Source organism: Pinus tabuliformis, chromosome J (genome assembly GCF_031772625.1).
Source record: "Pinus tabuliformis cultivar Carrire ecotype Pingquan chromosome J, CPIR1, whole genome shotgun sequence".
In the NCBI taxonomy this organism is placed as follows: Eukaryota; Viridiplantae; Streptophyta; class Pinopsida; order Pinales; family Pinaceae; genus Pinus; species Pinus tabuliformis.
The window spans coordinates 1256811288-1256883376 of record NC_142295.1 but is presented as its reverse complement, the minus strand read 5'-3'; the positions used below and the strand labels follow the sequence as shown (position 1 = coordinate 1256883376).

General features: G+C 38.7%; 1 protein-coding gene and 2 pseudogenes across 1 annotated transcript; all 3 read right to left on the bottom strand.

Moving 5' to 3' along the window:
- Positions 1-18827: 18827 nt before the first annotated feature.
- On the bottom strand, positions 18828-29189 carry LOC149231787 (beta-galactosidase 5-like; annotated as a pseudogene).
- Positions 29190-54505: 25316 nt separating this feature from the next.
- Positions 54506-56352, bottom strand: LOC149231786 (cytochrome P450 76T24-like). The gene is made up of 2 exons (XM_089379281.1): positions 55417-56352; positions 54506-55320 (listed from the first exon to the last, which is right to left on the bottom strand). Exons 1-2 carry the CDS (start codon positions 56305-56307, stop codon positions 54688-54690), a joined length of 1524 nt encoding a protein of 507 aa, XP_089235407.1. The 5' UTR covers positions 56308-56352; the 3' UTR covers positions 54506-54687.
- Positions 56353-58722: 2370 nt separating this feature from the next.
- Positions 58723-59455, bottom strand: LOC149231785 (NAC domain-containing protein 68-like; annotated as a pseudogene).
- Between the last annotated feature and the right edge of the window lie 12634 nt (positions 59456-72089).

Genomic DNA, 72089 nt, shown 5'->3' with positions numbered 1-72089 from the left:
ACTAGGATGTATCAACGAAAAGAACAGACCCTGAGTAGGTTGGAGGTCGGGGGTGAAGACCAGAAATAACAAATTTGGTTGTGCTAATGGATAGGGTTGACCCCTACTAAGCTTTGAACTCACTACTTCCATAAGGGCCACTGAGGAGCTTCCACCTGAATGATGGACAATCTTCTCACAATGTTATACTACCATGTGGAGTGCTAGGCTAAAACTAGGCCCACTCATGAATATGCTCCACTTTCGCTAGGCCTTTCAGATGGCTACTACCACGTGGGCTAATGTGCTACTGCCATGTGGATAATAGAAATATAAATTGCATATATATAGTCATGGTTGGGAATGTGCCCCATTCAAGCAGGTTGATGCACCAATGAAGAGCATCGACCTCGACTAGGTCAAAGGTTGGGGGTCAAGCCCAGAAACAACGAAAGTGGCCCTCGAAAGTGATGAATCGGACTGCTCCTTGATCTAAATATTGCCACTACCACCTAGGCCATTGAACCAATGCTACTTGGGAATTTTATTTTATTTTTTGTGCAAATAAGATCATTTATTTATTTATTTATAAAAATGAATAAAAATATAAGAAATAATTAATAATAATATAAATTGTGATATATATATATATATATATATATATATATATATATATATATAATTGGGATTAGAAATGTGCTTGGGTCATCCAGATCAATGCACCAACGAGGAGCACCGACCCCGACTAGATCAGATCTCAGGGGTTAGGCCCAAAAAATGGAAGTGGTTTCCTTGATGGAGAGCCTTGACTCTGACTAGTCCTTGACCTAAATACTGCCACCGACACGTGGGAGACTAAACCACTGTGACGTGGGAAAACTATATTAGTTATTATGCCAATAAGATAATTAACTAATTTTTAAACACAAAAGGAGGAGGGGCCCGACCTCTAATGTTAAAGTCAGACTCGAGCTCCCGATCGCTCCATTTGGACCCACTCTCCTTCGCATGATGATGGAAGATACATTCATGTTTTTTTTCGTTTAATATTAGTTGTTATTTAATTATGCTTCATACTAATTTATTCGGTTTGCTATAGAATTCATGGAATCTATAATTTTTTCTTTCTAAGTATGCCAAATCCAATGACATGGGCATTGTATTAACTCTCATCATACATTGTATTAATTCAACAACCTTGAAAATACACTTGGGCCATTGGTTAGTCGGCAGTCAAAACAATGAGCTGCAATTCCGTTGCAAATAGGAAGGAGTAAATCGGCACCAACTACTTTGGGAACTATGTATGCTTTGGAATTATGGAAACATCATTGACTCACTTACGCGTAAGATTTGAATCCAAACAAAGGTCTGCCATCACATATTTGTACCATAGTACACTGCATTACTGTAAAAGACGACAAATACATCATTGCAAAATAAGACCCAAGGTCCATTAACCAATCAAAATGCAAATAAAGATAATTAAAAAATAAAAAAAATAAATTGTTTTTTTTTCTAATTTTCACTTTAGAAATTGCCTCTTTAATTTTTGGTCAACCAACAATTGATTGAATGATCAACGCAAATTGATTGTGATATATCATGTGAGCAGTAGGGATAATAATATATTTTAATATTCTAAATTTAATTTAAATCGTTATTAAATAATATAAGATTAAAATAAAATCAACTTTTTTTGTATCCCAAAAGAGCAACAACCTACCTAACACATAACTACCAGTAAACTTCTAGAGGTCTATGACCTGTCCTCCTCCTCCTTATAAACCAGGTCCCAATTAAGGTATTCGAACCTTAAATCTTACAGATTTTACAAATTTCATATTACTTTAATCACCAATTAAATTTCCCCTTGAAACTATATTTTCTTATATTAAAATAAAAATATATTATGATTTTATACCATACTTAATAATAATAATATATTATAAAATTCATGTTAATGTTTTTTAAATTTTCTTTTTTCTTAATATTTTTCAACAATTTAATAAATAAAAATTATAAATATTAATATTTTTTAAAATTATAATGTTATAGATTTGATTAGAATATTTAATATAAAAATATAAATATAACATTTAAATAAATAAATATTTAATATAAATACTTTTTTATTATAAAGAAAAATTGTTGATACAACGTTGAATATTTCGCTTGAATTGTGACCAACAAAAAGTATTTGCCAAATGTGTACTTCAATGCTCTATAGATTATTTATGCAATATCCCACTCGAAACAAGTAAAAAAAAATCATAATCATTATTAACTAATCAATTCCATCTCCAAATTCATAAAAAAAAGTCAATTAAATTAAAGGCATGTAAATTACTTACCATGTATTTCGTTGCTGAATGGTTGTAAGTATCAAGTTTCATTATCGTGTATTATTCAATTTCTAAGGTTATTATTTATATATATATATATATATATATAGTAAAGTAGTTTGATTGGTTTTAGAGATTATATCAAATTTGATTTATGGTTTAAGAAACTATGATTCAAAAATATTTAAATCATTAAAATCATTTGAAGATGACATTTGACTTAAGTCAAATCAGCCATTAAGATAACTAAATTTTTCCTTACTAAATTTAAACCAAACATAAAACACTATCATCATCAACATTCTATCATCATCAACATATCCTATCAACATTCTATCATCATCCACATATCCTATAACATTAGTGTTATTTAATAAATTAGCGTGAAAAGGAAAAATAAACCTTAAACACTTATTTCAAAAGAGAGTTTATCATTTAATTATACCAGGAGGTGATATTCATTGGTTGTGATAAGTCCAACGAATACCAACTCTCTTTGATCCAAAGGTACATTCATGGTCATTGGCGTTGAATATTTTGGTTTGAATAATTGCAATTAGCCATATTTATTTGAATTTGAATGTGTTTTATCATATGAAAATTGAAATATCTATAATTTTCAGCATCCAAAATCATTTAAACATCTATGTTCAATATATGTGTTTTTTTCAATGGGAATCTAAAATATCCAAAATCATTTAAACATATATGTTCAATATATGTATGTTTTTTAAATGGAAATCTAAAATATCTGTACTCTTAAGTGCTCATAATTTTTTTAGTGGGTGCCATAAAGTTGAAGGGGAATATAGTAGCTTCTTCTTAGACTTTTGAAATCCCATGACTATAAGTGTGTCAACGGAACTAGTTAGGAGAGATAATTTTTTAATTAAGAAACGCAAGTTTCATTAAAAGAAAAAACAAAATACAACATTTCACCTAAAACATTGATATCCATAACCAGTGGTTCTCATATTTAGGATAATTGTAGTTCTTATGATCATTGTTGTTATTATAAAGAGAATCTTGTCTTGTAACCCAACGTTGACTTTCATGGCTGCCATGGGGATTATATGGGCATATCACAATTATTCAACATGCTTGAAATGGTAGTGGTTCTCTTTTCTTTTAATACCCAACATTATAGCCATATTGAATTTATGGTTACGATATCACACAATCTAAATACTTAGGGGTTATATATATATATATATATAAAATTCTCTAAACAATATATTTTCATATTAAATTTTTTAAGGAATTATCTATAATTTGATTTCTAATTTTAAGAATTTCATATAATATAGATTTTTACTAATTTTTAAAACCAATTTTCCAAAAACTTTTAATAAATTTGAGTAATTAATATTGAATTTTATATGGACTAGTGTTAATATGTTAATTTTTTTAATTTAAAAATGATTTTTATTTTTATTTTTATTTTTTATTATATATGAAAAAAATAGATCGCAAAGGAATACAATTTTTTCATTACTTTCATATTTTCTATTATTGCATTTATTCATTCATATGTAATTATTTTGTTGGAACCACTTTTAATTGTGAAATCACAACATGAAATTATATAAATTAAAATTAAGTGGTACTAAATCTCTTTACATGTTTTCTTTTTCAAAACTCAAATTAATTAATAATAGTAACCTTATATTGTCAATATTGGCATTGATGTCAAAAGAGGTGTGTCATGATGATGAGATATGCCATATTAATATGATTTGGGTTGCTTGACGATTAATGAGTTTTTCATATTGTTATAGTCTTGTTGATGAGGTGTGTCATGTATGTTGATGAAATTGTCATAGTGATAAAGAGGATTGCTCAGTGGATTGTTGCAAGGTTGATTGCTTGATGGCAAAAGAGAAACAAGAAGTGTGGTCACCATATGTACAACTGAGTATGTTACTTGTCAAAGAATAGAGGTATGCTTGTGAGCAACAAGACGGGCCTTCCAACAAAGGAGCAACAAATAGGTATTTTAATACTTGTTGTTATGTTTGCTTGACAAAAGTGTGTGTGAGAAGGTGCAATTGAGAGGTATGGCCTAGTCAGATGGTGATGCTTATGTTGATATGTATGTTGCAAATGGAGTTGTTACAAGTGATGTAATTTGTTGGTTACATAAGCTCATGTTATGAGTTGCTACAACTGATGTAATACTTGTTGGTTGCATACTTGTTGAGTATGTTAAGTTTGTGATGTCGTGATGTCAGTTGATGTATGCATAGCTGATGTATGTGTATTATGCTTGTGTTTATGCTATGGTTGTTATGGTTGTTATTCTTATGTTTTCTTGTAGCTCTTATATGTTGTTGAAGTGAAGGATTTCTTATGGTGCTTGCATATGTTGTGTAATTGGTTGCATATGTTGGTTGTGATGCTAGTGATGTTGTGATGATGATTTGGGTGAGTATGTTATTGAGTAAAGGAGAAGAGATTGCTCACTATTGTGATGCAACGCAAAGGAAAAGGAAAAGGCAAAGACATGACATTGTTTTGATGTGCGACAAAGGCATGAAGAATATCGTGATGCAAGGCTATGGAAAAAGAAAATATGTGTAGAGCAAAGTTTTCGAGATGTTGGCTTGCATGTGTTTTATGTATAAAGTTCATTAAAAGCTAATTATGACTTTGATTGTTATAATATTTAAAGGTGGACTATATTAATGCATGTGTTGAAATTCATTTTATCTATTTTTAATATTCAAATGTTGGAAGAGTTTGGAAATGAAGAGACATCCTTGGAATGAAAAGAGGCAAACTTTTCACTTCTTATTCATGAACAAAATACGAATAGCCAACAAATTATCTTTATAAAAGTATGTGCTTTTGGAAAAGCTGAATGGTTAGAGAGTTAGAGAAACTGAGAGATGATTTGAGTTGTTTATTACCTAACACATATAGAAAAAGGTGAGAAGAAGCAGAGATAAAGATGAAGGTATGCAGAGTTATAGACCAGGTAACCAACACATTGTTTTCTTCTTTGTATCGAGGGATTGTAGTCTCATTTCAAGTTTCGGCTTGATAAAGAACATGTTCAGGTAGGATCCTCTTGTGGGGTGTAGCCTACAAAAAACTTGTGGGAGTTGAAGCTTCCTTGCAATTTGAAGCTTGCAAAAGAATCGAGCTCAAAACCTCTTGTAGGTTGGATCCTACAGAAAATCATATTTAATAAGGGAGTAGGAGCTTTTATTTTCATCACAACAATAACAAATTTGTGGTTTTCTCCCTTTATGGGTTTCCACTTATATCGGGTGTCCATATATGTTTTGTTATGTGCTAATGTGGTGTTTTGGTTTACATATTACTTGTTTTTCACTTATTAAATTTGTTGTTATAAATGTGTTAAGATGTTAAGTTAATAGTTAAGTTAATCATTGAAAATAAAAGAAATTTATGTCCACGAATGTACTAAAGTGATTTACCCCCTCTCATTTTAGTCAAGTTTCCATCACCTTATATATATATATATATATATATATATATATATATGTATATATGTATATATGTATATGTATATGTATATGTATATGTATATGTATGTATATGTCTATATATATATATACATATACATATACATATATACATATATACATACATATATATATATATATATATATATATATATATATATATATATATATATATATATAGTTTAAAGGGGAGATTCAATTTCTTTTAAATAATAGGATCTCATATACTAATTTCACTAATTTGGTATTTAACTTGATTGTGATCTTAAAATTATATTATTGTGTATATGGATAGAGTATGTATATCTTCATTTGTTCTAATAGTCAATTGTTGTTCAAAGGGGAGATTCTTTTTTTTTTCAAACATGTTGAAAATGTAGTAAGAAAATCTCAATTTGACTTTGCCTTGGTCAAACTAGAGAAAATTCAAATTTCTATTTCAGTAGAAATCTTGGAGGTAGTTAACTAAGGTGACATGGCACTTGTCACTTAGTTAACTTAGTTAATTCAAGTTGGGGAATCTTGAGTTTAGTTCATTATGTTTGATTTCTAATTTGTAGCAATCTATTTTAGCTAATTTGAGTTATTGTCAGTTTAACTAGTCCTAACTATCAGAAGAACTAGTGGAAGTCAAGTTATGGAAGTGCAACTTCAACCACACTCAGTGATCAACCAGTTAACTGATCAATCAACCCAAAATAATTGTTCCATGCAGAGAATTTGAGTTACCCAGTGGAGATGGAGATTTCAAGGCAATGGACTATCAGTTGTAGCATATTCCAATGTGTACAGGTGGTGCATGTAGTTAGAGGAAGGACATAAGGAAATTGCACAATTCCATATTGGGGAATTCCTTAATAATAGGGGCCAATTTCCCAAGGGAACAATGCAAGGAAATAGGAGCTTCAAGGGCTTGAAAATTGGCTAAGTGTTGGCCAAAGTCAGTTAGTTAGGCAGAAGGGATAGAATATACACTTGCAAGGTGTGCTCAAGCTCGAGGAAGCATATGTATTCCATCTCTATAAAAGCCAATACAAATACGAATGGGTTTTGATCAGTTTCTTTCCCCTAGATAAATCTCTATGCATTTGTGGGTTAGGTTGTGTTATATTCTTTCCACGACTAGCCGATGTAGTTAACTGGGGGGTTAGAGGGGGGGCGGAGGCCCCCTTCGTTGCGCAGATTACGTAGTGAGGGGGTCACAGGGGGTTTGAGGGGTGCAGGTAACCCCACTCCATGGGGTCCAGGGCAGCGCATGTTGGTTTTGGACCTTATGTTAGGTTGGGTGGACCTACCTATGGTTGTGTGCATGATTTTAGCACATGGTTTTGGACGCGATGGTTTTCGGTCCATGGTATTGGATGCTTCGGCATGTATTTATATGTATTGTAACATTAAAAGGAATATAAATGAAAAATCAAGTTGGTAGTCACGATTTTGGCATCCAATGGGAAATCTCTGTGTATATGTGTTTTATGTGTTATGCTCTCGCATTGTTTATTTTATGTGTTTTAGAATCCGTATGAAGGTAATTTCTGTACAAGGTTAAAACCTACATTTGGTATCAGAGCTATTTTGGCTTCAAGGGGATGCCGTTGTTGCTGAGGGGTTTCGCTCAGGCCTGTGGTAGGCCCTATTCAGTGGGAGATCTGCGAGATCGATTTTGGTGGTGAAAGAAGATGGTGAGCAGTGGAAAGATAGAGATTGAGAAATTTAATGGTCAGAGTTTTGAGTTCTGGAAACTCAAGATGGAGGATCTGTTGGTGGATAAAGATCAATGGATCGCGGTAGATCCGAGTACTAAACCAACATGAGTGTTCGATGAATAATGGAAGAATTCGGATCGGAAGGCAAAGAGCACAATATGATTGTGTGTCTCAGATTCAGTATTGTTGAATGTATCAGGGGAAGTTATGGCGAAGGCTTTGTGGGACAAGTTAGGGACTTTGTACCAATCTAAGTCTCTGGTGAATAAACTGTTCCTGTGGAAAAAGCTATATAACCTAAGGATGAAAGATGGAGACTCGGTGACAGAGCATCTGAACGCATTTAATACTGTGGTAAGTCAGTTAGCTTCTGTTGATATTAAAATTTCAGATGAAGATAAGTGCATCAGTTTGTTGTGTTCTCTACTAGATTCGTGGGATAGTCTGGTTATTGCAATAGGTAGCAATGCAACTGCCTTGTAGTTTGATGAAATAGTCTCATCCTTGCTGATGGAGGAGATGAGACGGAAAAATATGGAGAGCCAGAATGGTGATGCATTGTCTGTACGAGAACAGTCCCAGAATAGAAACAAAAATAAGTCATCGAGTGGGAGATATAAATCTAGAGGGAGATCTAAATCTCTAGGAAAACCTATAAAAGTGGTGTGCTGGAAATGTGGAAAGGAAGGGCACTACAAAAGGGACTGTAAATCTAAGGCTCCTGATAAAGGAAAGGGATTTGATGATGCTCCTTTTATAGAGGCGAAAACCACCTCAGATGCAGGTGGGGATGTTTACTTGGCTTCTTCAAGTACACATGTAGATCATGAGGCATGGTTGATTGACTCAGGTGCATCCTTTCACTTCACTCCCCATAGAGAGTGGTTCTGTGAGTATGATAAATATGATGGTGGTGATGTATTCTTAGGGGATTATAAGAAGGCTAGAATTGTTGGTCGCGGATAAGTAAAGTTGAAGTTGCAAGGTGGAAGGATTAGAACACTTCCGGGTGTTCTTCATATTCCTGCATTGGCCATAAATTTGATTTCTGTAAGCAAGTTGGATGATGCAAGTGTAAAAACAGTGTTCAAGAAGGATACTTGCAAGATGGTTTGGGGAGCACTGGTGTTGATGTGGGGAGTTCGGATTGGAAATTTGTAGAAGCTGCAAGGGAGCACGGTTGTTGATGGGTGCAACAATTCTATGGTTCCTGAAAGTGGAGCAGAAAATCTAGTGGTCTCTGGAGAGAAGACCATGCTGTGGCGTCAAAGGCTTGGACATATTAGAGAGAAGGGCCTTCGAATACTTCATGGTAAAGGTATGAGTAATATCTCTCTGGATTTTTATTTCTATGAAAATTGTGTATATGAGAAGCAGAATCAGGTGAGTTTCCCCTCTGGTGGTAAGAGGGCGAAACATATATTAGAGCTTTTGCATAGTGATGTGTTTGGACCTGTGAAGGTTCCATCACTGGTTAAGTCTATGTACTATGTATCATTTATAGATGACTTCTCAATGAATACATGGATATATTTCCTTAAGAAGAAATATGAAGTCTTTGACAGGTTTAAAGAATTCAAGGCTCTGGTGGAAAACCAGACAGAGAAGAAGATAAAGGTGTCGAGGATAGATAACAGTGGAGATTTTTGCAGTAAGGAATTTGAAGAATTCTGTAAGATGTGTGGTATAGCACAATAGAAGACTACTCCATATACACCTCAGAAAAATGGAGTTGCATAAAGAATGAACAAGATGTTGATGGAAAGGGCAAGAAGCATGCTCAGTGGTGCCGGATTAGGACAGGATTTTTTGGCAGAGGTGGTGGAGACAACATGTTACCTGGTCAATAGATCACCTTCATCAGCGTTGGAGGATAAAACTCCACAAGAAGTATGGATTGGTAAGAAACCCTCTCTTTCACATCTGAGGGTATTTGGATGTGATGCATACGTACATGTTCCAAAGGAGAAATAAACCAAGTTGGATAGTAAATCTGAAAAGTGTATCTTCATTAGGTATAAGGATGGTTTAAAGGGTTATAAGCTTTGGAACCCAGTAACAAGGAAGGTTGTGTACAATCGAGATGTGGTGTTCAGAGAGGTGAAAGATGTTATTAAACATGAAGTCCAACCAAACGAACCTGAGAAGATAGAGTTTGAGCTAAAGGAGGAGGAATTGGACTCTACAACAGAGGAGGAATCAGAAGATGAAGAGCCACAAACTCTGGGTGTGAGAAGATCAATTCAAGAAAGAAGGCATCCAGAAAGGTATAGTCCATCTGCTTTCTGTTCAAATTTTTCTTTATCTATTATTGATGATGATCCCAGAACTGTGAAGGAAGCAATAAATTCAAAGGATGGAAATCTCTGGAAAGAGGCCATGGTTGATGAAATGGAATCTCTGCACAAAAATGAGGCTTGGGATCTGGTGGAGTTGTTGGATAGAAGGAAACCCATTGGCAGCAAATGGGTGTTCAAGAAGAAGACAAATGCAGAAGGAAAGGTGGAGAAATACAAAGCTCGGTTGGTAGCAAAACGTTATTCCCAGGTATCGGGAATTGATTTTGGTGATATTTTTTCTCTTGTTGCCAAAGTAACTGCTATTAGTTTACTTTTATTTGTTGTTGTTGCTTTTGATTTTGAGGTAGAACAGATGGATGTGAAGACAACATTTCTTCATGGGAATCTAGAAGAGGAAATATACATGAAGTAAACTGAAGGCTTTGCGGTGAAGGGTAAGAAAGAACTGGAATGCAAGTTAAAGAAGTCTCTATATGGGTTAAACCAGTCACCAGGGATGTGGTATCAGAAATTTGATACATTTATATGGGGACCTGGCTTCACCAGAAGCAAAGCAGATCACTGTGTGTATTTTAAATTAATTGGTGACTATGTTATTTATTTGGTCTTGTATGTGGATGATATGTTGCTGGTTGGAAATGGCAAAGAAATTATCCAGGATTTGAAGACTCAATTGTCCTCCAAATTCGACATGAAAGATCTTGGTGTTGCAAACTATATTTTGGGCATGGAAATTAAAAGAGATCAGACAAAGAGGAAGCTCTGGTTAAACTAGAGGAAGTATGTAGAGACAATATTACAGAGATTTAATATGCAGGATAGTAAACCGGTGAAGGTTCCTATTCCAGTAGGTGTAAAGTTATTTGTTGAACAGTGTCGCAAGACACAAGAAGAGGAAGAGGACATGTCCTGTGTTCCATATGCAAGTGCAATCGGTAGCCTGATGTATGCAATGGTTTGTACTCGACCGTACATTGCACATGAAGTGCGAGTATTAAGCAGGTTTATGTCAAAACCAGGAAAGGAGCATTGGACAACAGTGAAGCGAGTTTTCATGTATTTGCGTGGCACTAGTGATTATGGTTTGTGCTACTAAGGAAGACCAGAATTGGACAGAGTGTTGGATATTCAAGGCCTTGTTGATGCATACTGGGCTGGAAATTTGGATCAAAGAATATCTACAAGTGGGTATGTGTTTAACCTATTTGGAGGTGCAGTCAACTGGATGAGTAAGAAACAATTTGTAGTGGCACTATCAACTACAAAGGCAGAATACATGGCAACCACTCATGCAAGCAAGGAAGCAGTTTGGTTGCAGAGATTGTGTTCAAGTATGGGGTTAGTACAGGGAGCTATAAGAATAGAATGTGACAGCTAAAGTGCAATTTTATTGGCAAATAACCCTGCATATCAGTCAAAGACAAAGAGAATTGATGTTCAGTATCACTTTGTGAGGGATATGATAGAAGAAAAAAAGGTGTTGCTGGTAAAGGTGGACACTTTGAAGAATATTGTAGATGCATTGACAAAATATGTGAGCTCTAAGAAGTTCTCTTGGTGTAGAGAAACAATGGGCGTTGCAGGACTGGATAAATGACTAAGCTCTCTTGTGGTCCCCTGTGGAAAAAAAACAACAAGTGGGAGAATGTTGGGTTATGTTATATTCTTTCAATGACTAGCCCACATAGTTAACCGGGGGGTTAGAGGGGGGGCGGAGCCCCCCCTTCAGCTCGCTGATTGCGTAGCGAGGGGGTCATAGTGGGTTTGAGGGGTGCAGGAAACCCCACTCCATGGGGGTCACAGCGGGTTTGGACCCTATGTTAGGTTGGGCGGACCTACCTATGGTTGTGTGCCTGATTTTCGCACATGGTTTTGGATGCGATGGTTTTCGGTCCATGGTTTTGGATGCGATGGTTTTCAGTCCATGGTATTGTATGCTTCAGCATGTATAAATATGTACTGTAGCATTGAAAGGAATATAATGAAAAATCAAGTTGGTAGTCCCGGTTTTGGGATCCAAGGGGAAATCTCTGTGTATATGTGTTTTATGTGTTATGCTCTCACATTGTTTATTTTATGTGTTTTAGAATTCATATGTAGGTAATTTCTGTACGGGGTTAAAACCTACAGTGTGATGTTTCCTTTTGCATGTCTATGTTTTGTGTTCTAGGTGGTGAATTAACTTTCATAGATCAATAAAGTACCTTCAAGTCTTGTGATTTAGTAAATTTCATGAACAATTTTGAATCTAGACATTAACTTCTACATGGTATTAGAGTTGGAATCATTGTAGAGCAGAGATTTCGAATTTGTCATTGTAGGAGGTCTGAATTTGAAGATCAGTGTTGTAGGTTTTCTTCAAGACTAAGAATATGGATTTCAATGGACTAAGGCTTGCGTATGCTCTTGAGGGAAGCTCGAATTATATTTCATGGAAGGACCAAATGGAGGCTGTACTGGAAGATAATAGGTTGAAGGAATTCATTGATAATGATATTCTAAAACCAACAACATCTGATGCTAAGGATCTATCAAAATGGAAGAAATGTGTAGCTAAGGCGAGGAGAATCATATTGGAGGGAGTACGAGACCATATTGTCTCTAATCTCCACGTGAAAGAGACTTTGTATGCAATGTGCAAGGAATTGACAGATTTGTTCTAGAATAGTAGCGACCATAGGAAGCTAGCACTCAAGGACAAACTTTGAAAAATCAAGATGCAGAGGAATGAGACCATTCCACATTACCTTAGTTGGTTCACACAATGTCATGACGAACTTGGTCAATTTAGTGTTACCGTAGCAAAGGATGATTTGGTAATCCTAACCCTTCTAGGCCTTCCCAAGAGATAACACAACTACCAAGATTTGGTGAATGGGAGGAAGAAACTACAAAATTGGAAACGCCTATGGTCTAATCATGGTTTGATTTGGTACAGGAGGAAATAAGGCATAATACTAGATATGGGATTTCATCAAAGGGTGAGGATGAAAAGAAGTGTTCCTTGTCTATTAAGGAAGAGAAAGGGAAAGGGAAGGAATCCCAATCCAAAGCAGAATCTAGTCAAGGGGGAAAGAAGAAAGACTTGTCCAAAATCATGTGCTTTCAATGTCATGAATTCAGGCACTATGCCACGAAGTGTCCACACAAGAAGACAAGCAAGAAAATGTCAAGAGGAGCAATGGTGAACCTTTGGCTTCACAGTTAGAGCTTGATTTTACTCTCATTGCATGCATGGCCAAAAAAGTGATGCGAAGCATGTGGTACCTCGACAATGGTGCCTCATTCCATATGACAAGGAATAAAGATTTTTTTATTGATTTGGAGGAGAAGGATTTCTAGATGCACATTGAGATGGGAGATGATGGATGGAAAAATGTGATCAAGATTGATATATTCACCTTTTATAGGGATTTAGGCTCCCCCCCAGACCCAAGGATGTGATGTTTTTCTGAGTCTAAAGAAGCATCTTGTCTCCATTGCAATTTTAGAATATTGTGGTTATTATGTGATATTCAACAAAGGAAAGGTATTCCTAAGACACATAGCCACGGGACAGGTGAAGAAAATCGAGTTTCATGTGAAGAACATCTACAAGCTAGATGTCGAGGATTGTGTTGCATTAAGCACAAATGCAAAGAAGGTGTAGAGTCGTGACGTCAATGAACTTTGGTATAGAAGACATGCCCATTTGTATTATGATTCTTTGAGGATCATGCAGTAGATAACCACATGCCTCCACAAAGGAGCAATAGAGCAACATGATATATGCAAAGGATGTACCTTGGGGAAGTACTCAAAAGCCACTTTCCATGATCGGGATAATAGAGCACATGTAGTCTTTAAAAGGATCCACTCTGATGTCTATGGACCTTATTGACAACCTCCACTGCTAGGCATAATTATTTTGTCACCTTTATTGATGACTTCTCGCGGAAGTGTTGGATCTTCTTCATGCAGAAGAAGGATGAGACTTTCTCCAAGTTCTTAGAGTTCAAGGCACTAGTGGAGAAAGAAATAGGCAAGAAGGTGAAGGCTCTCATGAGCAATAATGGAGGTGAGTACGCGTCGAATAAGTCTAAAAATTTATATTCAAAAGAAGTCATTCGACAAGAGTTAACAATAGCCCACAACCCATAGAAAAATGGGGTGGCTGAGAGGAAGAACCATAGAATTGTGGGAGCATCATGGGTGATGTTGCATGACCAAATCCTACCTCTACACTTGTGGGCTGAAGCATGCAACATAGTGGTCTATTTGTAGAAAAGGAGTCCTCATAGGATTCTTGGCATGATCACACCCGAGGAGGATTTCTCAAGGAGGAAGTTGGATGTGTCTCACTTCATCTTTTTGGAGCCTCTGCCTACTACCATGTCTCCAAAGAATCAGAGAAGAAGATAGAGCCGAAAATAGAGTTGACGGTATTTATGGGTTACATAAAAATTTCCCACAACTACCATGTGTATTTTCCATCACTTAGAATGAAATTTGGGCAAATGAATGTAAAATTTTATGAAGACAAAGCCATGCAGTGATCTATTGAGAGCGAACTTCAAATCCCACTAGAGGAGGATCTTTTAGCTCCAAAGGAGGAACCTCAGGATGTTGTGGACAACCACAAGTTGAGGACCAGAGAGTGGAGATAACCACTCGAGAAAAACCATTCAGAGAAGGTAGGAAGAGAACCAGGGAAGTTGAGAGACTTCTGAAGGATGCGAGGGAGAATGTGGGTGCTCCTTCAAATCAACGTAGGTAGAGAAGGTCACCAGATCGGTATACTGGCTACATGGCTCTAATGACTAAGCTAGTAAAGACTAAGCCATCATCTTTCGAGGAAGAAGTAGAGAAACCTGTACGGGTTGACGCAATGGTGGAGGATTACAAATCCATTGTGAACAACAGTGTTTGAGAAGTGGTCCCGAGACCTGTAGACAAATTAGTTGTGCGTTTCAGATGGATCTTCAAAGTGAATCATGCAACACACGGTAGCATAGAAAAGTAGAAGGCCAAATTTGTGTCCAATCGATGCTCTTAGGTTGAGGGGATTGTCTATGAGGAGACCATTTCTCTTGTAGCAAGGTACTCATCCATTAGATCAATCCTTGCTTTGGCTACATAGATGGGGTGGAAGATACACCAGATGGATGTGAAAACAACATTCCTCAGTGGATTTATTGAGGAGGAGGTGTACATCGAGCAACCAAAAGGATTCAAGACTTTTGATCGAGATTCTCATGTGTGCAGACTCAAGCGAGCGTTGTATGGTCTCAAGTAAGCACCCTGTGCTTGGTACACTAGGATCGATAGTTATCTCACCGATTTGGGCTTCACCAAAAGTGAATCAGATGCAAACATCTATCATATTTTGGTAGAAGGTAAATGTTTTATTATTGTTTTATATGTTGATGACTTGATCTTGATTCGTGATGAGCAGTTGATCAGATCTTGCAAGTAGGACCTTACAAGAGAGTTTAATATGAAGGACATGGGCCTCATGCACTACTTCCTCAGATTGTAAGTATGGAAAGGCAATGGGGAACTGTTTGTCTCTCATGGAAGGTATGCCAATGATATAGTTTAGAGGTTCCGCATGGACAAGTGAAAACCCATGGAGACTCCTCTAGCGACCAACTAGAGGAAAGAGGATGTCACTTCATGTGAGAAAGTGGATGCAACTGTGTACCGACAGTTGGTGGGTTTACTCATGTATCTTGTTAAGACACGACTAGGATATGTGCTTTGCAGTCAACCAACTGAGCCAATCTATGGTTAGGCCAACCAAATTGTTTTGGAGGGAAGATAAGCATGTTCTATGGTACCTCAGAGGCACTAACCAGTTTGGACTTTGGTAAATATGGACAGAGCAAGTGAATTTGTGTGGCTTCACCAATGCAGATTAGACGGGAAGTCCATCAGACCGAAACAATACTTCAAGTGGAATTTTCAGTGTTGGGTCCGCAACAATTTCTTGGAACAGAAGGAAGCAAATATTTGTGGCACTCAGCTCGGTGGAAGCATAACACATGACTGTAAGTCAAGTAGCATGTGAGGTGATCTGGATGAGAAATATATTTGTTGGTTTGTTTAGTGAGATGATGGATCCTATTATGATTTACCATGATAATTAGAGTTGTATCAAACTATCTGAAAATCTCTTTTTTCACGATCGATCCAAGCATATTGATATCCGATATCACCATCTACGGGATTTTGCATAGAGACGGATTATGTTGTTGTAGTACATTCTGACAGAGGAACAAGATGTTGATATTTTGACAAAGGCCTTGTCAAGAGGGAAGTTTGAGTTCCACAGGTGCATGATAGGGGTGGTTGATAATCCCTTTCTTGCTGAGAGGGAGTGTTGAAAATGCAACAAGAAAATCTCAGTTTGACTTTTCCTTGGTCAAACTAGAGAAAATTCGAATTTCTATTTTAGCAGAAACCTTGGAGGTAGCTAACTAAGGTGCCATGGCACTTTTCACTCAGTTAACTTAGTTAATTCGAGTTGGGGAATCTTAAGTTCAATTCATTATGTTTGATTACTAATTTGTAGCAATCTATTTCAGTTAATTTGAGTTATTGTCATTTTAACTAGTTCTAATTGTCAGAAGAACTAGTAGATGTCAAGTTGTGGAAGTGGAACTTCAACCACACTTAGTGCTCAACCAATTAACTGATCAATTAACCCAAAATAATTGTTGCATGTAGAGAATTCGAGTTACCAAGTTGAGATGGAGATTCCAAGGTAGTGTACTATCAGTTGTAGCATATTCCAATGTGTACAAGTGGCGCATGTAGTCAGAGGAAGGACCTAAGATAATTCTACAATTCCATAGTGGGGTATTCCTAAATAATAGGGGCCAATTTCCCAAGGGAACAACATAAGGAAATAAGAGCTTGGAGAGCTTGAAAATTGGCTAAGTGTTGGCCAAAGTTAGTCAACTAGGCAGAAGGGATAGACTATACACTTGCACAGTGTGCTCAAGCTTGAACAAGCATATGTATTTCATCTCTATTCTCTTATTAATGAAATATAGATGGGAAGGGGTTTTGAGCAGTTGCTTTCCCCTAGATAAATATTTATACATGGGTGATGTTTCCTTTTGCATGTCTATGATTTGTGTTCTACATGGTGAATTAACTTCCTCATATTAGTAGAGTAACTTCAAGCCGTGTGATTTAGCAAATGTCATAAGTAGTTTTGAATCTACACATTAATTTCTATAAAATAATAGGATCTCATACACTAATTTCACAAATTTGGTATTTAATTTGATTTGATCTTAAAATTATATTATGTTTTTTGTATTTTATATATAATTTTGAAATTTTAAATAAAAGGAAAAATAATCATAACTCAATTCTTGAGTAGAAGAAAAATATAACATTTGCATGATAACGATTTGAAAATTAAATTATTCATTAAATTTCATAATTTTGGCAATTTTATATTATTGTAACTATTAATGAAAAAAATTAATAATTAAAATAATATTTTTTTAATTATATATAATAGATAAATTATCATAAAACCATAATTAAAAGTAATAATGATGATGATTAACTTCCATTAAGACCAATGCGGTCTATCGAAACTCAAGAAAAGAAAAAAAAAATCTAAGTGTGATTTTTCAAAATCTTATTTCTATGATTTACAAATGATTTTTCTTAAATATATTATTTAATTATATAATAAATACAATTTAAATTACTCTGTAAAAATAATAGTGTATATAAATTACAAAATTGCTTCGAAAAATAAATAGTTATATTCATCCTAATTAAATTTCAAACCCACATAAATACAAATTAAAAAGAAAATTTATTGAAAACAAATTTTTATAACATAAAACATTCAATTAAGAAATTAATGTAAACCGAGAAGGAATATTTTAAAAAATAACAGAACTTTCAAATTTATATAAACAAAATGTTGGCCATAAAATTTGTATAAGCTTTATTATAAGCAAATTTCAACCCTGGAATCAATATGTATATGGAAAGAATTTTTATAGAAATAAAAATTTCAATTAAGAAATTAATGTAAATCGAGAAGGAATATTTAAAAAATTATAACAAAACTTTTAAATTTATATAAACAAAATGTTGGCCATAAAATTTGTATAAGCTTTATGATAAGCAAATTTCAACCTTGGAATCAATATGTATATGAAAAGAATATTTAACAAGGAGGGCTGCTGAATAGCAAGTCCCTGCCTTGAGTGAGTGCAAAACATATGAGAAAGACATAACAATTGCTTGATGATCTTGCCTCTTGCCGTTGGAAAGACATAACAATTGCTGGGATTTGTAGGATAAGCAGAGACATAAGTTTGGCAATGAAAAATCAGTACTAGAAAGAAAAACTGACAAAGGGAATAGCATGACATTGTATAAGAACAGATTCTCCTTAAAATAAGCTTTTTCTCAGTGTTCCAAGTAATTATTCATTTTGTCTTGATTCATGATATGTATATCCATGTATTTCTACAATAACCATATGCTTGAGTTTCAGTTTAAACAATTTTTTTAATATAATATCGAGCATGTGACATGCTAGAATATACATGCAAGCCAGGCATTAGAAAAAATATAACAGAAATAGAATGATTATTTTCTGTTTTATTATCAACTGCTATCTGAGAAATCAGATACGCATTCTTTTGTCTACTATCAGCTAGACCAGTGGGGAACTTAATTAATTGTTTGGTGCACATAATCAGTTATTATAACCTTGAAACAGCTTGCAACAAAAGGGATAGACATCCAGATACTCCAGGTTTGTGCATCAAATTTAACAAGTTGCATGATTTTTTTCTAGAAAGAAAATCTTGATATTATATTGAGGATATATAAAACAAAATGTTCAGATAGTTCTGAATGTGTTTGAAAAAAAACTCCTTATACTACCGATAGACTGCATCTCAAAACCAAGTTGAGCAAATAACCAACAAGTTGCATGATACATAATGCTTTAAGATATAAAAAAAAAAAAAATAGAATCACAACTCTAATAACTCAAGCTTATCCCCTTTGCAGTATTGAAAACCACATTTCTGCAATCAGGGAGAATGCTAACAGACCACGGAGCTATTTTATAGTGCTGACCATTAAAGATGACTCTCCCAACATTATTTGAATCAAAATTTACAAGAAATGTAGCGGCACAATTTCCAGCTCCTGCATAATATGCATAAGCCTGAATAGACAACACGTAAGTCAGTTCTGTCTTGCATAGCATCTTTTAAGAAAGTAGGAGAAAGTAACAACAGGATCACCACTAACTAAAGCAGTCTCACAGAGCTTTATGGCTTTGTGTAATTCCTTAAGATGACCCCATTTTGGCTGTCTAATCAGCCCTGCCAAAGACAAAGAGTCGAAAGCAATAGGTTGTGTTCCAAAGGTCAGAATCCATTTCACTATTCAGAAGGCTGGATATTGAAAGGAAAAGGCAAGCATTAAGTAAGACTTGAAGAAATTCACATCGTAGCAAATTCAAGCTTTCTGTTGTTTTTTAATCTTCTGACAATGTTTTTTCTATTGCAGTTGCTTTATATTGAGCCCGAGAACAGAAAAGGCATTACAACAGAATTTGTTGAAATCATAATTTCAACAGCGGGCTGAGTTGACCCGTGGAGCAGTCGTACCAACGCCCAAACCGCGCAGCAAAACCACAAACCAGCTTGAGATTTCTCGGACCGCCTTCCTGCAGAGAGTGGTTTCCGTATTTTTGAACCCGATGGAATATGGGGCAGACGCGTGGCTCTCCCCATACGTAAGCAAACGTAATTTCTCGGGTGCTAATGTTCAGCATAGTGAGGCCTCCCGATATCCACTCCAGCCGTCCGATCTGATTGCGTGTTGTCAGCCATTGTTTTTCTGAAGGTGCATTCGGTCCGCGGCAAATCAATTTTTGCGTGGAGTGAAGACAAAGTTTGGTTGACTGCCGTCCTGTCTGCAAAGGAAATTAAATGAAAATTTATTGTGGTTCGTAAGTTTTGGCAAAACAGTAAATTTCAACCACACGGAGGTATGGGCATATATTATATGTTTTTTTAAAAAAAGGAGCGTTGACCATATGCATTAAAAAAAACCCACGGTGGTTGAATGTATTGTATTATGTTTTTTTATAACGAGCCAAAGATATATGCTCGTGGGGGTTTTGCTCATGGAACATGCGATGAAACACACAGCAGTGTGTAGAAAATAGAGCAGGGGCAGCATAGGTTCATAATTTTTTTTATGCCGTAAAATACACAGCAGTGTATTGTGTTAAAAAGAGAAAGAGAACGATGACTTGAAAAATGATGGAGGCAGCATAGTGCACAGCAGTGCGAATAGAGAAAGAGGAGGAGCAGATGAAGAAATGTATTACTTAGCAGTGCGTAGAGTGAGTAAAATTTTTATGTATTGGATTTGCATTGAAATGAAAAAGAAAAGAGCGCACAGGCATTTGTGAAATTGTGAATGTAAAGTAAAAGTTTATTGCATATGTAAAAGTTTGTTTTACAGCAGTATGTGTAAAATATTTTTACAACAGTATGTGTAAAAATAGTTTTACACCAGTAAAGTAAAAAGGGGTTTTACTGCAGTAAACCCAGCTCAGTAAATTTTCATGTGGAGACAGAGTAAATGTTTTTGTTTTGTTGAATGTATTTTTGTGGTGAATCCCTCTTAGCAAAGAGGATGAAATATGTATCATTGATTTTGCTTTAATGAATAGAAAAGTTTTTATGGTGGTGAAATACTTTGTTCCTCAGTAAAAAATTTTAAGCTTCCCTGTGCAAAAAGATCCTGTGGAGGTGAAACAGAGCATTGCCTCTGTGGAGTTTATTTTGTTTGTTTTTGGGATTTTCCCATTAAAAATCCCCAACAGTGGTATCAGAGCTAGTCCAGGCTCTTTGAAGACTCAAAGACGCTGAAGGAAGGTGTTGTTGCAGCAGTCAAACTTCTCCAGCAGTGTGAAGCCTCAGCGAAAAGGATTAAGGTATTCCTCAAGCTTTCCTTTGTGTTACTGTTGAAGAAACAGTCAGTGATTTAAAAAAAAACAGTCAAGTATTTAAAGCCTAGATAAGAATGGCAAGGTCAAAGAAGAAAGCCTCCAAGCCTGCTAAAAATGTGTCTCCCTCCTCTACTAAACTAGAAGGCAATCTATTTGAAAGCATTGTATTTGAGGTTCCAAAGTTTGATGGAAATTTTGATATATGGGAAATAAAAATGAGGGCTTTCTTACAGTCTCAAGGGAGTGAAATCTGGGAATCAGTGATTGATGATAGTAAGATGGATAAAGAATCCATGGAGTATGATGCACAAGCAGCAAAGACTATCTTGAATGGACTCCCTGATTCTGTGAAGAAGAATCTAGGAAAATGTTCATCAGAAAAGGAGATATGGGACAGACTGCATGACCTTCATGCAAAGGGAGCACTGACCATGACCATCAGTGAAGAAGGAAATTCTAAACCCATCATAGAAGCTGAAAGTGAGAAGGTTGACCTCATCAAACTTCAAGTAAAAGAAAGGGATGAAGAGCTCGCCAAGCTTAAGAAGGAATTTGAAGAAAGCAAGAGGAAACATTATGAAGAAGTCATATCCATGACAAATCAGCTGAATGAAGCAAAGAAGCAGGGAGATGTCTTGACAAGTCAACTTGAACAAAGGCCCATGAGAGTGAACAAACTTGTAGAAGAGATTGGACAGTACAAGGTAGAGATCTCCTCCCTTAAGTCCGAACTACAAGAAGCCAGGAAGCAGGCACAAGGAGCTGAAAAGAAAATGGAGAGCAGTCAAGCAGAAATCTCCAAAATGAAGTCAAATATAATCTCCCTTAAAATAGCAGCAGCTGAAGCTACTCGTAGCAAGGAAGAAACTGAGGGACAACTAGCAAAGAAAAATAATGTATGTGAAAAGATGGAAGAAGAGATTGTCCTCCTCAGGAAGAAGGTTGAAGGGATGAACAAAATCATGAAGAGCTCTCAAGCTTTGGATGACATGCTCAACTATCACAGATCTCCATCTGATAAATCGGGACTTGGGTATGTAGGTGAACCCTCAAACAAGGATGAAGATGCTTTAAGCAAAGGAGATGTGAAGAAGCCAGAAAGAGATGGTGAAACTCCTAGTTCCAGCAAAGGCAAGGAGAAAAATGAAGGCTACAATAGAAGAAAACCAGCTCCAAGAAGAAATGTAGCTGATGGCAAAAAGGCAAGAGGCAATGGTGATCATCAAAGGATCTCAAGGCAGCAAGGCTTCAGAAGTGCATCAAGGAAACCTCCATCTCACAGGTACCAAAGTTCATTTTATGGTTATTGTTATGCTTGCTCAAACTTTGGTCATATGGCAAAAGACTGTAGAGCATTTCATGGAGATAGATGTTGTGATCTCCGACAACCTCCAAGAAACAATTTTAGAAGAAATCATGAAATGCCATTCATGAACAATGTTGAATGTTTCAAGTGTCATAACATTGGGCATATGGCACGAGATTGTAACTCGACATGGGCTCTTACACAAGCTAGACCCATGCAAAAGAAGAAAGTTACACAAGTATGGAGAAGGAAGGAAAGGCAATCTGAAAACCCCTTGAACTCCCCAGTGGATCTAAATTTGTTTTGAGAAGAGTCTGCCAAAAGAAGACAAGCACACATTAAAGGGGAGCTTGTAATTTTTTTTTGCTGAACGGTCATAACAGTCATTCTTTAATGAAGACTTCTTTTTATAAAGGAAAGACATGAAATCAAATCTGCCATAAGAGCAGAGAAAAAAAGGGGACAACGCTCAAATGTAAAGTGCAACAACGCAATAAGAAGTATGCAAAGCAAGAAGACCCTCACAGCAGTGGGAAGACAGAACATAAAATAGCAGTTTGGAAAATTTTTTTGGAGCACATGGATTAGAATGAACAGCAGTTTGAAATTTTTTTTTGTGGTGCACATGCATTGAAATGCATAGTAATGGAATGTAGTTTTCCTTTTATGTAAAGTGAGAGAATATACTCACAGCAGAGTGAGTATAATACACAGCAGATGGAAATGTTTTGTATTGGGAATGAAAATGCAAAGCAGTGAGAAGAAAATGAGAAGAAGGCAAAACGCAGCAGAGCGTAAATGCCCAGTGGCTGAGAATGCAATGAAATTTTTCACACAGCAGTGAAAAATGTAATATTTTTTTTTGTATGCAATGCAACATGCACAGAAATGGCTAAAGAAAAACAGGGACAGCAGATTTTTAATGCACATGGGTGAATGATAATGTGTGGCAGCAGAAAAATGAAAGGAACTGCACAACAGTGCATTGTGTAAAAAAAATGAATGAAGACTAAGATTGTGTGAAGCAAGGGTGTAAAAAGAAAAGGCAGCAGCCCGTGTTAATTTTTTTTGTTGTGTGGAGAATGCAGCGCAAAACAGCGTGAGGATGATTTCTCTCTATGTGCAAGTAATGGAGAGTAAAGAGTTAGTGTATGGGCACACAACAGTATGATGAAACAAAAGGCAACCACAGTGCAAATTGCAGAGGCAACGCAGCAGCAAATAAAAACCCAGGGATGACAGTCTATGGTTATGGGTATGGACAGCAGTGAATATGAAAAATGCAGCAGCAAGAAGTTATGGACAGCAGCACAGGTAAAAGAATTTTTTCTTTACAGCAGTAAATGTATGTGTAATGAATGTGTTGTTCATTGAATTGAAATACAACATATGCAACAGCAGTGAATATGCAGCAGCATAAAAGAACAATGTAATGAGTATGCACAACAGTGCAATGAATGTTTTGTTTTGAAACTCCATCTAAAGCAGTGTTTGGCAGTAATCCCTCCGTGAGAGGAAGTGAAGTTCTTAGCGAATCCCTCTGTTAAAGAGGAAGGTGCTTTTCAGCACAGTGTCATGATAAATCCCTCTGTCAAGAGGAAGATGCTTTTTAGCATACACATGGTAAATCCCTCTGTCAAGAGGAAGATGCTTTTTAGCATACACATGGTAAATCCCTCTATCAAGAGGATGATGCTTTTCAGCATAGTCACAGGTGAATCCCTCTGTCAAGAGGAAGGTGCTCTTCAGCACATTGTTATGGTGAATCCCTCTGTCATGAGGAAGGTGCTCTTAAGCACAGTTTCAGGTTAATCCCTCTATTAAGAGGAAGACAACTTTGTTTGTTTGTGAACTGCATCAGAAGCAGTTGGTGAATCCCTCTATGTGAGGAAGATGTCTTTGTAACAGCATTACTAAGGAATCCCTCTACGAGAGGAAGTGTCTGGGTATGACCGAATGCCCAGCAGTTGAAATTAAAGGGGAGTGTTGAAATCATAATTTCAACAGCGGGCTGAGTTGACCCGTGGAGCAGCCGTACCAACGCCCAAACCACGCAGCAAAACCACAAACCAGCTTGAGATTTCTCGGACCGCCTTCCTGCAGAGAGTGGTTTCCGTATTTTTGAACCCGATGGAATATGGGGCAGACGCGTGGCTCTCCCCATATGTAAGCAAACGTAATTTCTCGGGTGCTAATGTTCAGCATAGTGAGGCCTCCCGATATCCACTCCAGCCGTCCGATCTGATTGCGTGTTGTCAGCCATTGTTTTTCTGAAGGTGCATCCGGTCCGCGGCAAATCAATTTTTGCGTGGAGTGAAGACAAAGTTTGGTTGACTGCCGTCCTGTCTGCAAAGGAAATTAAATGAAAATTTATTGTGGTTCGTAAGTTTTGGCAAAACAGTAAATTTCAACCACACGGAGGTATGGGCATATATTATATGTTTTTTTTTAAAAAGGAGCGTTGACCATATGCATTAAAAAAAACCCACGGTAGTTGAATGTATTGTATTATGTTTTTTTATAACGAGCCAAAGATATATGCTCGTGGGGGTTTTGCTCATGGAACATGCGATGAAACACACAGCAGTGTGTAGAAAATAGAGCAGGGGCAGCATAGGTTCATAATTTTTTTTATGCCGTAAAATACACAACAGTGTATTGTGTTAAAAAGAGAATGAGAACGATGACTTGAAAAATGATGGAGGCAGCATAGTGCACAGCAGTGCGAATAGAGAAAGAGGAGGAGCAGATGAAGAAATGTATTACTTAGCAGTGCGTAGAGTGAGTAAAATTTTTATGTATTGGATTTGCATTGAAATGCAAAAGAAAAGAGCGCACAGGCATTTGTGAAATTGTGAATGTAAAGTAAAAGTTTATTGCATATGTAAAAGTTTGTTTTACAGCAGTATGTGTAAAATATTTTTACAGCAATATGTGTAAAAATAGTTTTACACTAGTAAAGGAAAAAGGGGTTTTACTGCAGTAAACCCAGCTCAGTAAATTTTCATGTGGAGACAGAGTAAATGTTTTTGTTTTGTTTTGTTGAATGTATTTTTGTGGTGAATCCCTCTTAGCAAAGAGGATGAAATATGTATTAGTGATTTTGCTTTAATGAATAGAAAAGTTTTTATGGTGGTGAAATACTTTGTTCCTCAGTAAAAAAATTTAAGCTTCCCTGTGCAAAAAGATCATGTGGAGGTGAAACAGAGCATTGCCTCTGTGGAGTTTATTTTGTTTGTTTTTGGGATTTTCCCATTAAAAATCCCCAACAGAATTCAATTCCCTTGCCAAATAAATAGATAACCTTATAGATTGCCCAAGGATGACATTCAAGTCCTGATAAAACTTCTCTCAATTCTGCGCTACTTTGATACAAATTCAAGTGAAGATTGTTAGAAAATATCACATCCAAGATATAACGTACAATATTCATCTGAGTGCATCATAGTCATAGGAGGTTGCAATGAAATGCTCACCCGCTGTGTGGCCAAAATTTGTTCCTCCATGGTACTGAAACAAATCCGAATCATACATAATTTAGTAAAAACTTCCATATATGAAGGTCACTTGCTAGGGCAGTCCAATTGTTAATGTGAAAATCCTACCATTTAGTAGTTTACAAAAGATCCACGCTTCACTAAAAAGCGAGCAACTGCAAAGGGCAGATCTTCCTCCAGTCTACGAGGAGTTGCACCTCCAAATTCAGTATACCTAGAAAATCAGGGACAATGTTTCGTATACTATAAGTTCAAATTACATTTACAACTGATTATAAACATTGTTGCATATCTGCATTTTTCAATTTGTTGCAATAAAGACTTTACTGAAGAGCCGAGAATCTTCAGCATATCAGTTTATTGAAGGACGCATTTGCAAATTAAGTGCAGCGACCTGGTGGTTGAGGACTGTATGGTTGCCAGATTTAGACGCCTGGTGGTTGAGGACTGTATGGTTGCTAGATTTAGACACCTGATTAGACATTGCTGCATATCTGCATTTTTCAATTTGTTGCAATAAAGACTTTACTGAAGAGCCTAGAATCTTCATCATATCAGTTTATTGAAGGACGCATTTGCAAATTAAGTGCAGCGACCTGGTGGTTGAGGACTGTATGGTTGCCAGATTTAGACACCTGGTGGTTGAGGACTGTATGGTTGCCAGATTTAGACACCTGGTGGTTGAGGACTGTATGGTTAGACATTGCTGCATATCTGCATTTTTCAATTTGTTGCAATAAAGACTTTACTGAAGAGCCTAGAATCTTCAACATATCGGTTTATTGAAGGACACATTTGCAAATTAAGTGCAGCGACCTGGTGGTTGAGGACTGTATGGTTGCCAGATTTAGACACCTGGTGGTTGAGGACTGTATGGTTTCCAGATTTAGACACCTGATTAGACAACTACTCTAAACACAAGTAGAAAAAAATATTGTTAAAATTGTGATGCAAAAGTAAATCATTCTACCTGTGTTATTCTGTTACTTCAAATTTCAGAAGCAAGTAATCGTAATATTTTCTTTGCCTGTGGATGAATGCAAAACTTATCAGATAAATTTGGTATTTTAACACTACAAAGTTCCCAAAAGAGAACCATATATCACAACTCCAAAACAAAGTTCAAGACAATGATTTATGACAACTGTGCGTAGTTATTAGTGTTCCCCTGGCTGAGCATGAAAAACCATAAAGTTTCTGAATTTTGACTTTTACGGCTCATGTTTGGTTGCAGAATTTTGACTATGTCTGTGTGATCTAGCATCAACAAATTTATGATTGCAAAACTGATAAAAGAGCCAGAATTTCAAAATTGATTTTGAATGTTTACAACAGCTATGTAATATTTTCTGGCACACCAAGTCGATGACAAAAAACCAGATAAACCAATAAAAAGCTCATCCCGCAAGGCTCATAAATAATATATCAAGCTACAGACAAAATGAATAATGAGATCAGCACTGCCTAACTCTCAAAACTTCATATCAAGTCACCTTTTACATTGATGGAGCTACATCCAGCTTGCATTGGTTAGCTTAGAAACCCAATTTGGGCATTTCATCATCAAAATTCCAGCTTGCATTGGTTAACTTAGAAACCCAATTTGGACATTTCATCATCAAAATTCCATTCTTCTGGCAAAAAAATATAGGTTTCACGGGTATCAGGTTTCAAAGAAATATTCCTGAAGAATGCCTTCAGGAATATCCATTGTTGCTTGCCCTGCCACATTTCCCACGATAGTAGTGTTGATGCCCTCAGAAATACCAATTATATTAGCCGAATTGGCCACATCAGTAGTGCTGAGTGCAGATCATGTATTAACATCATCAACCCCTTGAAGTGAACACCAGTCATCAAAATAACTGTAATTATAACCTGAATTCAAATTCCAAAATGCAATATGATTTTCATCAGACTGAACATTAGACAGAAATTCTGATATGATGTTCTCAGAATTGATGCCTTGCACCTGATCATGAAATGGTACAAGTGGTGTTTCAACTGAGCTGATATGCATATCCCCTGGTATAGGTGACTCACCAGATCTACTTTGTAAGGGTGGTGTCATGAAGTTCTCAGAATTTACATATGAAAAACAAGCTTCACATTTGGCAGCCGTTGGAATGCATCTAATTTTAAGACATTAAAAAGGGCAATTGTTTTCATAGACTATAATTTCTATATACATGTTACAAAATTTGGCGTGCATACATGCACAGTGCAATGCGAATTGCAGCACCAAAAATCAGTCAAAGACCTCTTTAGACAGAGAGAATATGCAAAGCTAACTATCGTTTTAATTGGTGCAACATTTTCTTATAATTCGACAAGTTCATCCAGAGACAGAGTCACCAAGTGCCCACATGAAGATATTATGATATAAACATATAAGTGGGTATTGATAACAGAGCTTACCACAGGGTCTGGTGCATCATCTTGTTTGCACATAACCCAAGGTACACACGTATCCATTCCCACAGCCATCTGAGCAACCCAATTCATATATTGCACTCCAGCAGACCCATACTCCATTTCTTCAGGTTTATACTCATTTTCTAGCTGTAAGAACACTTTGTCATTAGTCACTATATTAGGAAATCAAACCATGAGTATATACAAAGTTCAAACTATCCATGTGGATCTGCAAATATAATGAATCAAGCGATTGACTACCAATCAAAATTTGACACATTTTACCATGAGGGATCAAAGTATACCTGGGCCATAATAATTGGTCCACCTTGCGATTCAAATAGCCCTTCACTTTTCATCATGTCGACAACCTTTTTTGTGAAACCTTCCATTGCATTCTGTAAAATACCCGAACGGGTAATCATAAAATGTAACAAGAATGATATGATTTGAAAGCATGTGACTCACTGACGCTGACAGTATAGAGAACATTGCAATGACCATAATAATTCAAAAGAAATAAAAGGGTATTCATAGAGGTCAACCTTGAAAGGCTCATTATCTGTTCTGAAACTGATGCCAGGAACATGTTTCAACCAAACTAGAAAGCCTCTGCGGATATATCAAAAGGTTCGTGTCCAATGTTATAAAGACCTCGTAGATTTGAGTAGAGAGGACCTTGGAGAAAATCAGTCAAAAGGAAATATATCCGAAATAATATTCTGCGCAAACATAAGGGCCAATGCGAAGATGAACATAAAGTCCCGCCTCCTCCAAATGAAGGCTTAGTCCTGCCTCCTCCAAACGAATGAGCCTTCATGAGACCAAAAGCACAACGCTAGTCACCCGAAAGCTCTACGTCTCCAAAGCATTAAACGCGCCATATTCACCATCCAAGCGGGACCAAAATAACACTAACTTATATAGATCTCTACGGTCCTTGTTCCTGCCTATGCCCTTATTACCTTTTCTTTTGATGCTAGTGATGCCTTTGAATTGGGTGCTGCTCCGGGTCAATGAATGAGGTCAACTGGCTTTGGTACTGCTTCATTCTCCTCCTTTGCTTCTAGTGCCTCTACCCCTAACACTGAGGGTGGTGAAACCCCTGCTACTTCTAGGCCAACTGGGTCAAGATCAACTGAGTTCATTGGGTATGAATCGATTCAGCGACCACTTGCTAAATAGGTTATGGATATCGATATAATAATAAATGGTGCTGGACGAAGTGTTGATGCGCGCTATGATTCTTCAATCGCCTCTGTATATGCGTAGACTCGGTCGAATGCCACTGCTTAAAGCCTGTTTTCTAATCATGCCGTGAAATCCTGATCAGTTGGGGCTTGGATGGGCCAGATATCTAAGAACATTGGGCTTGCTCAAAACTGCAAAAACAATGTCAAACACAAAAACAATGAGGGAAGATGGTAGTGCATACAAAATTCTCAAATTCCAGATAAGCACCAGAAGTCCATTCAAGCCCAATCAAGGCCTTGCATTCCCAAACTTAATTTTCCCCATTTTCTGCTTATTCTACTTTAATAGCGTAGTCGAACCTCAAAAAAAAAAATGGGTATTTTGCTGTAATTAGGACAAAGACAGATAAAATCGTTCAATTTGTAAACGCTGACCTCGCTTCCGGGTTTTGCAGAAATATGTATGGGTTTTGCAGAAATATGTATTCCAAAAATAAAGAAGAGAACAATACTAGACGTGGTAATAAACAGAAAAAACTAATAATTAAAAGTTATATAAAAAATTATTAAATAAAATAATATGACAATTAGAATATATAAAAATATAAAATTTGCTGCAGCTGGACTTCATGCTACCGCATGAATACCAAGTGTCACATTACATGCCCTCTAAGATCTAAGCTTACTTAAACTATCATGTAAACCATCTTTCAAATTGGTTTGCTTGACTCATTTTGTCCACCTCTAGCTAGATGAGGACGTTCAAATATCTATCCATGCTAGCAACTTCAATGCTCTTTTCTTAGGTTTCCTTGCAGAAGTTATTGAAGGGATTAGAGACTTGCAAGGTCATGGCCGTGCCTGTGTATTTGGAATTAGGGGCACTATGGCGAACTGGGAGCAGTGCATGGAGTGGCGAAGACACTGCGTTATCTGAGTTTTTCAGTAGAAGGAGCATCCATGCACAAGACGATAAGAGACTGCTGCAGGTGGCCGAAGTGGACAACGAGCGATTCTTTGACAAAGCTCAAAGAGAGGATTGACAGGTAAAGCAGAATATCTGCCGTCGAGTTTGAGCTTTTTGCTATGATAAAATTATACTAATGTCATGGAATTGCAATGATGGAGGCAATTTTTCGGTTGCAGAGAGTTGGGATTGCGATGCAAACGATAGAAGTTCGGTTTGAGCACCTGAGCATTGAGGCATATACCCGCGTCGGAGGCAGAGCCCTTCCTACTCTTTTGAATTTTCTTATTTGGCTGCCCAAGCAAGCGGGATTGCAGAAGTTGTTGAAGGGATTGGAGGCTTGCAAGGTCATGGCCATGCCTATGCGTTTGGAATTAGGGGGGTTGTGGCGAACTGGGAGCAGTGCATGGAGTGGCAAAGACACTGCATTATCTGGGTCTTTCAGTAGAAGGAGCATCCATGCAGAGGACGATGAGAGAGTGCTGCAGGTGGCCGAAGTGGACAACGAGCAGTTCTTTGACGAAGCTCAAACAAAGGATTGACAGGTAAAGCAGAATATCTGCCATCGAGTTTGAGCTTTTTGCAATGATGAAATTATACTGATGTCATGGAATTGCAATGATGGAGGCAATTTTTCGGTTGCACAGAGTTGGGATTGCGATGCAAATGATAGAAGTTCGGTTTGAGCACCTGAACATTGAGGCAGATGCCCGTGTCGGAGGCAGAGCCCTTCCTACTCTTTTGAATTTTCGTATTCGGCTACCCAAGCAAGCGGGAATGAGGGAATCTATGGCAGTCAATGTTTATGCTGTATGGAGGATGTTAATACTATATGGAGGTATGTCTTTCATAGTCATCCATTTTCCTCTATTAATTCATGAACTACGCTCGCCATATGTTTGAAATTCATGGAAGCTGGCTTATATAAGAAGCTATCTCATACCTTATTTATGGCCGAGTGAAGAAGGTGAAGGTCTAACAAAACACTGGTTTGAAGCCCCCTACCAACTCAGTGCCCACCGGCATACCCGAGGTCTCTACTAGAATTAGATCCAACTTTGGGATAATCCATTCTCTCTAGCACTCCAGCTTCAGTTCCCTTATGATCTTCTCCTTATAATCTTCTTCTGTTCTTTCTAGCTTCAGTTCGCTTGTGATCTTCATTTGTTCTCTCCAGCGTCATCTGTTCTCTCCAGCTTCAGTTCGGTCCCTTCAGTTTTGGTCCCTTCAACTTCGGTTCCATAGACACCATAGTAACATGCAGCAACAGGTGGCAACTTCAGAGAATAAGCGGGAACAGGTGGCAAGAGAATAAGCAGCAACAGGTGGCAAGAGAGCAAGAAAGCCCATCAGTCACAGCGGAAGGATGTACCGATTCCAATAGACAATACCCAGGAGCTAGCTAGCATTTTATGGCTAGACTAATGTTAGCATTAGTCTAACAGGTCCAAAACAACCAAAACAAATGAACAAATGAATAACACAAAGCCAAGATAATATATGCTTTTCTGACCTCAGGAAGAGGCCAAATAAGATAGTAAATGGCTATTTATCTAAAAACATTCATTATACTCATTTGTTTTCATTATACTCAATCAAATTATACTCATTTGTGTTGGGTATTTTTCTGGCAAAATCCCAAAAACAAACAAAATAAACTCCACAGAGGCAATGCTCTGTTTCCTTCTCTCCACAGGATCTTTTGCACAGGGAAGCTTTAAAAAAAAAATGACTGAAGAACAGAGTATTACACACCCAGAAAATGATTTCTATTCATTAAAATGAAATGCCTGATACATATTCATCATCTTTGCTGAGAGGGATTCACCAAAAATACATTCAACAAAACTCTGTCTCCACCTGAGAATTTACTGTGCTGGTTTACTGCTGTAAAACCCCTTTTTACTTTTACTGGTGTAATAAAAATTTACACATACTGCTGTAAAAAAATTTACATATACAACTCCAAAAAAACATTATATGTCTGCTCCACTTCTGTGCATATCACAAAAATAAAATACAAAGTCATACAAAAACTCTCATTCTTCTTCTACGCATTACTATGCGATATTCGCTCCTTGCATCATAAAAAAAAAGTCAACACATAAAAGCCTTCAAATACATATGCGTTCCCATTTTTTTAGCTTGCACTGCTGTGCAAAACCAAAGTTTTATGAAAGGTCAAATCGGTTTTTTGCTGTAGCTAAAGGAACATTACAACATCCAGCGTTTACATTTTTTTTGGCTCGTTATATGAAAAAAAAACTAAACAAAAACGTATATCAAAACAAAATGAACAAACTTAATTACTTTACGTGCCGTAATATAAAAAAAACTTAAATGCTTTACCAAATTTCTACGACCATGTTTAAATTCGATTTAATTCTTTTGCAGAAGGAACCAGCGGTCAACTGTTTGAGTTTACTCCACGCAAGGTTAATTAATGCTGGCTTGAATGCAGGTTTGGTTGATGGACGACGGAGAACGATGAGGCAGATCGGATGACTGTGGAGGATCTCGGAATGCCTCTTTATGCTGAACTTTACATCCCGAAAAGTCAGAAATGATGACGTATGTAGAGAGCCACGCGTCAACAGGAGATTGTATCGGGCTCGATTATACGGAAACCACTTTCTGATCGAAGGGGGTCCGATATGCATCAAGTGGTTTATGGTTTCACTGCGGCGGTTTTGGTGAATTGACTCGCACGGTTCAACAGTTGAAATTATATTTTCAACACTCCCCTTTAATTTCAACTGCTGGGCATTCGGTCATACCCAGACACTTCCTCAAAAATTCAAAGCTTTTCTGATCCAATGGCTTTGTCAAGATGTCTGCTACCTGTTCTTGAGTCTGCAATGTTCTAGGGCAATTTCTCCATTGTTCACCAATTCTCTTATGTAGTGAAACCTTGTATCAATGTGTTTCGTTCTCTTATGAAACACTGAATTCTTTGAAAATGCAATAGCTGAGCTACTGTCACAAAAAATCACTGTTGCTTTTGCCTGCTCTTGGCCTAAGCTCCTCAACATTCTTCTCATCCAAACTGCTTGACATGCTGCTGTTGTAGCTGCCACATATTCAGCCTCTGCTGTAGACAATGCTACAATGGACTGCTTCTTAGAAGCCCATGAAATGGCTCCTGAACCCATATGAAAAACATAACCAGAAGTGCTTTTCTGATCATCTACACTTCCAGCCCAATCACTATCAGTGTATCCAACTAAATCTGAATGTTCTGAGACAGTATATAAAATTCCAAACATTTTGGTACCTTTAACATACCTCAGAATTCTTTTTGCTGCCTGCCAATGTGTCTCCTTTGGCCTCTCCATGAATCTGGAAATTAAACTAACAACAAACATAATGTCAGGCCTAGTAGCTGTTAAATACATAAGGCTGCCAACAATACTCTTGTACAAACTAGGATCAAAATCCTTGCTGCTGTCCTCTCTGCTGAGTTTTAATCCCATTACTGTGGGAGTGATCGCTGCTTTGCATTCTTGCATGTTAAATCTGCCCAACACTTGATTTACATATCTAGCTTGTGAGATAAAAATTCCTTTTTCATTTTGATCTACTTCTATGCCTAAGAAGTATCTCAAGAAACCCATGTCAGTCATTTCAAATTCCTCTTTCATAGCTGATTTAAAATTCTCAATGAGCTGATCATCATTACCTGTGAAAATAACATCATCAACATATAAGACAACAATTAAAATTTCACCATCCTTTTCTTTGATGTAGACGGTGGGTTCTCCTTCACACTTGTCGAATTCATTATCCAATAGATATGAATCTATCCTGCTGTACCATGCTCTTGGCGCTTGCTTCAGCCCATAAAGAGCCTTCTTCAATTTGCACACTTTGTGCTCTTCACCTTTCTTCTCATAGCCTAGAGGTTGTTCAATGTAAACCTCTTCCATTAACACTCCATTTAGGAATGCTGACTTCACATCCATTTGGTAAACTTTCCACTTGTTTTGCGCTACTATGGACAGCATTGCTCTCACGGTTTCCATTCTTTCAACCGGTGCGAAAGTCTCCTCATAATCTCTCCCATATTGCTGCTTGTACCCTTTGACAACCAGCCTTGCCTTGTGTCTTTCTATTTTACCTTCAGCATTGCTTTTGGTCTTGTAGACCCATTTCACTCCAATGACTTCTTTACCTTTTGGTAGCTCAACCAAATCCTATGTTTTGTTTCTCTCTATGGCATTCATCTCCTCATCCATAGCTTCTATCCATTTCTTATCTTTAATTGCATCTTCGAAATGAATAGGATCATCAACAGGACAATACAAGGCAAATAAGGAATTCATTCCTTCATCATAAATGTCGCTTAGATTTCTAAATTTCTTACCTCTTTCATTTGGTGTGCAAATGCTTGAAGATGCACTTGAATTTCCTCCTTGTGATGTGCTTGTAGAAGCACTTTCATTTATCCTCAATGGTGTCCCTTGCTGTCCTTGTGTTGGCGCTGCTGTTTGGGGATGCATTTCAGCCACCTCCTCATCATCTTCATCATGAGACAAATAGTTTTTAACATTCACTGTTTTCTCTATGCTTCCATCCCAAGCTTCCTCCTCAATGAATTGAACATCTCTGCTGACAAAAAACTTCTTGGTAGATGGGATATACAACCTGTAAGCTTTGGATTCCTCACTGTATCCAATGAATATACATTTCTCCCCTTTGCTGTCCAACTTCCTCCTTAGCTGATCTGGAATGTGGGCATAGGCCACACATCCAAAAGCTCTCATGTGGGTGACTCCTTGCTTTCTCCCACTCCAGGCTTCTTCCGGCACTTTGTTTAACACTGCTTTTGTAGGACACCTGTTCAAAATGTAAACTGCACAATTTACAGCTTCAGCCCAATAATCATTTGGCAAATGCTTTGCCTTTAGCATGCTCCTCGCCATATCCATGATGGTCCTATTCTTCCTTTCAGCAACTCCATTTTGCTGTGGGGTGTACCTTGCTGTAAACTGTTTGTGAATTCCATTTTCTCTACAATATCGTAGGAATTCCTTGGAGATATACTCACCTCCTCTATCAGTTCTCAAAACTTTAATATGCAGCCCGCTTTGGTTTTCCACAAATGCCTTGAAATTTTGGAATTTCTCAAACACTTCACTTTTGTTTTTAAGGAAATATACCCAAGTTTTTCTTGTAAGGTCATCAATGAATGTTAGGAAATTATTGGTTGCCTACTAATGATGGAGCTTGCATCGGTCCACATAAATCTGAGTGGATGATCTCTAAGGGTGCCTTTGCCCTTATGCTTTTACCTGATGGAAAACTTTCTCTATGTTGTTTCCCCAATATGCAGCCTTCACAAAGGCTGTCCGGTTTCTCTATCAATGGTAATCCTCTTACCATTCCTTTTCTGCTCAACAAATTAAGACCTCCAAAGTTGAGATGTCCAAATCTCAAGTGCCACAACCAATTTTCATCCTTTGGCACGCTTTGGAAAGCCTCTTGGGTAACTGCTGCAATTTCTCCTTTGTTTTTCAAATCTGCCCTTATTCTAAGAGGGAACATCCTGTTCCTTGTCATCTTCACTTCAGCAATGCATCTTTTGCTGGGTGCTATATCCATGATGGTGCATACATCATTTTTAAAGAAAACATTGTACCCCTTATGGACAAGCTATCCAATACTCAAGAGGTTACATCTCATTCCAGGGACATAGTAGACATCTGCTATGGTTTTCTTTTCTCCTTGCTTTGTAAATATTTTTACCTCTCCTTTTCCCATAACAGAAATTTTGCTATCAGTTCCTAGTGTGACTTCTGATTTCACATTTTTTTTTAGGGCAGAAAAGAAGGCTATGTTTCCTGTCATATGGTTGCTGCAACCTGAGTCTAAAAACCATATGTCTTCACTGTTTTTTTCAGCCATGTTACAAGCTAACAACACATTATCTTGACTGATGTTTTCTCTAGTGACATTTGCATTTTGTCTATTACTCATATCATGTTGCTTCTTCCTACATTCACTGGCATAATGCCCATATTTTTTACAATAATATCATTGGACATTGGATTTTTCATACCTTTGTCCTTGAGCATGATGCTTTCCTCTTTGTTGGCTGCTGCCTTGGCCTTGGTTCTGATTTGGATTGCTGCCTCTTCCTTGAGCATTTGCTGGACTGTTCCTTCCACCTCTGTTCTGGCTTCTACCTCTTCCTCTCTTGTTTCCTCTGCCTTGACCTCTTCCTCTTCCAAAAGACATTTGGGTCTTAAAGGCTTGCTCTAGAGATGAGTTTTCATTTCTACTCAACCTCTGCTCATGTGTTATCAGTGATGCATGAAGCTCATCAACTGAAAAGTTTGAGAGATCCTTTGTCTCCTCTATGGTGGTGACAATCACATCAAACTTTGAGGGTAGGACCCTCAACAGTTTCTCCACAATCCTCCTTTCTTCAAGGGTTTCTCCATGAGTCCTCATCTATGTGACCAGACCAATTACATGTGTGAAAAATGAGTCAATGGTGTCTGACTCCTTCATGCTCAGATTTTCAAAATCTCTCCTCAGCAATTGTAGTTTTGCTGTCTTTACTTTCTCCATGCCTTGATAGGCTGTTTTGAGGGTTTGCCATGCTTGATTGCATGTCTTAGCTGCTACTATCCTTGGAAACACACTCTGGTCCACTGCTTGATACAACAATACAATGGCTTTTGCATCCTTCTTCCTATTGCTCTTCAGCAGATCTCTCTCTTCCTGAGTTAAGTTGTTAAATTTATTTTCATCTGCTGGTTCTGCAAACCCAGATTCAACTAATTCCCATAAATCTTGAGAGATAAATAAAACTCTCATGGTTATTGACCAGTAGTCATAGTTCTTCCCATTAAACTGTGGGAGCTGGGTATTAAACATACCCATACCAGTGCTTGTGCTGGCCATTCCTTGCATCCTCAACTATGCTTCAATTTCTTGACTGTGTATTTTAAAACACTGACTGTTTCACAGTAACAAAAAGAACTTTGTGAAATACCTGAATCCTTTTCTTGAGACTTCACTTTGCTGGAGAAGATTTACTGCTGCAACAAAAGACTCCTCCCTTCAGCTTCTTGAACACCTTCAAAGAGCCTAAACCTTCTCTGATACCACTGTTGGGGATTTTTCTGGCAAAATCCCAAAAACAAACAAAATAAACTCCACAGAGGCAATGCTCTGTTTCCTTCTCTCCACAGGATCTTTTGCACAGGGAAGCTTTAAAAAAAAAAATGACCGAAGAACAGAGTATTACACACCCAGAAAATGATTTCTATTCATTAAAATGAAATTCCTGATACATATTCATCCTCTTTGCTGAGAGGGATTGTTACACAGTAATTTGTCACCATTGGTCACCGTCCCTATCGCCCCGTTTCCGTACATTGGAGGACGCATTCCGGGACCTGTGAGCAGTGACATAACCCAAAAACACTTGCATTATGTTCACCAGTGGAGTCACCAAATTGTTGGATAGGTAAATCCCCTTTGCGGACAGAGGTGATCCCACTAGCCTAAAACAGAACTAGCCACAATCGATTCACGCTGCTACGCAAGTTCCTAGTTGTACACTAAAAGTGAATTAAGAAGACCAACCTGGAGTCCAACGCTATAGTCGAAGCAGAGTTGGTATTCCCGCTCCCTTGCTCCAGCAGGTCACAATCCTTGCGATCCTTGCAAACGGACACCTGCACATGCAAAGGAAGAAACAGATACAAGCATAAAATCCACCAAGGCACAACTATATTTCAGTCAGAAAGGAAATAAATCAAACATCATTATAAGAGACAATGAGATTGGAACCATAACAGCAGTCATTCATTAATAAATAATAGACGGGAAAAGATACAACCAAGGTTTTGACGTTGAACCTCTCCTCTGGCTGGGCGAGCAGCTATGTGTGTCTTGCAGTATACCTCCTCTCCGGCAGCATAACCTCTCTATGCTTCACTATCACTCACGACAAGCGTAACTGCAACTAGCATTACTCAAAAACTAGCTTGTCTAATGCATGAGGACAAACATTTATAGATGGAGAAGGGAGGAAGATTCAATGAACCAGGACACCCATTGTGGATTGGCATTATCTCTGAAAGGATAGATGATGAGGATAGATGATGACTCTCGACCTCTATTCGGTGGATTTTACCCTCAAAAGACTTCGTGATCTGAAGGGAAAAAACATACGAGCGTGTGTTTGTCAAAAATCATTACCAAACTGGGCTGGCGCGGGTGTTGTTCTGTGACAGGGCGCCAATGGTCACGCCCTCTTTTGAGGATCTCAGTGATTGGCGTGGGTAAGATACTGTGGACCTGCGCCAATGGAAAAAGAGCACTTTTCAGGGATAATTTGCAGAAGGTGTCTTCAGGGAACATGAAGTACATACTCAGGGGAACATAATGCAAGTGTTTTTGGGTTATGTCACTGCTCACAGGTCCCGGAATGCGTCCTCCAATGTACGGAAACGGGGCGATAGGGACGGTGACCAATGGTGAAAAATTACTGTGTAACAGATGCCCCCTAAAGCATGAGGTCCGAAAGGGAGAGAGGGGTGAAATGCTTTACAAGAACACACAAGAACACATATAGCTGCCGCCGAGGATCTGCATTGAGCGACACGACTGATAGTTCAATTACATGATGTACATGGTATGGTCGCAGCCATCCATAAGAGAGTACATAAATAATCTAGATCCATAGTATGGACGCAACCATCTGGTTAGGATCGATGAATAGACTCAGGCATGGTCGCAGCCATCCAAGGAAATGAGTCATGTATCAAGAATCACGCCTGGATTAAAACAGACACAATCCAGGGTCTTGCACTCCATCTCGACTCGAACAAGAGTACAAGTTCAAGCATGCGAATATATGAGCTGAAGTCGAACATGCATGAACATCGTCTGATTACCAGTCAATAATGGAAACTGTTAATAGACGCGAGAGGTACCACCAATAGTGACAATGGCCCTCAAGGTACTATAGGTACAATCTACGGCGTGCGAATTAATGAGCTGGTGTCGAACACCCGTAGAATCATTCGATCGGAGGCCAATGATGAAAACCTCACGTCGAACACGAAGAACCTGCCATTGAGGCATGCAGGCTCCAAGGCACTGGAAGAGAGTCTCTAGATCAACTTCCTGGATAATGAGCTGAAGTCAACAGGAAGTGACCTTGATCGAAGGTGGGCCATAATGTTTCCCACATCATCGACACGAGACAGAGAGATAATGTTTGTGAATCAAGATTATGTGAACTATCAGATGGCGGTTGTTTCTTTTCAGAGGTCAACTTCTCTTGAACATATCGGCGGCACGATATTGGAATTGGCAGTATTTGACATCAATGGATCAGAGGTCATGATGACGAGGCAATGAGCAGATGAGAGGTCAAATAGGATTACCCAAATCCATGGAGGCCAGTGAAAAATGAGATGAGATATCCCCACCCAGACACGAAAGCAGATAAGTGCCATGTTCAAGAGCGACATACTGCCGTCACGACAATGATTATGGTTCCAAAATTTCTTTTCCCCCACCATTTCTGGCGATTACCCCAATTATTTTTGACAAGATTGATGGGGATAGCATATGCTTATGGTGTGTCATTTCGACAAAATCCGATGTCATCAGGTTTTAATGAGTCTGACAAAGGAAGAACTCGGCGTCTTTTCATGTTTAGAGAGTTTGAAAAGACAACAGAAAAGGAAACTCCAGGGGTGTCCTTTTTCGTAAAGTTGTGTCTCCCGAGCCCGAAAAAGTATAAAACAATGCTCGAAAGAACCGCCCGACCATTACGATCGAGGAGTACTTTTCATAAGTAGTGATTTCGACCTGAAAAAGTAAAAAAGCGGTCAAAACCACGTCGTTTCATGACCATTAACGAGTTTGAAACGACAAAACCCGGTAATCTTTTTATGTTTTAACGGTCGATAAAAAGAACTTAAAACGACCGCCCCTTATTAACATTTAACGAGTCAAGAGGAATAACTCGGCAATCTTTTCTCTTTAAATGGTCAGAAAAAGAGCTAAAAGCGGACCTTAGAGTAACCTTTTCATTTGTTTTACTGAGCCTGAAAAAGTGGGAAAATGAGTTCGTTTTGTTGCACCAAACCCTGTCATCATTCAAAAAACAGCGTAAAACCCACTTTGACATAAAAATACCCACAAAAACATTATTTTAATGTATTTTTAAGCCGAAAGAAGCTATAAATAGTGAAATGGTAAAAGATAAAATTTCTTTTCACTTTTTACCTTGTGAGTTTACCATTGGAGGGTTTTGTGTGCAAATTTCAAGTGCTAATTGCGATCAATCCAGGAGACCATTCGAGCCGCCGTTTGAAACAGGTAAGAGGCCTCACCCTTAGCTTCATTTTTATTCCATTTCTTCAGTTTTCCCCCCACAGAATGATCCTCTTCAAGGGGGATTATAAAAATTAGGGTTGCGCCCATTGGCGCGAGTTTCCCGCGCGGGTTCGCGCCAATGGGCAATTTTCGTAAAAGAAGTCGCGCCATTTTCGCGACTGTTTTAAAAACAGTCGCGCCAATTGCGCGAACCAATTTTTCATATGATTTTGACCGTTTAACCTGCAATTTTCCTTGATTTTTGGTTTAACCATTGATATAATGATGACATCTTCGGCTTTTTGGTTGCAGAGATTGGTCAGAATGGCTATAGAATGGAGAGAAAGGGAACATGAGGCTATAGATGCCATGGCATTGGAAGATGATGCATGCATGGATGCTTTACGAGATTGCGGCTTGAAAAAATTCTTTCTTACCTCGTACTTACGTGCACAGCCTGAGTTACTGAGGTTTATCGTGGATGCTTGGGACACGGAGGATCAGGTATTCCGCCTGAAGGACCAGACATTGGAGCTAGATGTCTCTGATGTCTACTTTATTACAGGATTATCACGGCGGGGTGCATGGCCCATCTTGACCGGAAGCAGGCCTTCCGGGGAAAAGATGGGGGAGGTAATGGCCAGAGTTTGTCCTGGGGCACAGTTTGGATCCAACAGTGCCAAGGTAGATATTGTCACTATTCCGGATCTGGTGCTACGAGTGGTACTATTTACGATCACCCGGACTGCTGGGGTACAGGCACCCCACGAGGCCAGCAAGAATCACTTGCTGCTGGCGACTGAGTGTCTGCACCCTACACTGTTTGATTGGGCAACGGCAGTGACAACAAACATAAAGAGGCAGCTTACCAAGTGTAAGCGTGATGGCAATAAGCAGTTCGGATATGGATCCATCATCGTATCGTTTTTCCTGGAGCGGTTACCGATATTCCGGATCCGAGGAGGTATAGTGGCAGATCCAGTGCCACCGGAGCTGAGGTTGGCTCGATGGGCAGCACTTATGCCCAGAGCAGGAGGGGGCCAGCAGATGGCCTGGAGGCCCGAGTTCTTCATTTGGCTCCGCCAGCAGATGATTGTCGTGGAGGACTGGCCCTATGCGGGCACTGATTTTACTGGAGATCCAGATCTCCCATTGCCTGCAGGGGAGGATTGGGATGAGGAGCTAGGTAAGAACTCTCTGTATTTTTGATGTTTTTATGTATTTAGTTTTTTTTTTTGGTAATACATGCCAGTCTCTGACGACAAATATATATATGTATGCAGATGTTGGTGCGGAACGACCAGCTGAGTTGTCTCATATAGCACGGAGGGCACCTGCTGCCGACCCTCAGGTAGAGGGTGATGCGGATGATGACCTAGTACAGAACCTCGAGGCACTTACTCGAGGGATCCCAGATTATGGCAGATTGGCAGACATGCCCAGAGCATATCAGAGGCACACGGTGGGAGTATCTACTCGCGTCCATCGTCTGCTGAGACGCGTGGTGCGAGCGGTGACATGCTATCATGAGCATCACCGTGCTTAGACGCCTAGGTTTCATTTTTGTACATTTTTGAGAGACATGTTGTCAGCGGCCGTATGGGACTTGGACATGTATTATTTTTTGGGTTATGTAATGCGCGTGGCGCAAACATTATGACACACACGTATATATATACATATGTCTATGGTTTACTATTGTTTTTTCATGTGCTTGCTTATATACTGTTTTAATTACAAATTATGCAAATGTCTATCTAACACATGATTGGCCAATGCATCAGATAATGTGTTTAATTGTCTTGGAACATGTTGATATGTGATAAAATCAAAATGCCTTTCTAACAATCTTACACGTAAATACAACCTTAGAATATGCTCCCCTGAGTATGTACTTCATGTTCCCTGAAGACACCTTCTGCAAATTATCCCTGAAAAGTGCTCTTTTTCCATTGGCACAGGTCCACAGTATCTTACCCGCGCCAATCACTGAGATCCTCAAAACAGGGCGCGACCATTGGCGCTCTGTCACAGAACAACACCCGCGCCAGCCCAGTTTGGTAATGATTTTTGACAAACGCATGCCCATATGTTTTTTCCCTTCAGATCACGAAGTCTTTTGAGGGTAAAATCCACCGGATAGAGGTCGAGAGTCATCATCTATCCTCATCATCTATCCTTTCAGAGATAATGCCAATCCACAATGGGTGTCCTGGTTCATTGAATCTTCCTCCCTTCTCCATCTATAAATGTCTGTCCTCATGCATTAGACAAGCTAGTTTTTGAGTAATGCTAGTTGTGGTTACGCTTGTCGTGAGTGATAGTGAAGCATAGAGAGGTTATGCTGCCGGAGAGGAGGTATACTGCAAGACACACATAGCTGCTCGCCCAGCCAGAGGAGAGGTTCAACGTCAGAACCTTGGTTGTATCTTTTCCCGTCTATTATTTATTAATGAACGACTGCTGTTATGGTTCCAATCTCATTGTCTATTATAATGATGTTTGATTTATTTCCTTTCTGACTGAAATATAGTTGTGCCTTGGTGGATTTTATGCTTGTATCTGTTTCTTCCTTTGCATGTGCAGGTGTCCGTTTGCAAGGATCGCAAGGATTGTGACTTGCTGGAGCGAGGGAGCGGGAATACCAACTCTGCTTCGACTATAGCGTTGGACTCCAGGTTGGTCTTCTTAATTCACTTTTAGTGTACAACTAGGAACTTGCGTAGCAGCGTGAATCGATTGTGGCTAGTTCTGTTTTAGGCTAGTGGGATCACCTCTGTCCGCAGAGGGGATTTACCTATCCAACAGGGATTCACCAAAAATACATTCAACAAAACTCTGTCTCCACCTGAGAATTTACTGTGTTGGGTTTACAGCTGTAAAACCCCTTTTTACTTTTACTGGTGTAATAAAAATTTACACATACTGCTGTAAAAAAAATTTACATATACAACTCCAAAAAAACATTATATGTCTGCTCCACTTCTGTGCATATCACAAAAATAAAATACAAAGTCATACAAAAACTCTCATTCTTCTTCTACGCATTGTTATGTGATATTCGCTCCTTGCATCATAAAAAAAAAGTCAACACATAAAAGCCTTGGAATACATATGCGTTCCCATTTTTTTAGCTTGCACTGCTGTTGTGAGGAAAAATGCCTATGCAGGACGATCCTATCCACCTAAGGTGTGACAGTGCCTTAGCAACAAACAGAAACAACTATTCTAGTATTCTTCCTTTATGAATTAAGAATGAAGAGAGATGAATGGACTAACCGGTGTCTTCCGTTTGTCCCTCGATCCAGTTTCTCTTCTCTTTGAGAGCTCCCAGCTACTTGCCTTCTCGCTCGCCCAGCTTCAACAGGTTCCTGCAAGATCACAAGAAGGGAATACTACACAAAGACATAGATTTCATATTCATAACTGGTTCAGGATTAGAAATAAACCAAACATACTAATGCAATCATACATCAAAGACACATCAGCATATAGGAGAAACTAAGATAGATTTATTGATGAAATAACAAGGTTCAGGAGGAGATACAACCAAGAGAGTTCCAATCCAGCATCTACCTCCCAGCGAATGAAATCCTTTCTTCACCTCCCTTCAAAGCATTAAGCACCCAATGATCTCAATCTCAAACCAACAGCAATTCTTTGCAATAACAAAATTCTAGCCTATAGATCCCATGGAGGAGAGATCTATATATAGATGTTTGGAGAGAGGATGAGTTAGCTTGAGATCTGACTAGTGTCCTCTCCCTCTGTCAGTTCTTGCTTCCACTTGGAGACTAAGAGCCTCTTACTCATCACCTAGTCGAACTCAGCAAGGCAAGTGTCATGGAGAAATATTCTGGAAGCTTCCACAGTCTTTACACCTCGCACAAAGGACCCTGCCATTTGTCATTTCCCGCCTAACGCACCCTGGTAGTGCAGTTGGAACGCAGGTGGCCAGTGTAGCCACTGAAATGATCCTGATTTGACTTGTTTTTGAGCAGTTTCTGGTGGAGAACTTCTGTGAATTGCTGTGGTTTGCTGGCCTTGTTCCTCTAGGGGTACGAACAACATGTTTAGGGACTTTGGATCCCTTGGATTATGGACATTTCATGCTTATAGCTGTAAGGCACAAAAATGTCTATAACAGTTGCCCCCTAAAGTATGAGGCCGTTTATCGGGTGAAATGCTTTATTAGGAGGATCTGAAGTTCTTTCAATGCTGGGAGGAGACCTGTAATACAATACAATACAATACATTATTTTCATACTTTTTCCATGATCTAGCTGAGGCGGGCATTCCCATGCTCAGCTTTATAAATTCATTTTCATGTGCATATAATCGTCTGATGATAGACTGATGATTCTGATAGAGCCATCATCCTTTTGGTAGGATGATTATCTGTGCTGCAAAGCTGTACATTTCCATGTCTCTATTTTCTGAATATATATCGTAGCCCGGATGGATGAAACTAGATCCGGGGTCTTCAATCTCGTCCAATCTTCACTCTAAGTACAAGTCGATCCATGTGAGAATTGCTCTGAAGTCGAACATGGAAAGACATCGCTTGATTACCAGTCAATGATGTAAACTGTTAACAAGCGCGAGAGGAATCACCGATAATGATGATGACCCTCAAGGTACTGCAGTACAATTCACGTGGTGTGAATAGAGGACTTGGCGTCGAAAACCACGCAAAATCTTTCGGTCAAAGGTCATTGATGTATACCTGTTGCCGGAAGTGAGAAACTTGCCATTGAGGCATGCAAGCTTCAAAGTACTGAAGGGGTTGTTCCTAGATCAACTTCTTGGATAATGAGCTGATTTCAACAAGAAGCGATCCGTCAAAGGAGGGCCTTAATGAATCCCACATCGATGACACGGAACGGAGCTAATGATTTTGATGGAGGTGAAAACGATCTGATGACATATGATTCAGGGTGGCGGTCATGAAAGAGTATAATGTATGGTAGTGGATGGGACACAGGTGACTTCTCTGAACGACTTCTCTTGAACATATGGCGACACTTATGCGATGGATCGGTAGCATTACCCCAAATATGGATGGTATGGCAAGACCATGGTGATGTGGCCGGTGAATGAAACAACCCAACCCGATTGTGGTATGGAGGAAAAGTGTCATGTTCAAGAGCGACTTGCTACCATCAAAGTTTCTTTGAGTTTCTCCCAATTTTTTCCCCAGTCATTGCTGACCAGTACCTCTTTATTTTTGTCAAGATTGAGGAGGATAACATATGCTTGTTCTATAATTTGCCCTTCGGGCAAACCCATCGCTATGTTTTAACGAGCCTAGCGATAGTGAAACTCGTTCTCGTCTAAAGACAAGTTTGTCGCTATTTAATGCATTTCACGAGTCTAACGACAAGGATAACTTGGTCCTTTTCATTTTTAGAGAGTCTGAAAAGGTACATAAAGTTAACTCCAAAAGTCCTTTTTCGTCATCTAATCCCTTAAGTCCGAAAAAGTATAAAACAATACAGAAGGGATGAATTTTTGATCTTTTTAACGAGCCAAATAAAACAAGCGCTCGATATTTTTGTGCAATAATCCCTCAGGTCCAAAAAGATTAAAATCTAGAGGAGGGATAGCACTTACGATCGCTTTAACGAGCTGGAAGGCCAAAACTCGGCAATCTTTTCATATTTTACGAGTCAAATGAAAAGAGCTTAAAGAAGACTCGTCTTTTGAGGAACGAGTGATAAAATGGGTAGCAGCTGATTCCAGGGAAGGATTGGAATTTCCAAATCACGGCAGTGTCACAAGGATGGCTAGTGAAATCAGTCTTCGCAGCTGTTCCTCAAAATGGGTAAACAATCATATGGAGGTGAATGATCGGCCAATGGAAAAGTGGAGGTGATGGGCAAACACGACCAAGGCTTTAATGGCTGATGATGCTACATTCACGGTGGTTATTTACCGGAATAGTTCATTTTTTAATGAGCTTAAACGCGAGCGGAAACATTTGCTCGATCTTATGTTTATTTTCTAACGAGCATGAACTGTGCGCTAAAACTGCTCGGATCTTGCGTTTATTTTTTAACGAGCATGAACTGTGTGCTAAAACTGCTCGATTAATCCAGTCATATGATAAGAGTGTCTCATTGCAAAACCAGGCAATCTTTTGAGCGTTGCCCCACATCCTTTCTTTATGCAAGTTAGGAAACGACTAATCCAAAAAACAGATAAATAACCGCTCTTTGCTAGCACTCCAAAAGGTTTGCATGCCCCCAGGTATAAAATATGGTTTCAAGGTTACCCCTCAATTTGCAGATAGAACATTTGTTCTACCGGGAAAGGCCTACCTCTTTCAGGCTACCCAAAGATTGTTCTGTTAATCTTTCAAACAAAACACTTCTTCGGCGATGCTTCTCGAAACAAACAAAGGTGAGTGACGATGCCCGCCAACTCACATAACTTTGACAAGAGAATCTTATTCTAGAATAACCCCTCTTCCCCACGGACGGGGTACAGACTAGTCATATTCTCCCGCGGAAACCTACCTTATACCCAAAGTTTTCCTGCCGAAGCAGACCAGGACGCATGCTCCCTGGGTTCCAGTCATATCCTCCCGGATTACTCGCGCTCATCAGGAGGACGGACCGTGGGTTGAGACATTTCTTGAGTGAAGAGACCATTTAGGGATGGTATATGACTATTTGCGATGCGTGATCCGGGGAATGAAAGTTGGTCCACGAGCTTGACCATTCTTCCTTCATGCGGAAAACACATTACTCTAAAGAGTGAGGAGACTATAGCTCCCATGCAATAAATATAGTCCCGTCCAAGGAGTAGGTTATAATCCAAGGGTCCTTGAATGACCATCACGTTCATTTGAGCGGTCTTCCCTTTAAATGTTATTGGCACATTGGGAAGAATCCCTAAAGGTCGACTGGTTCCTTTATCAAAGCCTGTCAGATTTCTCATTTCAGGCAAAAGCGATGGTGAACCAAGCACTTTCCAAGTAGTAGAGGAAAGGATACTCACAGAAGCCCCCTCATCAATGATGGTACCAGCCATAACCATTCTATATATTTGAACAATAATTCTGAATGGTATGCTTGCTGGTAAGCGGGGTCTGCCTAGTTGATTCCAGTCAAAGGATACAACTAGGTTGCTTGGAGGTGGGACCAAATATACGGCCGAGTATGACTCTGACGAAGTTCCTTCCTGCGATAAAGGAATGGGCAAATTGCCCCTTTGTTCGTCGGAGTCTGTGTTGATGAAGAGAATTTGGACGGTGTCGTCTTTATTCTCCTCTGTGATGGTATCATTCGAAGATATAACCTCTGAAGGCAAGACCGGGTCAACTGCCGCCTCGACCTTTTGACTTTCGTCAGGTATGGATTCCGACAGTTCATCCTCAATGATAGGTGCTTCGGCTGACCACCTGAGCGGGCCAGCCGGGTTCTCAACTGGTGAAGGACTTGGCAGGAGTTTTTGATATCTAGGAGGAAGTCGCGCTGGTAAAACCGGGCGATCTTCCAAAAATCTTTTAGCCTCGTCTAAGAAGGGACAACAGTGGATGGCATGGTCGCCTTCACACAGTTTGCAGGGAAATCTAGCTTTCCCTCTCTGTCCTGTGGCTTCACTTTCACTAGTTGATGGTGTGCTATCAACATGGCTATCAGAGGTTGATGTCACCGAATTGTGCAAGCGGGGAGACCAGTCCCTTAGTATCTGAGGGATGCAAGGACAATCTCTGTGAAAGTGGTCTCCCTTGCATATGACACATGGTGATTTAGGCCTGGTCAGTGCAGTGTGTGGATTTTCATTAGACGCCATTCGCTTGCCCCCAGTCGCTTTTGGCTCCTTCTTCATCTTCTCTTTCTTCTTCTTTTCCTTCTTCTCCTTAGGAGCTTGGCTTTTGCCTTTGCCAGCCCCATCAAGCGAAGAGGAAGGAGGAGAGGAAGAGTTAGAGGAAGTGGAAGGCTGGTGGGCAGCTCTGGACTGGTCTAACTGCTGATTCGATTGTTCAGAAGTAGTGGTGTTTTGAACAACATTAGTTGAGAAGAGCCAGACAGGCAAGCCGATTGTTAGTCCTGGAAGTGACAATGTGGCCATATGGGGCGCTCCAACATCTCCCCAAGAGGAGAAGGGACTAGGACTTCCACCAAGGGGAATTCCTTGGTTGGAGGGCTCCATTTTCTCAACTGAAAGATCAACGCGGGAATAAGGGTGATTTATTATTCCGTTTAAAATAAGTTTTAATGACGCTTTAGACACAACTTGTTTTTTCAGTTTTAAAGAGTCGAGAAAAAATAAAAGATGACTCTAGTCGCCTTCGATGTTTTAATGAGCCCGAAGTGACAAATGCTCGGATGGACTTTTTCCGTTATAGAGTCTGAAAAAGCCAAAAGGAACTGCTCTGGAAATCTAGGTAGAGGGTGTGCCAAACCAATCACAAAACTATAGAATACGTTTTACGGTACGGCAGTCAATCTTTCCGAATGCTGTGTTCGGTGCATTGCGATCAGTAGGGCGGTCGACACGGCTTCCTAAGGATAAAGGTTTTAAGCCTATAGGGGTCTCCCAATATATACGCGACGGTACGTGGGAGCACAATCCATACTGGCACTTTTGGTCCCTCAGGAGGAATCACCCAACCATCAGCGAGGCCAACAGATACCAGGTTTTACGACGCCGGAACACGTCTCTAGCCTAGACCTCTATGTTGTGCGTTATGTTACAAAGCGTTATTAAGTTCATTCAGTTTATTTTATGTTGATCTTTGATAGAAGTTTGCCTTTTGAGGTTCACCACGAGATGTAGATACAACTTCCTAAATGCAATCTAAAAGATGATAAGCAAATTTTATCTCTTTTTCAACAATGAAAATCCTAGCTACAAAGGGAAAAGAAAGACACCATCTTTTCTCAAAGAGCAATCAGCACACTCTAAATGCACTTTTCCTAAATCAAGCATGCAAACTATCAAGATGCAAATGCACAATGCAAGTGTTTGTTTTCCGCTTTCTTAATATTGATGCCTAAAAAGAAAGCTTTTTGCACAACTTTGAATTTGCTTTTAAATGACAAATACAAACAAGTTTACTTTTTCGAAATCAGAAAGGGTAGAAGAGATTACAACACTTTACGATTTTTCGAAATGAACACTTGTTTCGACACTTAAAAGAGACAAACTCAAACCAAAAGCAAAAGTAAATGTATAACCAATTGTAAACAGCCAATGAACTCTCTCCTAAGACCACAATCAACAGATCTGAATCAAGGGCTACAGGATGACTATTTCACTCTTGCAATGGAAAACTGTAAATGACGCCACAAACACATAAAAACACTCACAGTCTTTTTGTACAAAAGGAGGCGGAATTAAGGCAGAGAAAAGGGGTTATCAGACAGGTACCTATGCTGGTTACAGGCTGCAAAAATCAGAGATCAAAACAAGGCAAAACAGAGCAAAGAACCCCAGCTGCACAAGGCATAAGCTGGATCAGCGCACCTGTATAACAGAGAAACTGAATTGCAGCGCAGGTAGCCCTCTCGGGACCTGCGTTGAAATGCAGAGTCTCTTCACAGAGCCTGCGCTGGAGCAGAAACGAGAGTTCTCTCCGGGTTCTGGGTCACGGTTTGCAATTTAATCTACAGTTTCAGGCCAAATAAAAGCAACAAGCAAGGTACAATCAAAGGGATGATTTGAAGGAGGGCTAAGATCTATCACAAAGGATCATCAAATCATTTGTGAGTCCATTGTTCAGATCATAGACAAATCCAGTGATTGGATCAAAGCAGCAGCTGTCTACTTTGCATCTGAAAATAGCAGATGCAGTTCGATTGCTGCTCTTGAGTCTATGAAACAAACAATGATAGAAACACAAATAAAATGACTAAACAGATCTCCCCAGCAGAGTCGCCAATTTGTTGTGGGGAAAAATGCCTATGCAGGACGATCCTATCCACCTAAGGTGTGACAGTGCCTTAGCAACAAACAGAAACAGCTATTCTAGTATTCTTCCTTTATGAATTAAGAATGAAGAGAGATGAATGGACTAACCGGTGTCTTCCGTTTGTCCCTCGATCCGGTTTCTCTTCTCTTTGAGAGCTCCCAGCTACTTGCCTTCTCGCTCGCCCAGCTTCAACAGGTTCCTGCAAGATCACAAGAAGGGAATACTACACAAAGACATAGATTCATATTCATAACTGGTTCAGGATTAGAAATAAACCAAACATACTAATGCAATCATACATCAAAGACACATCAGCATATAGGAGAAACCAAGATAGCTTTATTGATGAAATAACAAGGTTCAGGAGGAGATACAACCAAGAGAGTTCCAATCCAGCATCTACCTCCCAGCGAATGAAATCCTTTCTTCACCTCCCTTCAAAGCATTAAGCACCCAATGATCTCAATCTCAAACCAACAGCAATTCTTTGCAATAACAAAATTCCAGCCTCTAGATCCCATGGAGGAGAGATCTATATATAGATGTTTGGAGAGAGGATGAGTCAGCTTGAGATCTGACTAGTGTCCTCTCCCTCTGTCAGTTCTTGCTTCCACTTGGAGACTAAGAGCCTCTTACTCATCACCTAGTCGAACTCAGCAAGGCAAGTGTCATGGAGGAAGATTCTGGAAGCTTCCACAGCCTTTACACCTTGCACAAAGGACCCTGCCATTTGTCATTTCCCGCTCAACGCACCCTGGTAGTTTAGTTGGGTGCGTTGCAACGCACCTAGCTAGTGTACTGGGGTGATTTGCAAAGCAGGTGGCCAGTGTAGCCACTGAAATGATCCTGATTTGACTTGTTTTTGAGCCGTTTCTGATGGAGAACTTCTGTGAATTGCTGTGGTTTGCTGGCCTTGTTCCTCTAGGGGTAGGAACAACATGTTTAGGGACTTTGGATCCCTTGGATTATGGACATTTCATGCTTATAGCTGTAAGGCACAAAAATGTCTATAACAACTGCTGTGCAAAACCAAAGTTTTATGAAAGGTCAACTCGGTTTTTCGCTGCAGCTAAAGGAACATTACAACATCCAGCATTTACATTTTTTTTGGCTCGTTATATGAAAAAAAAACTAAACAAAAACGTATATCAAAACAAAACGAACAAACTTAATTACTTTACGTGCCGTAATATAAAAAAAACTTAAATGCTTTACCAACTTTCTACGACCATTTTTAAATTCGATTTAATTCTTTTGCAGAAGGAACCGACAGTCAACTGTTTGAGTTTACTCCATGCAAGGTTAATTAATGCTGGCTTGAATGCAGGTTTGGTTGATGGACGGCGGAGAACGATCAGGCAGATCGGACGGCTGTGGAGGATTTCGGAACGCCTCTTTATGCTGAACTTTACGTCCCGAAAAGTCAGAAATGATGACGTATGTAGCAATGTTTTAAGACTCCGACTCCGACTCTGACTCGGCCGAGGATCGACTCCGACTCCGACTCCGAAACGGTAATGACTCGGCCGGCTCAATTTCAATGACTCGGTCGTTGTAAAAAATACATTAAATATTTATTTTTTTTATTAAAAAACATAATTTTAAAGATTTTCATTCATGTTTCCAAACACACAACATTATAATATAGATGGAAGACAACATATGATCAAAGTAGGCTCATGAACCAATCCACTATATCAAATTTGACTTCTCTCATGCTTTGATACCATGTAGAAAATTATTGTATTGCTGTAGCCCACCCAGTTTCAAGTTTTTGCATGGTTTAATGCCCAAAACTTATCATAAACATATAACTGATATCCCCACAACCAACAAATAGAGACAAATCTGTTACTAGGCAATCTCCTCCCTCTCAACCAACAATTCTTTGGGTTTCTGACTGAGGTTTAGTAACTGCTGTTCGCTGATTCTGCAGAATATAGCTTGCTGGTCTTTGTATCAGCTAACTGATATAACATTAAATTTGCATTTAACATGAAATAAAGAACTACTCTACTATCTTTCACTTTTCAGCTGATACAAGAAATTAGTGCAAGCACACAAACATGGAAATTTAGATACTTATTTTTGGTCTAAGACACTGGAAAAATCCACAAGGGGATTTTATATTGCTTTAAGGAGATTAATACACAGAGAAAATTAATCTTATCTCCCTTGTTGTCTTGCTAAAGTCATTGCCAGGTCACATTGAAAATCAAGCCCTCTCCCTCAGTCATAAACTCACACTGAGTTAGCTTAGTTTTCTGTGCAACTAACAGTGGGTTGTGTTGAATCTTGATGCCAAACTGAGTATGAAAGTACTGGGATTTTCTGCCACCTATCCAACTGTTAACAGCCTTGCACTGTGAGCTGAATAAAACGCTGACAGGGAGCTGAAACGGGGCCTCTTTAACCCAGAAAACGGCCTGAAATCATCTTGCTAACTCGGGCTGAAAATAACTATAGAAAATGGAAATAACCAGGACCAAAAAAGTGAATTTGTTTTGTGTTTTTACGCTGCCCAACCGTCCCCTTGTGACTCGGTCGAGTCATATCGGACCCGGCCGGGTTGACCGAGTCACACATGACTTGGCCGAGTCATTGGATGACTCGGCCGAGTCATGTGTGACTCGGTCAACCGGACCGGTTACTTGGCCGGGTCAGTCCTGAGGCTATTGAAACGGTTCGACTCGGCCGTTTTGGTTTTGAAACGGCCGGTTTGTAAAACAGTGGTATGTAGAGAGCCACGCGTCAACAGGAGATTGTATCGGGCTCGATTATACGGAAACCACTTTCTGATCGAAGGCGGTCCGATATGCATCAAGTGGTTTATGGTTTCGCTGCGGCGGTTTTGGTGAATTAACTCACACGGTTCAACAGTTGAAATTATATTTTCAACAATTTGTTTTCATTATACTCAATCAAATGGCAATGGCAATAGAAAACAGCTCGCAAACAGGACAACTAATGTTAAGTTCATCCGTTCTGATTACTATACTTACTAATGTTAAGTTCATTCGTTCCGATTTCTATAATTCCGGCCATTCCCAAATGGCAGGGACTAAAAATAGATGGCTAGAGATAAGATAAAGATATCTATTTTAATTATATTTCAAGTAAATATATTTAAAAATAAATAAGATGGAGATAGATAAAGACATCCATTTTAACCATATTTCAACGAAAAGATATTTAAAATAAATTATAATATATAATATTTACAAATGGATAATAATAAATGACATTTAAAAATGGATGACCGATAAAGGCCTCCCTTTTAGATAAAGACATCCAATTTAGCCCAATTTCAACCCTCGAATCAATATAAACCTAAAATCCAAAACAAATATTTAAAAATAATTAAATACTTTTAAATTTATATAAATAAATGAATAATTATCACATGCGCACAAATAACTAAATTTCAACATTAAAATATAGCGAATCTTAAAGCAAGAGTGGGTGGGTATCTGATACAGAGATCTATTTTAACCAAATTTCAACTCTAAATTATTGCGAATCGTTAAACATTATTGCGAATCTTTAAGCAAGAATGGGTGGGTATCTGATACATAGATCTATTTTAATCAAATTTCAACTATAAAGACATCCACTTTAACGAAATTCCAACCATTGGATCAATGTAATCCTGAAATTAATATTTTAAAAGCTGTTAAAAACTTTTAAATGTTTTTCGTATCCATCTATGAATTTCAACTATAAAGACATCCACTTTAACGAAATTCCAACCACGGGATCAATGTAATCCTGAATATAATATTTTAAAAGCTGTTAAAAACTTTTAAATGATTTTCATATGCATTTATGATAAAGAGGTCTATTCTAAGCAGCTTAGTTTTGCTTAGGATCAGTTCACGAGATTTCTTTTTTTCTTAGATGATTAAACTGGTAAAGACTAAACCTTTAACCAGTAAACCACATCGGAAATTAAAACATTCCTAAATAGACATGCATTCAACCATTTTCAGAAAAAAAATCTTCATAAATTTATATTAAGACAATATAAAGATCATAAATATGGCAAGGGACAGACACTTTGCTAAGAGACAGATACTTTGCTAGCATATTAGAGCATATAGATCAAAATTCCCAAAGAGATCAGAACTAACATTCAAAAGCTGTACAGAAAGGGTTCAAAAGCTAGGACAGCTTCTATCATAGACAAATATAAAGAAAGGGACACTTTGGACACTACGTCAATAGACATCCGCTGGAAGACGTGGCGTAGTAATTGCTTCCAAGCGCACCGCCTTTTGCAGGACCACCCCAACCTTATCTCCCATGTCCACATCCTCTGCAGTCATGCCATTGGGAGGTGCCCAGTCAAAGGAATGTAGGAGAGAAGCCAAGACCAGATGAATTATTCGACTTGCCAAAGGCAGACCCACGCAGATTCTCCTACCTGCTCCGAACGGTAGCAGCTCGAAGTGCTGACCCTTGAAATCCAGCTTACTCATCTTAGTATCCATAAATCTCTCTGGAATAAATTTCAACGGCTCATTCCAGATGGCAGGGTCCCTTCCGATCGCCCATACATTCACTAATATTTGGGTATCTTTGGGTATCAGGTATCCCCCAATTTCACAAGCGCTAGCTGCTCTATGTGGGAGGAGCAGAGGAACTACCGGGTGGAGCCGAAACACTTCTTTTACCACTGCACACAGGTAAGGGAGACGATCGGTGTCACTTTCTTCCACCCTTCGGTTACGGCCAACTACTTCGTCCAACTCGGCCTGGGCTCGTTTCATTTTCTCCGGATTGCATATGAGCTCTGCCATTGCCCACTCCATTGTCTTCGCAGTGGTCTCACTTCCTGCCCCAAATAGGTCCTGCAACAACCAAATAAGCAACAGAGAAATTGAGTTTGGCAGTGTTAATTGCAGTAGTAAATACATTGACTGACAAACGGTAATAAAATGAGTTACAGTTAAGTAGCCTCTGATATCGATGAGACTAAATTCATCGCTTCTCATGTCCAACAGAACATCCAGGAGATCCTTCGGACCATCACTACCATTCATCGTTTTGTTTCTTTTGGCCACACGGTCCTCTATGAATTTGTCTATAATACTGTACATCCTTTCCATATGGATTTTTGTGTTACGTCCAAGGCACTGAGGATCCAACCACTGAAGAAAGGGGAAATAGTCTGCCAAATTGGGAGCTCCTGCATTCGCCATCGCTTTCGAAATACTGTCTTTGAACTCTTGGAAGGCTGGAGAGTGGGAATCGAACATTTCTTTACCAAAGGCCATGTTGCCCAACAGATTAACAACACAGTGGACCATAGTATCTTCAATATTTATACTATTCCCCTTTATACCTTCCTGCAGAATTTGGTGGATGGTTCGCAATACTTGATCCCTTCTCAAATGTTGCAGGTTCTCTAGCCTCTTGACACTGAAGAGCTCTGTATTGGATATTCGTCTGAGCATACGCCAGTAAGGTCCACACTGAGCCCATGCTACTGAGGCCTTGTCGTGGGAAGCATATTTGACTGATTGTATGACAGTTTGGCCTGCAAGGACATGGTCGTGGGTCGTCAAAACTTCTTTTGCCATGGCCGGCGAGGAGACCACCACTGTGGTTTTCATTCCGAGAGAGACACACATGAGAGGCCCGTATTTGGTAGCGAGGTGGAAGAGAGATTCGTTGGGTTTGTTACCCAACTGCAACAGATTTCCCACAATCGGCCATCCCAGAGGCCCGGGAGGAAGCCTGCCATAAGTCGTCCTCCTCCACAAATCTAACACCAAGAATACGATGGCGGAGGTGATCCCCAGCACAGAATACCACAATACCCATCCAATATCCATTGTGGTCGAGTATATGCTAACAAGGTCAATAGGCAATCCTCCAGAGAAAAGAGAGATACCCGTACATATAATTCCGTCTGAATCAAATCAACGCATCGCCAATAAATAAATATATATGATTACGACGTTAATCACATCGTATATAAAACAGAAAGATGCGTATGGAACAAGTTTATAAATATATATATATATATATATATATGATTAGGACGTGTATAGAAAAGTCAAAGATGCGTTTGAAACAGGTTTCTCTCACATGTTATTTATATAGGGGTTGTTTGCACACGGCAAGAGCTAACCAGCCTGCCATAGCGCATTAAATGTCCATATGGCAGGCTGGCTATAGCATGGATGTCGATGGATGTCGAGGGGGGTCATCCTCCATGCATCGTTATTTCGGCGAGAACAAACCACCGTTTCCGGGAACGTGGGACCCGCCATCCATGCGCTGGCACCGGGACCCATTTTCAAACAGCCACCTCCCCTCGCGCCCAAATATCATTTTCATTTTCGAAAACTGCATTCCCGGTTCGAACCTGCTCTGCGTATCCTCTGCAACCGTCTGCGCCTGCTCTGCGCATCCGCTGCAACCATCTGCGCGTTCCCAAACATCCTCTGCAACCGTGGGCGCATCCTCTGCGCTGGTTAGCTCTCGCCCTCTGCGCATCCTCTGCAACAGTCTGCGCAACATCTGCACCCACCTCGCAGGCAATCCCGGGCGCGAGGTAAAAATACAGTCATGCTCTCACATTCCGAATTAAAGAGCTAAGATTAAGTTTATTGTTGATCATTTCTCCGGGTCACTCACCTGCCAACCAGTCGAAAGATACAGATTAAAAGACAGAAAATCAATGATGTAATGAATCTAACATCTATCAGAAGTTGTAGAAAGCACCATCAGGGCAACTATCAAAGCGGGAAAAACTTTTTAAGGATTAAATTCTGGGCAAATGGAAAAATAAAATGAAAAAGCAAACTTATGCTTCCTACATATTTTATAAAGAGTCTCGGTAGCACATTTGAAAACTGCTCATGTAGGTATTCTTACATGTATGAGATATAAAATGTGGAAGCGCATGTTTGCATGCAGATTGGATGTTGTTTATACTTGATTCATACAGTTGCTTTTATAATTCTGCAAAACCATGGAAAAACATTTATACTAAATATGCACTTATTAATTTTGCATATCTCCTTTGATGAGGAAGCATATTGTTGTTGAAATTTAGTTCATGATATACAAATCTGCACCTCTCATGAACAAAGTCCCTAAACTAGGAATCTGAAATTACTTAAACAATTCTCAAACGAACAAATAATCAGAACTGCAGACACACTCTCATGTTTAAACTAATGAGCAGATATTCTCAAACTGTACAGTCAGAACCGCCAACACACTAGATGTTTAAAATAATGAGCAGATATTCTGTCAGAGTAACGGGTTTACAAAAGCGTTGCAAACTTGAAGGCTTTCAAGCATCTACATTCAGAAAAATCTAAATCCATCCCTCTGCTCATCACCTGCAACTTTTGTTAAGTACCCTAGTCCGATGGAATTGATATGAATGGGCATTGCCCGTTTACAGACTTATGGTCGAAACAGAGATTCTTTCAGATCTGATAACTCTAAACATTGTCATAAATTGTCCTTATCAAATAGGTTGAATGGGGACAAACAACTGATTAAAGTTGTATAACAAAGTGGGACAAACTGATTGAATTTCCTTTCATTCAACAAAGATGCTAAAGTACATGGCAAGCTCCTGTCCTTAAACTTTCCTTTCCTTCAATTCCAGCCTTATATTACATTAAAAATATTATATTGTTACAACCATTCAAAAAGTAGTTCGGACAGAAAGAGTGGAACTTCTGATTAAAAAAGAGGTGGGCCTTTTGCTAAAAATAGCATGGGACCTAAGATAGACTGAATATCTGTGGCATCCAATCCTGTTTTATGTCAAAGGTTGTCTCCAAAGAATCAAGCTGTACATGATTTTGAAGCTAAAACGAGAGATTCAGAATATGGTTTGAAAATAACTATAGCGGATAAGCTGTACAGGCAGACTCTTATAAAAAAATATTTAACCAGGGACCGACAAGACAAGAAAATAAATGACAGAGCAGACAAGAAAATATAGAATCCAGTCCCTAACTTATATTTCATTCTCTAACTATTTTCAAATGGCCAAATCCAAGACAAGGAAAAACAATTCCCAGCCTTTGGGACTCAGAGAACTGATAGAAAAAAATACAATAATTCATCCCATAAAAAATGCAAATCCAAACATTCCACTGACAATAGCTTCAATTGAGTAATCAATCATTTAAGTCCCCTGTCTTTTATTTCTATTCCAATCCAATACAGAACCAATATCTGTAATTGAGGAATCAAGCATTCAGCACCAATATCCTTATTGCTAATGCCCATATGAGCAAACAGGGGAAGAAACAGAAGGGGGAAAGCATGGAACATAACAACCAGAAGCCAAATTGACCCAGTGAACTGTATTTCCAAAACTACCGACTCAAGACCTTACAAAGAGGACAAAAGAACTTACTCTTAAGCTGCCTTTCTTCCTTGCAGGTCTGCTAACATCAGCAAGACGGTATTCGTGCATGATCCAATTTGTCTTTGTGCCTTTGGGTGCTTTCCCAGCATAGAAGACAAGAGCCTTCTTGATGCCCACTCGCTTCTTTCCACCTTTAGCAGTAATGGGCTTATCAGCACCTGTAGCTTTCCAGTATCCAGAACCAGCAGCCCTATTGGGCCTTGATCCATTCCGGTACTTCCTATCCCTGGAGTGAAAAAATACCATTCCTTCTCTCCAAACAGGGCCTTCTCTGTAAACAGAAAAAAGAAAAAAACAGGCTCTTCGTTAAGTCCTGAAATCCATCTGATCACACCTTCTATAATCTGTTTAGAAATATGGGTACAAGGATTAGAGGGGAGAAATGAAAAATATACCTGGAAGTTGCCATGGATCATATTTGTAGAGATCCACTTCTGCTATTATAGGAACAGGGATCATCTGAGAGGCTGCCTTCTTGCACAAGTAATGCACAACCAGCTCTTCATCTGTAGGGAAGAATCTAAATCCAGGAGGCAACTGTAAGTCAGCCTCTGCATTTCTTCTACTCATACCCATGGCTATGTTTATCCTAGTGTTTTCTTCTCAATACTCCTGAGATGCTCTGATCATCTCTACTAACACAACATATAATAAATGATGCATCATTACAGTAATATTTCAGTCTAGACAACCTTGTCATGTCTGCCTAGAAGAATATTTTAAAATGGCATTTTCGAACAATAATTTCTGAACACAAGGTAGGGATACCTTTCATTATATCCACAACTGGAGATGTTGCAGGAGCCAATTGTTTTTCCCTCTGGTATGGAACTGCAGGAACTGCGGGATAAATGGCAATCAGTCAAAGCCACTGTGAAATCAGACATTATAACATCATCTTATAGCAGCACTAACTTTTCATACTAATAATGTGGAGTTAGGGCTATTTTGACACCTTCATAAGCAATACACTTCAAAAGGTAGCAGATATGGGTTTGGGAACAAAAACATTTCCCATTTTCATAGGACTTTAGCGAATGCAGCCAGCTACTCATTGGGTTCAAACAGTTATGTTGGTAAAACTCAAAACTCAGAAAAGTGCTTGTGCAACATCTACTAAGTAGCTTCTGTGCAAGAAGTTCTTGTTTCAGGGATTTGGATAAAGAACAATGAGGTGGGGAATCTTTGCAGACGACTTGGAGCCAAGAGATTGAGGGTTCTGTTTTAAATTGAGATACATAGACAGAGGTTTCAGTAATAGGGTTGGGTCTCCAGAATATAAATCCATGTCATGATCCATATTTATCAAGGAGTTGTTGGATTTTCTTTGCAACAGATTTTGCATGTTATTATGTTTCTTTCAGCAATGTATTGATTATACCAAGATGACCCATTTGAAAGTCTATAATACTGTTTTGTGCATGGGTAGGAAATATTGAAGGGGAGATAGGGAATTATGCTCTAAATGTGTTTATATCTGGTGGGGTCTTGAGTGTAAATTGTACACACTACAAAAATTTGCATTTCAAGTGGTGTTCAATATTTATAGTGTGAATTATTGCTCATATGTTTAGTCAATATTCGTGTTCCCTCATTTGTATAGGGATTTGAAGAATGAAGAAGTAGGACTTGATCAATGAATTGGAAGTTGAGGACCCAGAAGGAATGATAGAGTTTTCAGCGGAAGATTTGACATGGACAGAAGTAGCAGGAGACCAAGTCGTGATTATTCCATATTGTCAACTTAAGGATTTTATAAGTGGAGAGCAAATGAGGGAAAGTGCACCTACTCAATTTGTTGCTAAAACTCGAAGAATTAAAGATGTGAAGGATATCAAGAGGACAAATTCTTTAACATATCTAGAATATGTTGTGTGAGTTTCTCTCTCTCTCTCTCTCTCTCTCTCTCTCTCTATATATATATATATATAATTTTGATTTTAAGTTCACTATGTCAAACATGCATAAATATTTTATTTAATTTTTGGTAAATTCTTGATCACAGATATTGGTGTGCCTATGGTCCAAATCATGTACAATCCAGCAATGTAGCTGAACCTGGATCCACAACTAAGAAACGTCTTCCACGTCATAGCATCAAAGTTGGTTGTCAGTGTCACTTTATTATGCGACGACTTGCTCTTAGACCAAATGATGCCGTTCTAATATATACAGCATGCAGACATATTGATGACAAAAATGTGGTTTGTCATGGAAATGAGGCAAATGACATGCCCAAGAAATTCAATTTTGCGCCGAATTGAATAGAGCATATACGGACTATTATTGAAGATTTGGTTCGTGATGGTTTTAATGCTACGATGATCTGGGAAAAATTTATCTTTGATTTAAGGTATGGATCTGGTGAGTTGTTCACAGGGGCACCTCAAGATTCTTTCATGACAAGAAAGGATGTGTCAAACATGTACAATAATATCAAGAGGCTAGAGTATGTGAAGCATGAAAGTGATCCAATGAGTGTGGATTGTTGGGTTAGTGAGTGCCCAGAGAGCTTTTTTTTCTACCAACAAGATGCTGTTAAAAACATCCATTTCATTATAGGCATACAAACTAAGTGGATGCTTTCAATGATGGTGAAATACTCACACAACAACATGTTATCAATGGACTCCACTTTTAGCACTAACAAATATGGGGTAAACATATTTACCAAAACTTCATTTTTCCTGTTTTATTTCAATGTCGTCCTCTTATATGCTTATAATCTTGTTTTCTTATTGTAATGCAGTATCAACTGTACACCATAATGGCTTTTGATGATCATCACAATGGGATTCCAGTGGCATGGGTAATATCATCACGGAATGGTACTCCTGATATTTGTAAATGGATGTCACAATTATTTGCAAATGGGAAAAAGCAAAACCCAGATTGGCATGTCCGAGCTGTCATCACAGATGATGCAGCAGCGGAAATCGAGGCATTAAGGTGAACCAGTTTTTTCTTTTTAGAAGAGATAAAAAGCAATAATGTTCAAGGATATTCTCTTATAATGTTATATTATTTCAGGACTTGCACAAACTGTACACTATTATTGTGTGTATGGCATGTCCGTAGAGCGTGGTTGAAAAATGTTGGAACCAAAGTCAGGGGAAAGGAAAATAAAGTTCGTATCTTCCGTGCTCTAGGATTAATCATGCATTCGTGTGAAGATGATGCATCTGTGCAACATGAAATTCAAAGTTTCTTTGATGAATTCAAAGAAGAAACTGTGTTTTTGGATTATTTTGCAACCAACTAGTTAAACAACAACAAATTATGTAAGTTTCTTAAAGTTGCATTTTATCAGTTTATTTTGTAATTGACCATTTTCTATTGTTTCTTCGCATCTAATATATGTTTTTTTTCCAGATATGTGGGCAAAAGCATATAGGGACTTCCCACATTCCAACCAGGATACTAATAATGCTATCGAATCTTATCACCGGTATCTAAAGCAAAGGTACCTCTGTGAGAAGAATAATGCGTCCCATAGAAGGGTGGATTGGCTGTTGCACCTATTATTAAAAAAGGTTGAGTTGTATTACATTCACATGCAACGTCTAAAAAATGCTGGTTTTGTCCGAGCTTCAAAAATTGAGCAACAAATAAATTTAAGTAAGTGCAAAGCAAAGAATATCCCAGATGAAGATTGTATGGCTGATGGAAACAAGGAAAGTGAGTATTTGGTTCGTAGCCAAACTATGGCAACTCGTGATACATGGTATCATGTCATCTATAAAGGGTTGAACCTAAACTTTTGTAATTGCAAATGGGCCCTAAATGGCAATATTTGTAAGCATATTCTAAAAGTTGAGATGGTAGTGACTAGCAATGTTTCAAGGGGCAATGAATTGCCTAATGTCTCTAGGTCTATTACAGAAAGACCTGGATATTTACTTGATTTAAATGAATCATTTGTAATGAGCCCAGAAATTGAAATGAACCTTCCAGCTTCTCCTTCCACTGATTCAACCATTGTAAGGCCAGATAGCGCCCTAACAATCGATGAGGAAATTAAACTTGTGATGTCATCAACTCATAAGAGATTGAGGGGTTTATTACAAATAACACCCACAACTTTGGAGCAGGCATATGCACTAAATCAATTGGTAAAAAATGTAAGCCAAGAGTACAATAATAAGAAATTTGATGTTGTAACTCCATCCAAGGTCACTACCAAGAGGCGACATAGTTTCTTGAACCCAACAAAAAAAGGTGGGCAAAGTGTTCCTGCGTTGAAATCAAGAAAATATGGACCACAGTTTCTAAAGGTTGGACAGTGTCGTGGAAGGAAAAGAAGCATGAATGAACAATTGGAGATTTCTTCTACAAAAGAAATCAATCTGGACCACACATCTAGAAGGGTACAAGGTTCTATTTTGCAAAATACTGGTATGGAAATATCAATTGATGTATCATTTTATGTGAAATTCAAAATATCATTATCTTCATTGCCTTCAATGCAATTGCATAACAATGTGTTTTTTTTTTGTTACAGCTGAAGATTCCACATCTCATAATACTTCAAGTTGCCAAGTTCGTTTATTTCATGAGAATAATGTGGATCCAAATATGGGGGGTTCATTGATTCATTTTCCATTTGATTCACCACGTCCACCTCTCCCGTTTGATCATCGAACCCCCTGGTTGTTTCCACCAATTGCACCAAATTCATTCATTGGGCAGCCTACTTCAACCCATAACATTTTGGTTCCACACCCTAGGGTGATGCCCCCTATTGTACAACCAGTCGGATTGTATCGCCGCTTGCACTCTATACAGGAAATAGCGGGTGAAGAGAACAATCAAAGTGCCAACAATCAATGGCGAGATGACAAATATTCGAGCTGATGAGTATTCATGGATATAATATGGGCATAACCCTATAAAGCGATCTCCTAATCCAAGAACATGTTGTGTGCATGATGGGTTGAAAATGTTTTTTGGATATGTACAACATTATCTAATTTCAATTTTGTATGGTTATCGTATTGAGCTATTGAAATCTTTTTGTTGAACTCAAAGCATATAAAATCTCAGTGTAAATGTTGGCTGAACTCTAACAAACTCCAGGAAAAGGTTATTTGCCTTTTTACTACTATAAGCTTGATACATTCTTTTTGGATAACAAGATAGTGTATTGTACATAAAGGCAGAATTGGAACTCTTATATATCAGGCTAGCTCATTATTGTAGATGTTATTTTGGCATGTTGCTTCAATACAAAATGAATTTCAATGAAAATTGGTGAAAATTATTGACATGCTCAAAGTCAGTCCTTTGGTGTCTGGAAATGATTGAAAATTGTGGAGTTGGAACCCATCTATGCATACTCAATGCTATGTCTTTCAAGTCCAATGTGTCATGACTCATGAAGGAAGGATGGACCTAGCAGGATAAAAACAATTATTGTAGAGCTATGTTGCAGGAAATGTACCCCCTGCATACCAGCCACATTTCAGTACAAAAACTCCAAAACACGGCTGAAACATGCCTAAAATACATTTCAGTGGGGCTGAAAAAAGTATCTTATTGCTTCTTACTTTTGGTGTAAAAACTGTGTGACCAGAATTTTGGATCTGAAATAAAAAGGTATCTTTTAAATCATGAATCTATATTCTAAACCATAATGTTAAAACTGAAAATTTCACTGTAAATGCCTTTCTTGAAAAACCTTAAAGTTAAGACCTAGGGAGAGTCGAACAACAGCTTGCCCTCAAACTTCACAAGAGGGGACCACCACAGCTGGTGATCATGAAATGACATGCCATATCTGAGAAACTAATCCTTCTAGGAAAGAAAAATCTTAACAGCCTCACAAGCCTTCCAAATGCTCTTCAAACCACAGTTCATCTCGTTATCAGTTACCACAAGGTGAGTTTCCCCATATTTCTTTTGAATTCTTTTTCAGTTTGACCATTTTTCATCACTTCCCAGGCCTCCATAATGATATTTCTTGCTTAAACATTGGGAGTTACAGATAACAGGCCCAAGGATCCATGCTTGTTGACTTACTGTTTACATTTCCATTTCTACCCATTTGCAGTTGCCCTTTTTGCTCGGTTTCCCTGCATTTTTGATGGCCTTGGAACTGTAAACTGTTAGTGTATGTGGAGATTTTGGATTAGATCAAATAGGGAATGGTGGTTCTAACTTCTAAGTTAGCTTAGAACACCGTGTTCTCTGACTGCAATTTAATTCTGTTGAAGAGCATTGCCATCATCATGGGGAGGGGTTGGTGGTTCAGTTATGCCAAGTAAGTTTTCTGATCAGTTGGGTTGCTGTGCCAAAATATTTATTGGAATGAAAAGAACCTAGATGATCCTAATGGTGTTATGGCCAATAACCCAACTGCCCAAAATTCAGTGACAGTTTAAACTGATCTCGCCTTGCAAATTGTTTGAGCCATGCTAGGATTGGATAGTGCTGCTTTGAAAGATGATTTATGATTTCATGTTTGTTATTGCAACTAAAATACTTCGTAGCCTTCCTTTCAAGGGAGGAATCAAACAATTGCCATTACCTGTTTCTTGCTATGGTTTTGTCATTTCTTTTGGTCAGTGTATTCAAAGTGTTTCATTTTGGGGTTTTATTGCTTTGCTTCCTCATGATATGACTTTTGGGCTATTCTTCAGTAGGTCTGGTTGGTTTTATAGTTGCAACAAAACACCTCTGAGGATTGCTTGCATAGTGATGTTGGCATGAAATGATCAGCTGCTCTATTAAACAGACAGGGTCTCATTGTATAGTATTAGAGACAACAGGGATTTAATTTCAAGAGCTATGCTGGAAAGATATTGAATTTTGTGAGAGCAGAAGAGACTGGCTTACTGTGGGAAACCATTGTGAAGTCAACCTGTACACAACCTGGACACCTGCGTTTTTCAGAGGTATGCTAATCAAGCTCGTTCCAAATTGTGACATTTGACCTTGATATTTTTCTGCTTTGGGCTTTTTCTGTTCTTGAATTTTTGAGTTAAAGAATGCACTCAAAATTTTGAAAGTTTGCAGCTGCCCCCTAGAATTCTCAAACAACACTTAAACTCAAGCAACGAGTACATGCTACAATATCAGTTCTCTAAATTTTTTTGTGCTTCATGTTTCCAGGAACTTAATCACCAGGCATCACCCAGCAGTTTGCTTGGCAATCGACTGCAATCTTGAGCTGATTATTAATTTTTTAATTTTTTACATGAGATGACATGTACACTATGACCATTGAATCACCCTTATTCAACCATAGCTTAACTGGCACTCATTTTCTAACAAAGAGTCACCTAATTTTAATTTGTGTTTGGATTCCAATTCGTACCCTTCTTTTCACTTGCAAATACTCTCTTGTATATGCTTCACAAGCTCTACCAATAATAGAGAAGTGAGTGTCTGTTATGAAACCAGCTCAAGAAAAGATAGAAAAGATAGATCAACGCCTTAGAATTCAGCCTCTTCGAGGGGGCAACCTCCTTTACATTACATAAATGAACAATTCTTGGATGATACAAATGAAAATACCTCCTTTCTATATATAGGAGTCTAAGTGGTCCCAATACAATCAAAGCCTACATAACAATAATATTGTAAGGCACAACAATAACAATAGTGGGATTCTATGTGGCACAATAGTAACAATATGGGCACTACATGGGCACAACAATATAAATAAGGGGTATAACTACAATAGTAATGGGGTAATCACTAGTATTATAGGGACCCAACATGCCCCTCTCCTTCAAAAAAGTGTTGTCCTCAACGCTTGAGTAGTTCTGGATACTTCTGCATAAAATTCTCATCCTCCCATGTGGAATCTTCAGCGGATAAGTTCTTCCACTTGATAAGATACTCTGAAATTGATCGATTTCGTAGCTGTCGAGTTCTTGTTTCTGTGACTGCTTCCGGTTCCAATATAATTTTTCCTTCCTCGTCAAGTTCTGGCAATATTGTTTGAACTGGGAGCTTGTCGCCTATAACCTTCTTTAAACATGAAACATGGAAAACTGGGTGCAATCGAGAAGCTGCAGGAAGCTCCAATTTGTATGCCATAGTACCAATCTTTTGCAACACCTTGTACGGACCATAATACTTTGGTGATAATTTATTATCCTTCTTAGCTTGCTTGAGGGACATTTGCTTATATGGTTGTAGCCGTAGGAATACCCAATCACCTACATCAAAACTTCTTTCACTGCGATGTTGATCTGCCTGTTGTTTCATTCTATTTGTGTGCCAACACGAGGTTATCCTTTAAGAGTTGGAGGACTTGTTGTTGATGTTCGATGTGATGTTCCACTGCCTGAACCTTAGAATTTTCTCTTAAATATGATGTGATGGATGGTGGTTGATACCCATAAAGTGCCATAAATGGGGTCATTTTTGTTGCTGTATGGAAGGAAGTGTTATACCACCATTCAGCCAGAGGCAACCATTTGACCCATTGTGTCTGTTTATCAGATACAAAGCAACGAAGATATCCTTCCAAACATTTGTTTACTATCTCAGTTTGCCCATCAGATTGAGGATGATAAGATGAGCTATGAGCTAACTGAGTACCAAGACAAGAAAATAATTTTGTCCAAAAATTTCCAGTGAAAATGGGATCTCTGTCACTTACAATAATCTTTGGGTTTCCATGTAGCTTTTGAACTGTTTCCATAAATGCAGTAGAAACTGTACTGGCTTTAAATGGATGTGATAATGCACAAAAGTGTGCATACTTGGTAAGTCTGTCAACTACCACCATGATGACACTCTTTCCCTCAGACTTGGGTAAACCTGTGATAAAATCCATTGAAACCTCCTCCCAACGTTGGCTTGGAATGGATAAAGGTTGTAATAGACCCGGTGTCTTAATTGTTTCAACTTTATTTTGCTGGCAAACCAAACATTCCGCCACAAACTTTTGAATATCTGATTTAAGGCCATCCCAAAAAAATTCCTTCTTAACCCTGTGGTAAGTTTTTAAAAATCCTGAGTGCCCTCCTAAGGGAGAAGTGTGCAATTCCATAAGAATCTTTTGTTTTAGCTGGGAATTCTTACAGAGGTATAAGCGATCTTTGTACCATAACGAATCATTTTTCCAGCTAAATGTATCAGAAGTACTGGAATCTTGTTGTAGCTTTCGAATAAGTGCCCACACTTCTTCGTCATTCTTCCATTCCTCCCTTGCTTCGTTTATCCAATCTGGTTGGATAATAGAAATGGCACACAACAATGCTTCCACATCCTCATCCTTTCTTGAGAGTGCATCTGCCACCACATTTTGCTTCCCTTTTTTGTAGATGATTTCAAAGTCATAACCCAACATCTTTGTGACCCACTTTTGTTGCTCTTCAGAGGATAATCTTTGTTCTAAAAAGTATTTAAGGCTATCATGATCCGTTTTTACCTTGAAGTGTCTTCCCATTAGGTAGGGTCGCCATTTCTTAAGTGCATGGAGTATTGCCAACATTTCCTTCTCATAAATAGCTTTGCTTAAAAACTTTCCCTTGATTGGACGACTTTCAAAAGCAATGGGTCTTTCATCTTGCATTAGAACAGCACCAATTCCATTTCCTGAAGCATCACATTCCACAATAAAGGTTTTTGTGAAGTCCGGTGTAGCTAAGACCGGTGCTTGGCACATTGCCTCTTTAAGATGTTCAAAGGCCTTTGTTGCTTCCGAAGTCCATGAAAATGAATCTTTCTTCAATAATGTTGTTAGAGGTGCTGCTATTCTCCCATAATTCTTAACAAACTTGCGATAATACCCTGTCAACCCAAGAAATCCTCGCAGATGCTTTATGGATGTGGGGATTTTCCATTCCTTAATGGCTTTAATTTTGCTAGGGTCTACCTTAACTCCTTCATGAGATACAATATGACCCAAATATTCCACCTCCTGGACTCCAAAGAAACATTTGGATCTTTTTGCATATAATTGTTTCTCCTCCAATAGTTGTAGCACCCTGTCAACATGTTCAACATGATCCTTCCAAGACTTGCTGTAGATTAGTATATCATCAAAAAATACTAACACAAATTTTCTAAGGAATGGTTTGAAAATTGAATTCATCAAACCTTGAAATGTTGAAGGTGCATTGGTAAGGCCAAAAGGCATGACCAAAAATTCATAATGACCCTCATGAGTTCTAAATGCTGTTTTCGGAATGTCTTCAATCTTCATTCTGATTTGATGATATCCCGAACGAAGATCCAACTTGGTGAAGTAAATTGATCCATGCAATTCATCCAGTAATTCATCAATAACAGGAATGGGGAACTTATCTTTAATAGTGAGCTTGTTGAGCTCCCTATAATCTGGACACATGCGCCATGATCCATCCTTCTTGTGCACCAATACTACTGGAGCTGAGAAAGAACTTTGACTCGGTTGAATTATACCAGCCTCTAGCATTTCTGCAACCATACGTTCAATTTCACTTTTTTGGACATAGGGATATCTGTACGGCCTGATGTTTGGAGGAACACTTCCTGGAATCAGATGAATAGCATGATCATGATCACGCATAGGTGGGAGACCTTTGGGAGTCTCAAATACCTTGGAATGATTGTCCAGGACTTTTTGGAGATCTGGAGAAATAGATGATTCCAATGTGGAAACATCTAGCGAACATAATTGTGCAATTACACCTCTTTGCTCCTTTTTTAGAAGCTTTGTCATTCCATTAGAGCTGATTATCTTTCCTGGTTTCCCTGCAATACCCCTTAATTCAACTTCCTTTCCTTCCACAGAAAATTTCATGAAAAGTTCTTGAAAATTAAAAGCTATTGTACCCAAGGATTGTAGCCATTGGACTCCTAGTACAACATCAGCACCTCCCATTGGAATGGAAAGCATTGGGCTAGTCAATACATATTCTCCCATGGATAGCTTGATATTATGGCACTTTCCAGAACAATTTATTGTTCCTCCATTTGCAATCATCACTTGACACTCTGGTGCTGGATATAGGAAGCAATTCAATTCTTTTGCTACCCTACAATGAATAAAATTGTGGGTGCTTCCTGAATCAATCAACACTATTACCTTTTTCTTCTTGATTTGTCCTTCTATCTTGATGGTTTGAGGAGTGGTAATTCCCGCCAATGCATTACAAGATATGGTCGGATTTATTTGTTCTTCATCTAGGCTTTGTTCCTGGAATATATCCTCTTCTTTTGACCTTTCTTGCTCCTTTTCTTCTTCCTCTTCACAATCTATGTAGAATAATTTCTTCTCAGCACACTTATGACCTTTTGTGTATTTGCTATCACAATTGTAACAAAGCCCTTTTGCTCTTTTTTCTTCCAATTGTTGTGGTGTCAACCTTGTAGGTTGTGGAAGACTATGGGCAACAACACTTCCGTCTTTATAGTTGTGAATGGTATGCTTCCTAGTTGCCATAATTTTGCTTTCCATTTTTCTTGCTAACCTGAATGCCTTCTCTAATGAATCAGGTTCCCAAAGGCGCACATCATGTTGGATATTATCCTTTAAAGACCCTATGAACACATCAATCCTATGCTCCTCTGGAATATCTTTTACCCTTATGTTCAATTTTTGGAACTCCTCAATGTGCTCCATTATTGAACCCTTTTGTTTGAGACTTATCAATTGGCTAAAAAAAGTGTTGCTTTTTGTATCCTCATAATGTGCTATCAATTCTTCCGTAAAAATTGCCCAAGTGATAAATTGTTTACGAGAACAAAGCCATTGATACCATACAAACTGATTTGGTTCCAAATATAAAGTTGCCATACGTACCTTTTGTGTGTTTTGCACATTATTGAGATCGAAGAATTGCTCCATCTGTAATATCCATGTGGCGGGATCCTTGCCATCAAACTTCCTCATATCGATTTTTGGAACATGGTGAGTCTTCGATCCAACATTAGAGTCTATGGAATCATGATTAACATTTCTTTTGTTCTCATCATGAGTTTCCTTTACTACCTTTTCACCATTAGTGACCCTTTCTTGTAGCAACTTCTTCAATTCTTCCATGTTTGTATTCAAATCTATCTTCAAATTTGCCATCGAATCCTCCATCTTAGCTTCCATGCCCTTTATCTTAGATTCCACACCATTTACCTTAGATTCCACGCCACTTATCTTAGCTTCTGTTAGCTTTTGTGAGCGTGACATTTGTTGCACTTGTTCTTGTAATTTTGATATATCATGTAGCATTTCTTCCTCTTCTTCATGAGTCATGCTAGAGCTTTCAGGTTCCTTACTAGGTGTTTGCATTTTCTTTCCTCGGGGCATCAGTTACCGATAATAATGCTTTACTATGCCCTTTGAATTTCGTTAAACCAAGCTTACACAAAAATAAAAAAAAAACTACACACCTTTTTTCACTTTATAGAAGCCTGATATTGAATCTGATGTATCTCTGTAATTTCGGATCATCCAGTTCTGAAATTGCTACCTGTAGTAGCCTTCTGCGTCCTCTTTCCAATGCCACAAGTCTGAGCCAAATTGGATTCTCCAAGGAAGAGTTATGTGAAATCTCCCACAGTGACTTGCTTTTAGACTGGTTCAGTAGAGCGAACTTGTACGACGTGCCACGAGTCACTGTTTCGATCTTTGGATCTGAAAAACACCCACAAGAAACTACAGTCCGTCCTCTTTCTGTACCTTCTTACAAATTTCAATCCGATCCTTAGAGAGAAAGTTATGACAATTTTCCCCAGGTCACCTGTTTTGAATGTAATTCAGGAGTCATCAAAAAGACCAACTTCCTGAAATCATATCTCCGAAAATATCGCGCGAAAAGCTCTGAAATTCGGACCCAAGGTTCAGCGCGATTCTTCTCAAATGGGTTTTTTTTACGACTTCTGAAACGTCACAGAAAAAAAATTATAGCGAAAATGCCACGATGACCTGTTTGGAGCAGCGAAACCCTAGAATCCAAAGCTCTGATACCAAATGTTATGAAACCAGCTCAAGAAAAGATAGAAAAGATAGATCAACGCCTTAGAATTCAGCCTCTTCGAGGGGGCAACCTCCTTTACATTACATAAATGAACAATTCTTGGATGATACAAATGAAAATACCTCCTTTCTATATATAGGAGTCTAAGTGGTCCCAATACAATCAAAGCCTACATAACAATAATATTGTAGGGCACAACAATAACAATAGTGGGCTTCTATGTGGCACAATAGTAACAATATGGGCACTACATGGGTACATCAATATAAATAAGGGGTATAACTACAATAGTAATGGG

What these genes read in the sequence shown, in the direction of transcription:
- LOC149231786 (XM_089379281.1), bottom strand. Translation starts at nt 56,307, where the DNA reads ATGGATATTGGATGGGTATTGTGGTATTCTGTGCTGGGGATCACCTCC. An exon ending in ATATCAGAGGCTACTTAACT is followed by an intron (nt 55,321 to 55,416) that starts GTAACTCATTTT and finishes TGGTTGTTGCAG; the next exon opens with GACCTATTTGGGGCAGGAAG.